Source organism: Anomalospiza imberbis, chromosome 10, assembly GCF_031753505.1.
Source record: "Anomalospiza imberbis isolate Cuckoo-Finch-1a 21T00152 chromosome 10, ASM3175350v1, whole genome shotgun sequence".
Taxonomy (NCBI): Eukaryota; Metazoa; Chordata; class Aves; order Passeriformes; family Viduidae; genus Anomalospiza; species Anomalospiza imberbis.
In genome coordinates this window covers 168,079-226,329 of record NC_089690.1, presented here as the reverse complement: position 1 = coordinate 226,329, position 58,251 = coordinate 168,079, and the positions used below count along the sequence as shown (strand labels likewise).

Below are 58,251 nucleotides of genomic sequence, written 5' to 3'. Positions count from 1 at the left end.
TCTGTCATAAACATTTTTAAAAATCCAGCTGCTGTAGAGCTGATTGGCATCACGGTAAGTGCAGGCAGTCTATACATGGGTCATATCCTGAAGCATGGGCTAACTGAGAAGGGGGAGGGTTTTCCTTGGGTATTCGGAGTAAAATGATCAGTTGAAAGTAGATGTTGAGAATGCAGAATGTCACTGGAGAGCCTGCATGTTCCTTTGTGCAGTGTTTTACAATATTGAAGAAGGAAAAGCTGCAAAACAGAATGGTTTTGTTTCCTTTTACAAAAAATTACCTCAACTAAGGATGGTCAAAGGTAAACTTGGAAGCTGGGTGAAACTGAGAGAAGCTCAAACTCTGGCAGTGATCCACAAACAGACTCAAGGAGAGAGGGGAGGAGAAAGATCCTTTACGCCAAGCGTCTTAAATTGTACCTTTCAATTTGTTCTGGGGGAACTCCTGAGCCTGGAAAAGCATCTGCTTGGCAGTAGGATTTGGACTTAATTATTAGAAAAGCAGATTTGCCTTTAGGTGAGGTTGGAACTGGTCTACACCTCTGCAAGTTCTTGCTTCTCTGTCTTCACAGCACCCAGGGCAGCTACTGAAGGCTTAGCACTTCCAGCCTGCTGGTGAGTGTGACTGCATGGCAAGCAGAACTGGCTGCTGGTGCCTCTGTACGGCAGGTGAGGCTGGGAGTGAAAAGGCACACGTGTCAGTAGCCCAGAGATACTAGTAAAGTAGGAATTCACCCTTGGATACAGACTTGGATTTTGTTGTAAACTCCCAAATTAAAGGTGACATATAAAGCTACATTTAATGCATCTTCTCTAATTAATATGCACTTGCTTTATGGAAACCCTTGAACATGACAAGGAGACTACAAAGCATTTTTCACAAGCTACTGAAAAAAAGTTACAGTGCTGCTTTTAACCCATTTTATTTTTAATGGGGTTTTAAAAATTTACTGCTGTTCCATTGTGTTCTTTGTTCTCCATTGCCATTTAGTTCAGAGGAGCACAAGTTTTCTCTTCCTGTATGGCTGCTCACAGATGCACACGGAGCACCCAGCTGTAGTTACTGCTTGCTCAGAGTCTCCTTGCACAGAGCAAACCCAAAGCAGAGGCACAACCATGCCAGGCTGCACTTTGTGCTGGTCACTTGGTTACTGAGAAACAACAAGGCTTGCTCAGGGACCCTGAATGTTTTATTTTATGACAGACATCTCAGGTGTTGCTTCACCTATGTAGGTTTTCTCAGAAAAATATTAATCTATGAAGAACTTTGATGTAGAGCAGTGATGGATCTAGATTAAAAACTACATGTGACATTTCTTTAACTCATTTGATGCTCATCATATAGGGGTACTTTCTAAGCTATTTGCTTGGGTTTTCATTGAAGAAGAGGTTGAACTTGCTGCTAGAGAATCCACAACAAATAGGATATATTCATAATACTGGGCTTTATAAATCCTTCAGATGAACACAAAACCTCTGTACTATTCAAAATCATTTGAACACTGTGAAATTGAGATAAAATAATGTTATTTTTTGTTTTTTATCTTCCAATGAGAACAAAGAAATAATGATAAGGAGCTTTCTATGTCACCCTTGTGATTTGGCTCCTTTATCACTTAATCCAACCCCATTGGGATGGAAGTGTCCTCATCTTCCACAGACTTGAGCATATTGAGTCACTTGCCCTGAAAGCTGGTGGGGTTTTTTTTGGTTTTTTTTTTTTGTCCTAAGAAGGAAGTTAGTATTTCTAAACAAAGACTAATGACAACAATACTATGAAAATTTATTCTTACAGTTCTAATCACTTCCAAATTATTGGAGAAAAATCCGTTAGCCTATACCAAGTGGTACAATAGCAGAACAGAACAAGAAGAGAGTGTGTGATTTGTCTTTACTAAAAGATACACTGCCCTGGAAGCAAAAAATGCCCTTTTAAAGGCTGTGTGAAAAATCACTCATGTTCAGATCTGTGCAATAACCACATGCACGCATACCCAGAAAATCATATGCAAAGGATGTAAATAAGGATATTGCAGGAAAGAAAAAAAGATATGTGATGTCTGCATAGCCCTGGAGCAAGTGCTTTGATTAGCACTGCTCTTTGAGCTTGTTGCAGCAAGGAGCCCAGTATGAAGCAGTAGAAGAATGGTACAAAAATTCTTTGGGAAGGGAAACACAAACAAGTCTCAGGAGTACAGCGTTTCCTGGACAGAAACACAGCAGATGTCAGGGAAAAAAAAAAAAAAAAAACCCACCACACCAAAAACCCTCAAAACAATATCAACAAAACCCCTGGACTCTCACAGAAGCAACAATAAAATAAACCTCGAGGAGATCTGCCAAGCCAATGGAAATATGAACAGGAAATGTGATGAAATGTAACTGACAAGGAATATTTGTTGAAGCAAAGCCATCAGGAAATGCACAGGATCTGTTTCACAGAGCTAGTTGTAGTTTGTGTACAGCTTTAAACTTCAACTCTGAGAATCTACATAACCAACATTATATGTAACACTGGTTTAAAGGACAAGGATGGTTCAGTCGGGCCCACATTCTCCACTAGAGAAGCCAAATACAGTTTAGAGAAGTTCACACTTCTTTTAAAGAAATAAGGAATAAAGTTCAGGAAAAAAATAACTTACTTAAGACTTTTCCACTGTAGATTCTGATTACTGAGGAGGGTGTATTCTTATCAATAAGCATAGCCTGGAGTCTGTCCAAAACACAGAAATAAAATAACAAAATGCATTTGTTTAGCCAGTGTGTGATATCTCTGTGTGTAGTAAGAACACTGGATGCTTCCCTCTGTAAAAACCAACACTTAAGTTGGAAAGTGAACAATATTATTCTTTACAGAGACAGCTTCTGAATTTAAACAATTTTTGGTCACATCACCATTCAAAAGTTATTCCAGGTGCACCAAAAAATGAGACAAGATTAAAACAATTGTATTTATTAATTATTGGAAACCTCAGGTATGCATTTTGATGACAGCTCTAGTTTCTAGTATAGGCTAAATCAAAGACAAGTGACTGAATGGGCAGTCAGCAGAGATCCACAAAGCATCACGCCTGCATTTGGAACTACCCCTATGGACAGTGAGCTGGAAAGACTTATGATACACAGGACTGCACAAGACTCCTACTTGCCAGCAAAAGGCCAAACCTTATCCAAATCACAGCGAAGTGGTTGCTGTCCGCGTCACTACGAATGCTTCATTCCTCCCCATCGCCATAGCATTACTAAATAATGCAATTAAACTTGTACGTGAACTAATTTAAGCATCATTTTGCTTCCAGAAATTAGTATCGCCCGCTAACTTTCTGAACAACGGTTTTGGAGGAAAGCTCCTTAGCTTGGCAGAGACAAAGCGCTCCGGAGGCTCCCCGGGCACCACGAGCTGGGGCTGGACGGGCGCAGCGGCTCCGTGCGAGGTCCCAGCGGCGAAGAGAGCAGCCCACGGCCCCGGCTGAGAGCGGCACAGCGAGCGCGACGCGACAGGGGGCGAGGGCGGGGGGCCTCCGATGGCCCGGCCTCGAGGGCCGTCCCGTGCCAAAGTTTCCGCGGCAGTTGCATAACTGCGGGCGGGGCGGCGCGGGGGCCGGGCTGGAGCCGCCGGCACTGCCCTTGTCCCGCCGCTGCCCGCCGGGGGGAGGGCGCCGCGCTGCCCGGGGGCCGCCCCGCCCGCCCGGGACACCGGCGCGGCTGGCGGGGGCGCAGAGGCACCGTCCGCCCGCCTCGCCCGCTCTGCTCCCGGCGAGCCCGCCCGCTCCAGACGGCACGTCTTTGGCGGCGGCCCGGCAGCGGGGCCGGCCCCGGCCTCCGCCCGTCCCGGGACGGTTGCGCCCGCCGCCGGGCCAGAGGGGCGGACAATGAACCCCGCGGCCGCGGCCCCGCCGCCGGGGCAGCAGGTAATCCACGTCACGCAGGACCTGGACACAGAGCTGGAGGCGCTTTTCAACGCGGTGATGAACCCCAGGCCCAGCTCCTGGCGGAAGAAGATCCTGCCCGAGTCCTTCTTCAGGGAGCCCGACTCGGGCTCGCACTCGCGGCAGTCGAGCACCGACTCGGGCGGGCCGCCACCGCGCCTGGCGCCCGTGCACGTCCGCTCGCACTCCTCGCCCGCCTCGCTGCCCGGCACGGGCGCGGCGCCGCAGCACGGGCACCTCCGGCAGCGCTCCTGCGATGTCACGGACGAGCGGCCGCTGCCGCCGGGCTGGGAGATGGCGCTCACGCAGACCGGGCAGCGCTACTTCCTCAAGTGAGTGCGGCGGGGGAGGCGGCCGCGGCCCCGCGGGGGTTTGCCGGGCGGCCTCCGGGTCCGAGATGTATGCGACATTCCGGGGGGAAAATCCCTTCCCGGTGGGAGGAGGGAGGCGAGGGAGAAGTCCTGCCGTATTTGTTAATAACGCGTTTCTTTCCTGCTTGGCCACACGTCCAAGATTATGAAACTTTTTTTTTTTTTTTTTTTTTTGGAAAAAAAGTTCAAAAACAGTTTTTCCAGGGAGTTTCTGGAAGGTGAGAGCAGAGCTCTGCATGTCCGTGACCCAGAAGGGACTGTGGATGGGTGGGAGCTGCCTGGCTCCGGCCGCGTTGTGCCTGAAGCATCCCCGTCTGCGGGGACGCGGCAGGAGGCCGTCTTGTTCTAGCGACAGGTTCTGAGAAGTGTGGTAACACAGCTGCCGATATCTCTTCTGGCCAGTCATTTTCGCCAGAGTGTTTTATTTATGACAATTGACATTTGATTCAAAGCCGTTTAATAGGCTTGAAAACACATAATAGCTGTAATAAGCGGTAAGGCAACGGTGCCTTATTTTGGTAGATTCTGTAAGTCAGCTACAGATTCATTGCAAACTAAGTCGTACTGCATTAACTTGGTAAATAAGATAAAATATTTGCTAATGAAATAAAACATTTACTGATGAAGCATCTACCTGAGGATATTGAGGGAGTTAAACTGGGAGGGCTCCTGGACATCCTTCATTTGCTCACTACAGCCTTCTTGGTCAGAAGAGTAAAATCTTGAGTTCACATATGTTCACCCATGTGTGGGTATTCAGCCATCATAAATGTCATATAAGCAATGTGTGAGGGGGAAAAGAAACAAAACTGATTAGAAAAGTGAAAAAAAACAGTAATTTACTTGATTGTATAATTATTTCTTTGCCTTGTGGGTTTGGAATCACTAATGGATTACTCAAGAGCCCAGTCTCTGAATAACTTTGCAGAGTTTAGATTTTTTGCCTTTTGTCACACTCTGAGCTACCAGCAAAGCATGTAAATACCTTTCTGTATGTCACTGTATGTTTTTTATGATACTGTGTGTATATGTCCCAGGGTCCAAACTTAGAAGTTTGTTATTAATCTGGTTTATCACCTAAATGAGAAGATCTTGTGTCTCTGCAATTTGCATGTATTTTTCTCAATAGAACAAGCTACAGAGAAATAGCTGACTGACAGGAACACTGTAACAGACCATTCATAAATATTTATTCAATATAATTTCTTGCTAGGGTTTGGCCAGGGAATGTTTTCAGATACTTCTGGCTAAAAATTGTATAATATAATCTTTGTATGCTCTGGTTTTTTTTTTGACTGATAGCAAAATGAGCTCATGTGGTTTCACCTTCCTGTCATGCCTTTCTGACCTAGAGATAGAGTTTTCCAAGTCGATGGATTCTTGTTGCTTAGGCCAAAAATACAAGGCCTTTAGTAAATGAAAAGCATAGGTAAAAACTCCAAGTGGTTTTAATTTTATTTTCCAAATCCTGTCAACAATAATACTCTGATTAACACCATCCTTTTTAATATAAAATACAATATGCATTATGCTTGTAATTTGTTGCCTAAATTAATATTTGTTTTATTTCCCCAGTTTTATCTACCCAATAGAACTTCTCTTGTTTATATAAAAATTAATTGGAATAATGCATTTCTTTATACCTTTAATGTATTTTGTTATAACCCAATTCTTTGGGGAGTAATATTTAGCTATAAAATGCTCACATATGATTTATAGTATTTTACAAATGGTGTAATATTCTTCAGGTGAAAATACAATTTAAGATTGATTATGGAAAGCAGCATTTAAAGCTGTGTGCAATAAAATAATAGAGAATTTGAGTCAGGTGATGTGCTAAAAATTATATTTGATTAAACTAGGCATACAAGGTTACATTTCCCTATATTCAAGAAAAAAAAAAAAGCCAGTGCTTTCCAGCATAATGATAAAGATTTGTTTCTTGGTATTAGCAAAAAAAAAAAAATTGAGAAACCTACTAAAAGTAAATAGCCAAATTAGGTCCTATTAAAGCCTTTATTATCTGTTGAAGTTTAGAATGCAATTTGTTGTATTAAAACATATTTTCAGTAATTATTTAACAGAAGTACTAGTGTGAGTTTCAATGAACACTGAGCTAACCTTGTTGACAGGGAACCAGCTACAACTTGAAGCAGTTGCAGTCCTGCATGTCAGCTCCTGCAGAAATTTTCTGGCTGTGACTGGAAGAAACATAAGTAGCCTGGGGACCACTCCACCCTGTAATTAAATACCAAACTGCATAAGTGGGGGCTGGAAAACAGGCTAATGAACACACACTTGCAGCAATGTTATCTAAAGCATTTTTCTCTGTGAGCATGTGTGAAAAAAAGTGATTTATTTCTGATAAAAAGCATTTCTGTGGAGACAGGCGTACTGCCTGCTCTTATGCCTGTGAGTGGGGAATGTCAGTTGCATATTGAACTATATGCTGGGCTATGTATATATATATTTTGTAAAAAGAATGTTTCAAGTATTACTTTCTACCAGTTTGGGTTTAGGTTGTACAGCCTCTTATTTCAAATGAAGTCTGAGGGTTTCATGTTTTCTCAGTGTGTGTCGAGATCTTCTTGGTCAGACTTTCATAAATGGATTTGTGAAACTTTTGCCACTGTTATCTTTACCACTTTTATTTTTAAAATGTTACAGTAAACATTTGCTGTACCAGGACATATTTGCCAGTAAGTTCTGCTCGGGGATAAGGAGGCTATTTACTAACAATATTTCATTTCCTCAAAATGTTCAGATTTTTTCTTACTGGTTTCTGTTGGAATAGAGCTTGATTTAACACATGATCAGTTTTATATAACTAAGCGTGTTCAGCAGGACAGCAGAAGAGTAATATAAATAATATAAATACTATAAAAAGTAATACAAATACAATGAAAAACTTTTTTCCTGAGAATGACAAAACAAATAGTACTAAGCTGAACTGCTGAAGTGATTTTCTAATACTGTCTTTCCTTGAAAAGCATTTCTGTTAATTCTGTAGAGACTGTTGTTATTTTACATTGGTAATTGACATTGTGCTTCATCCTATACAGCATTCATCCTAGAGAAACGTTTCCATCTTGGGAATGTAGTTACACAGCTGGAAGTAGGGGAGGAGATGGACAGTGCTTGAGGGGGTAACTGAGGTTCTGGTAAGAATGGGGAAGGCACTGATGCCTCTGCACTGCTGTGCCACAGGTATGAGCTCAGTCGCACGTGCGTGTGATGAGCGTCCTGCGAGGGGGAGCTTGTATGGCTTTGGCTTTCCTTGGTCCTTGTAGAAGAGTGGTGCAAGGCAAGAGGCTGTGCATCCCTGCTGGCTTTGCAGGCAGTAGAGAGAGACATTTCACAGATTCAAGCAGCTTTTGGAGCATTTAGTCCACACCTTAAGGGAATTTTTTTGTTCCCTGTTTCCAGTGGTTATTGCTGTGAGACTTCGAGCCTGAACTGTTCACCTTGCCAGCATCCCTATATTAAAAATAAATTGTAACATGCTAGACAGTACCAAGATGCCAATGGCTTTTATCCAGAATTGTTGAGTGCATTAAAGAGTTCTTAACAGGCAAGAAAGCTGTGATACACCACTGAAGTTTAATTATCAGAAATTCAACTGTAGCTCATATTTTTAACTCATTTTTGAGATACTTAGGAAATTCTGAGATTGGAATGCACACATCAAAACTAAATTTTCAACCTGTAATTGACAGCATTAGGGGTCTGTCTGATCGCTCCTCAAGTGCTGATTTAATGATGATGATATTGGAGTTCCACTTAAAAACTACCAAGGATCCATGAGCGGCTCTTCTCTGAATTTGGCAGTAGAACCAGCTACAGAGTTTCTGATGAAGGCTATTTATTGAGGTATTTATTCATTTTCTGGTCCAAGATGGTGTCTTTCCATGATGAACAGACTGTTTTTTTCAGAATCTTAAAATCATGTCATCAGTGCTCCTTTAAAGGATTTGGTGGTTATTGTGAAGCTTAATAAAATCTGAGGACAGAAGCAGATATGGAATAAAATTTCTTCAGGGACACATTTGATTTGCAGGGTGTGATCCATTTCCCTCTCCTATTGAGTTTTCTGAGTTAGGATACAAGCTACATTTTGTATCCTAAAGCATCAGTGGAGCATCAGTGAAGAAAGCTTTAGTAGGACTGCACTGACCCTAGAAGTATTTACAAGAACAGTTTTATTTGAGGAAATACTTAAGTAACTTTTTGTAAAGGGTTGTCTAGAAGCAGAATTTGAATTTTGCTGTATGCATTTCTAAATTATTTAAGGAATCAGTGGTAACTGTCCTGTACAAACTACTGTGTTGATGTAGAATTTGATATATTGGACTTAAGTACAATTTGAGGATAATAAATTAATAATGTGCATATGGAATTATTGGTCTAATGAAATTTGTCTTAAGATAGTCCTTTAGTCATAGTGTTAAACCCAAAGTCCTGGAGTACTTGTGCATTAATGGATAATAACTGTCATACAGTCATCTCATTAGATGAGCTGAAAATACAATTGCTTTATGCATTAATGATTAGGAAATAGTAACAATTAGCATATTCTTAGAAAGATATCTGTAGAATTGATACGAGTGTTAATTAAGAATGCTGCCATGAAAACTTGACGTTTTCTCTGGAACCATCTGAAAGGGTTTTGTCTTTACAAATGGTTTGGGTTGCACAAAGAAAGAAAATGAATAGTAGGTTTATTTTTATCATGTTTTTGTGCTCCTATATTCAACATATAAAAGCTGGTCTGCCTGACCATCTTTACTCCATAACTAGTAAATGACATTGTAGAGAGCTGTCTGCTTCTGAAGGTTATGGATGTGTTCAGTTTTGAACAGGCTTGACAATACAGAATCTGTAAAGTCATACTTTCAAGCTTTTTGCTGTTCACTCCTTCAAATAGTGTTGGAAGAGTCAGTGGTTGGGCCTTGGCTTGTTTCCTTTTGGATGCTTTGGCTGAAGTTGAAAATTCTCTCTTTTTGATGTCGGGGCCTATTACAGGACAAGAGCTTCTTTGTAACAGAGTGTTCGGTGCTCAGTGGCTTTGCTTGATTGGCAGATAGGAATTGTATCAAAGCAATTAAATCCGAAGGAAATGTCATATGGGCTGAATTTCAACATAGAGACTCGTGGCATTTTCCTTCTTCATTTAGGGAGAGGGAGATCAGCATGATGTAGGGTAGAAGTATTTGGGGGTTATTTGTTTGTTTGTTTGTTTGTGGATCTTTTTATTTTCTTTGATTAACTCAAAGTCCAAACCTAGAGAACTCTTCAAGAATGGAAAACTTGGGAACACTGCACTGACCTGCAGTTTCCCCTGCCTATCACTATTTTAAAGGCAGATGTAATGGAAGCTGCACTGCAGATACAGATACAGACTTGCTAAGAGAATTGAGCAGAATGTATTGTGTTAAATATGAAATAGATTCTTAGAGTGTCACCAGAAAATAATGTAGTATAAAGGGAGGAGTGAAGGAGGAGTTGGCTGCTCGCATGTCCTCGTGGTTCGCAGCATGTGCATCTGCAGTCACAGCACAAGCACAGCAGTAGCAGAACTGCATGTTCAGACACAGCTTTTCCTGCAGTGATCTGTTTCTCTGATCATATGTCTGCTGACCCCTCTCTGTTGGCATGATCAAAGTGTTCCTTTTTGTTTATTAGCTATTGATCTGTCCCTGGTAATTTTGGGATGCATTATTCTGACAGTCTTCCAGGTTTGAGCATAGCAGGATGCTTCCATGGTACTTTTGAGTTTTTTCTTGTACCACAAGTAATCATTTTTTCCTACCTGTGATCAATTTTCCTTGTCTGTCTACTGTTTTTTTAATTAAATGTTCTATACTCCTGTTTTTCGAGGATGGATTGGTGAGCAAAGTTGTAAGCATTACCAAATGCAGTAATAGTCCTCGGTCAAGCAATTATTGAAGTTGTACTAAAGTGTCTTGGTTCCAAAACCAAAGGTAGTGTTTGAACTGTGAGCCTTAAATTTTGTGTAGGCTTTTAAAGAAGTTCTCAAAACTTCTTGATTGATGCATTTTCATAGTCTACACTGGCACTGTGACGCCCCTGAGTACAGCAGCATCTGAGCAGAAGGAAGCAGGAATCCTCGGGAAGCTGACCCAGGCTGAAGGAAATGCAGTGCTGCCGAGCGTGTCCCTTCGGAAATCACGTCATTTCTCTGTGCCTTCTTTTCTGGGCTTCATTTCAGCATCTGTTCTTGTCCATGAAAAAATGTCTGTGTATTGAAACAGGCAGTGTACAGCAATAAAACTTAAATATTGCTTCATGGAAGTTGTTTCTTGCCATGCAAGCTTACAGCCTTTTGTGTTCCCATGGATCAACTCAGACTTTTATCACCAAAATATCACAGGCAGTTGCTAGTGATCCTTGATTGATTGCTGCCAGCAACAGGAGATCAAAATCCCTGAAAAGAGTACAGATTGCTCTTTGAATGCACTTCTGCTGCCGGCTTGTTTACAAAAGCTAGCTATAGTTTGTACAAACTACAGCAACTTTTGAGACTTTGGGAGATAGAACACTCAGAGGTATGTACAAGGAAGGCACCTTACCCAGCTGGAGTTTGTTAGATTTTCAGACCATATTTCCCGAGGTCTTTTCACCTGATAAAATCATTTGACCAATGTAGGTTGTAAGTCACCTTTTTTTAAAAATAATGAAAGAAAAAAAAATGAATTATTGGGTGTTGTTTGCCTAAGCAGCCTTTTGTAATCTTAAGGTAGAAATGCCAAAGTTCTTTTCATAAGTTTCTTAAAATCCTGTATTTTCAAATATTTCAGGAATAGAAGTGATTGCCATATGAGAAAGGCTTTGGATTGTCTGCTTAGTCAGACTGTTTGGACAAAAGCAGCTTTTCTAATTTTGATATGTGCTCCATATGGTTTATCTCAGAGCACACAGTTCTGTCATGGGGATGCCCATCTTTGCAGCCTCCTGCCAGTGCCCTCATCTACATTAGGTGTCTCTGCACTCAAACAAAGCAGGCTTTGCATCAGTAAATCAGTGCAGCCTGTGCTGTGTGGGCATCATCGTGCAGTTCTGTGGGGAATGTAGAAAAGGTGAAACTTTTGGAGCTGACAACCAGAATTTTGTGTGGGAATTCTTCACAGAAGGTTTTTTTATTTCACATTTGGTTTTGATACTGCATTTCCCATTTCATGTTTTACTCATTCTATTGTATATATTTAAACAGAAATATAAGTGCTTTTGCTTCAGAGATTGGGAAAATATTTTTTGCAAATGAAGCAAAATGAATGATGAAGAAAAGATGATGAAAAGAAATGCCTACTGTTACTTAAAATGTAATTTCTAAAGGCATAAAGCAGGCTGAATTGTATCGGCACGTCAAAACTGACGGTTTGATGTGAGTAATGCGAAAATTGTGGACCACATTTTCATTTTGAATAAATGTGTGTCCCTGCAACATACAACTCTAACTGACAGGGCAGCCTTGCCAGCAGGAGGGGTACAGTGATGCCAGTGATTCTTGCCATACCGTCACACTGCAGAGGATATACCTGGTATAATGCTCTGACAGCCATTTCTTTGATGAAGACTTTTCCAGTCATGGGATGGTATTTTCACAGATGCTGCTATCACTGTCTCTCAGATCTGACATTACCAAGAGTAGGTTATGATATTAGATAAAGCTTAATTTTTATTAGAAGTGGGGGGGGGGCTCTACTTCTTTATTCATGTTCTATAGTTAGCATTTTGATTTTTGTCTGTTACTGGAAGACTTTGTGGAAATGGAAAATCAAATTATGCTACTGCAAGAGAGCAGACAGTGTAAAACTTAATAACTAGAGTAAATGAGATTTCTAGTGAGACTTTTTTACTGAAAGGGCAATAGTAAATCATTGATATGTAAAAGAAATTAAGGTTTTGTTAAAGATTCAGCAGTGAGACTAGTCACTAAAGGTGTGTATGCTGTAAAACTTACTTTTTTCAAAGTTAGGAGAGGTCCTGGTTTGAGATTTGTAACTTTATAAAAACCTTAGCAATCTTAGTCCATAAGTTGTAAATGAAAAAATAGCTCTTGGTATTAACCATGCTAATGCTCACCCAAGTATATGAAGAAATATTATTTTAAGCGGACATCTGCAGTGACTGGATAATTCACATTATTATGTTTATTTTCTTCTGTGCTAGTTTTTCTTTGAGGACAGAGGGAAGATCTAACTTTGATTCCATAAACTCTATGTAGTTGTATACATCTTGTGAATTTGGCAAATTTGCTCTGATGCTCCTTTGCCAAACATCTGGCTGAAGTGCTGTGCTGCCATGGCAGGTCCCTGTTTTGTGGTGCAGCGTGGAAATGAGCGAGCAGACTGGCACAACAGAAGTGGTTTCAGGTGCTGTACATTCCAGAAAGCAACTCCTTTGTTGATTCTCTTGTCAAATAATTGCCAAAACTTAGGCACTGGAATAATCCTGGTGTTTATGCTGTATATTTATGGTCAAATACTGCTCAAAACATTCATTAAATTTTGAGGCTTTTGCATGGTCTTTTCTTAGCAATCATGACAGGTCTTTCTTGTAATAAAGAGTTGGACGATAAAGGGTGAAAGACTGTAAGTTTACAGATAAAACAAACTGGGATGCAGTTAAGACACACGACCACTGGCAGGTTCCATTTTGTGCTACTTTTCCTGCAGATACAGACATATGTTTGCATTTATTTGAGTCGTTTTGTGGTACTGCCTGGTTTGCTTTACTAAGAGCATGCCTTCTACTGAGGATATTGTCTCATGAACATTTCCTTTTTCTGTCAGGATGGCTTCTACTAGAACAATATTTTCAGTGGTCTTTTTTTATCTTAGAGAAACAAATGTCTGATTCATTTTTCTAGAAAAAACAGGAAGCTGTGAAGTAGATAGACTGGAAAAGAAATGCATGCTGTTACCTAAAATGTAATTTCTAAAGGTATAAAGTAAACTGGAAGTAACTCTTTGTTAGATTCTAAGGGGATATTACAGTTTCACTGTAATATTTTTCTCCTATTATCTGAATAATTTTTCTCCTATTATCTGAACCTCATGTGAAGAACAATTTAAGATGATTTTGTTAAAAAACCCCAAAACCCAAAATACACCTACTCATATGCAAATTTCAGATGAAAGCAGTTTCAGCACAGCAGCATGTATTTTGAAAGTATGCAGCCTCTGCACCTTTGTGAGTGATGTTTTCTGTGCCTTGTTCATTATTGCTGCACTGAGTCTGATGGACTTTGACGACAACTAACTACTTTTCAAAGCAAGAGAAAAGACCAAATGGGGAGATTGAAGTTGGGAGTTCTTTCTGACATGTATGAGGTTGAGATCTTTTTTTAATGGAATGACATGATTAATGGATAAAATGTTCCAATTAATTTTAATAAACTGAAAAGCCCTGCATATTCACAATCAGGTTACTAAGCATGGCTCTTTTTTTTTTCTTTTTTTTTTTCTTTGTTTTTGCTGTAAAAATGAGTGATCCTAGAGGCAGATTATTCTCACATTTGCATGCAGATCTGTTATTATAACCTTCTTGGGTGCTGGAAATATCCACAGACATTTTGCACCTGTAAAAAGCAGAATGACTACATGTTAAAAGGGCAGTGGAGCATTACAAATCCCATACCACACTAATCACTGCATTAGGATTATGGTTCTAAGTACATGCAATCCCAAGTATTAACTCAGTGGTGAGGTGTTGATGCTGTGCTGTATCACTGGTTCTAGTCTTGACCTGGCTGTGAATAATCTGGTCCTCCATCCCTGTACCTTTGTTACTGTTCTTTCTCCCTGGGGGCTGTAGTCTTTACTGTTGCTGTAAATAGAAAAATTAGATATTATTGAAAAATTATTCCCTTAGCACAAGCATTGTGAAAATTTAAAGATTTATCCTTCATGTTTTAATACCCATGACAGAGGGATGCATCCTAAGGAAAAGTCACTATAAAAGACTTCTGTTATTCTCACACTTTCGTACACTGACAGATAGGAGATGAACTTCCTCAGAGCTGTAATGCAATAGCTCTGTTGAAAATATGTGAATTTCAGTTTTGGCTTCTGCAGATAAGTAAAATACTGTGTGGAAAGATTATCTTGACTCTATTTATAAAGCACCTGCGCAGTGCAGAACCATCAGCAATGCCTCTGTCTTATTTGATGTTTTTTTCTTGATGACTGTACTAGGAACAGCAGAGCAGAAGAAAACTCTGAACTAAAATTCCTCTTGGGGCCATATGGAAAGAACATATTACTGCAAGAATTCCATCTGATACAGACCTGAATTTTCCCTGGCTCTGTTGAGCAGGTCCCTGTTGCAGCTTGTGTTTTAGGTACTGGCAGAGGGAAATGTTTTCTAGTCATTCAGTTTCCAGGTTTTTTTTATCAAAAAGAAAAGTTGCAAAGTTGTTTCACCATAGGGTCTTTGAGACAAAGCTATGTCAGTTTTTAAAATATAATTTATATTTGACATTTCACATAAACCACAACTTTTAAAAAATTTTATTTAATGTTAGCTCCTGAAAGTTTGCAGTTTGCAATAGAATTATTTCTTTGAGACATTTGAATAACTATTCCTTTGATAGTGTAATTCTAGATGGCATACGCAAGAGTCTTGACCTGCCACATAATCTCTAGGCCTAAATAAATCTTGAAAATATTTAATTGTACTTTTACTTCGTGCTTATTATTTAAAGTAAAGCAAGAGGATGATCGCTTTAAACATAGGTGAGGCATACATAGTTGTTCCTCAGTTCACACAGGTTTTCTGTGTGAGGTCAAACCTCAGATATCTGGGTTAACTGTGCCATGAAAAGGGCTACAAATTTAAATCCAGGGTTGATATATGACGTACCTCCTGCTGCTTAATGTGGTGCAGTTTTTAGTTCCCTGTGCAACTTTTATTTTGACCCCTTTGTTTTGACCTGACTTAGTGTGAGCACTGATAGACAGAGCCTTCCATGAAAATAACAGGTAAACAATATCTTAGGTATTGGAAAATACTGTGACATTGGAAAGAAATAATACCAAACCAGGTATAGTGGTTGAACCCACCCCATCCCATAGTGGATGAGTAAGATGAGAGCAGAATTTAAGGGAAATGTAGAAGATAATTTCACTCCTCCTCTTGGGGGTTCATTGGCAGGGGCCCACGGGCTGCACTCGGGCTCCTGATGCTCTGGCTCTCACTTGGCTTTTGCCGAGTTCCTCCCTGGGAGGAGCAGAGAGATCCCTGCCTGATCTCCATTCCTGCTTCTGCTGCAGAGCAGGGGCTGGAGAGCGGCTCCCACTGCTCTGCTCTGCTCTGGCCCTGGCAGTGAGGCAGGGAGGCAGCTCTGCCTGTTCTCTGTCCTGTTCTCTGTGTGCAAGAACAAAGCTGCACAGAGCTCTGTCACAGCAGCAGCAGCCTCTGACTTCAACTGAACTGGGGCTGTGGCTTTAGGGGCATGAAACTGATGGGTGGCTTGAGTCCCATTTCAGTTGTATCCAAGAAAAAAGACTCTGATTTTGTTTCAGCCGATGTAAGCTGAACTGAAAATGAAAATAGACGATTGCTGTTAATACGCAGGTTATCATCTGATTATTTTTATTATTGTGAATTATGAAACTGTCAACATGTAGTTACATTTTATGAGCTATATTTTTAATAGGATTGTCTTTTTATTCTCCCCTGAACTCATATACCAATAAAACATCACAGATACTTGTTAAGATGAGAGAACACCTTGCAGGTCATATCTTAATTTGCATTCTCATGAAGTTTCTTTTGCCTCCTAGTTGTTTATTTTTGGTCAGGGGTTCATTTTCACTTACTGCTTGGCTTTGGATATTACAAAGTCTTTGGCCTCTTTTGAAAAACCATAAAGGATTTTAAGTCTTTGAATAATAATAAAATACAGTCCAGCAAAATATTTCTGATGTGAAATTGTAAAGGAGGGCAGACATACTGGATTTGTGCAGCTTGGAGAGGACAAGGCTCAGGGGTGACCTCATGCTGTCTGTGAGTTCTTGATGGGGGGAGCAGAGGGAGGTGCTGGGCGCTCTCCCCATCCCTAGGGATAGGACACAAAGCTGTGTTGGGGAAGGTCAAACTAGACATCAATCTAAAGCTCTTCACTGGGAGGACAGTCAGACACTGGAACAAGGTCCCCAGGGAAGTGGCCCCAAGGGCATTGTTGGTCAGAAACTGTTTGGATGACTCTCAGACAGCTGGTTTAACTTTTAGGTTGCCCTGTGTGGAGTCAGGAGTTGGACTGGATAATCCTCATGGGTCCCTTCCAGATCAGGGTATTATATGTTTCTATTAAATAATTCTGCATTTATTTAATAAGAAGTCCAGTTGAAATACAGGGAGACTGTATTTCAGGTAAGAAACTGGTCTGAAATATTTAATTCCTACTAGATTTTAAAAAAACAGATGTTAGGTACCAGATTTTAAATGGTGTATTAGGAAATTTTACAGCACTCAGGACACTGCCTTTTAAATTTTATTTTTCAGTCAGTGTCGGCATTTTTTGTAGCTATGATGCAACATTTTAGTATTTAAAAAAAATTACACCTTTTCTGAGGGTAGCTAACGTTTTTCTCCAACCATATACACACACACGCCACACTGCTCCCCAGTCAAAAGTGTATTTGTTAGCCCAGTTAAATGTCTAGGCTAAACATTGCCTGATCAGTCATTCTCTTGCACTCCTAAATAAATAGATTTAGGGACTGCATCTGACTTGCTAATACTATGTGTAATTTGTGCTGCCTCCATTTCATGGCATTATTCCTTTTGAATGCAGCACAGTGTATTCCTGTGACATGTGCCCATCTTCTCATACCAGTAATCCTCAGGCACGTGTTCCTTGCACCCCACTGGAAATCAGTAAGATGCACCTACATTGCTAAATATCTGATATTTTTATACATTATTCTGAGCTTAAGGGAAGCCTTGCTTGTCAACATTTGTACCTAAATCTTAAAAAATATTTATTTTCAAACAGACTGTGTTTGATTGGAATATTACTGCAGTGTCAGAAATGACAGAAATTCCTTATGTTCAGCTAGATCTTATTTGAAATTCTGGTCTCATTTTAAAATTCTCATGTACAGAGAACACCAGTGCAGAACTGTCACCCTTTCTAGGCTCAGGTCAACTGTCAGTTTTCAGACATCGTTTCTTTATTTTGGAAATGTTTTGTTTGAGAAAAGACTTGGTCTTTTAACCAGCTCCTGCTTTTCATCTGTTTTTCATGGCAAATGATCACATTTCCCAACCATTTGCAAACAGTGACTGTCTGGCAGGATTTCCTGGATACACATTAGTTTTGAGATTTGAGTAAAAGGTCAATTTTCTGAACTCTGGCGATTAGTGTGGTTATTTGTCCTGCCTTTTCTTCCATGGGAACTAATCAGCTCATATGGAAGGTAGAAATAGTGTCCAAGAAAAATTCATCTGCTAGCTAATCACCTCCACCATGAATCATAATGAAAAAAATAATCCAAGTAGGACATCTCCTGCCTGACCTTTGTATACTAAAACTTTCTGAAGAGCTGGAACCAATATGTTTGGAGTCAGAGTTTTGTAAGAAGCTTCTGAAAAAGTTATTCATAACTTGAACCCATTTTTGTCTCTTAGAGTGAGGAACTGAGGCCCTCACAGCACATAACTCTAAGTTGTGTGAACAGAGGGAAGTGGATAACTAGTGCTGACTGAAAAGAACCATTTCTTTTTAGACCTTTTTTTTAATATTCTAAGCTGATCTTCAAAATTAAAAGTAAGAGGGTAATAAAAACAGGTAAACCAACACACGTTTATAGAAATTTGGCCAATTTTGGTTTGTTTCTTGTGGCTCCACTGAAAGAAGTGATGGGATTTTTCTCATGTGCATATGCCATATAAGAGATTGAAGCCATAGAATTTTTTTCCATGTTGTGAGGGAACCCTCTAAATGGGCAGTAGGGAATAGTAGAGAAGATGTTGATGTTGATAAAAGACAGGGTTTTGTCATTATTTGCATAGAATCCATCAGACGTTCCTTCAGGCCCTGAAAGTGAGGGATGTGTTTGAGTATCAGAAGTCCTAATGGATTTCTTAATCTTATAGGGAAGAGGAAAGAGCCATGCTCCACATCCCTTAGCTCCAGCAGTTGAGTTTGGTTGATTGGTTTCCTTTTCCTCACCTTCTGAGGACTTACAAAGAGGGCAACATTCTTTTCTACCTTTTGTCTGTTTAAGAATTATGTATCTCCTGAATTGTCTGTTTTCCTTACTGTATTCTCAGTAGTGATTAAATGGCCCAAATGGAGGAAGTAAGATAAGTCCTGATGCATTCAAGGTCATGGTTGTCTCAGCATTCATTTAAGTGAAGCAGATTTTTTCCTATTGAATTTATTTTGCAGAGGAAATGTCAAAGGCATCCTGGTGGCTGCTTTCTCTGCCCGTGGTGTCTGGAGCCTTTTTTCTGCTATAGGAATGAGATCTGAAAGTTTTGGGTTTGTAGGATTGGGGCTGGAGGGGAACGACAAGCAGCTTTGCTGGTTGTTTTTTAGATAGGTCTGGATTCTCGCCACCTCTGGTGTCTGCAGGAATGTCACCAGTGCCACTGACTCGCAGGGGGGTCAGGAGAGACCTGAGTGGAAGGTTTTTTAGACCTTGCAGAAATGCTTGGGCAGTACAACTCCATCAGGTAACCATGTGTGCCATGTCCTTATATACATACTGCACATGGAAAAGAAATTCGTTGTCTTTATTTAACTTTAAACACATAGCTTTGAAACAATGGTTCTTAGGATTCTGTGATTAATCTGCACCTCATAACACTTGAAAGGATGGCAGAGACCAAGAACCAGAATTTGTGGTTGGATAAAAATAGAAGTGTGATGAATCATGAGCAAGTGAATAAAACTTCAGTGTTTACAGGTACCAGTTACAAAGTTGTTCCTGATGATATTTCAATAACAAATTATTTTCTATAATACTGAAAGATTTGAGTGGCTTGATATTTTAAATAATTCTAGCTACCTCATAACCACTATTGAGGTAGATAAATATAGACCCAAAGTAATTTTATTCATCTAAATAGTTATGTCAGTGATATACTGAATTAAATTTGTTGCCTAAACACTATTTTTAGTTGGTTATGTTGTAACTAAATCGTAGGAGAAAATGCTTTTGCATTTGCTCTTTGGCAGACCAAGGTCTTATTTACAAGATGTAAATCTTGATCTGAAGAGTTAGGGATTTGGGTCATGGAGGGAAAAAAAATTAGTATCTAGTTTGGCTGTGCATGTCTGTTATGCTGTAGCTACTGGCATTCATATTAAAATACAAGTATTGCTGTCTGTGAAGTTCAGTGAACAGAAGTTATTTGGCCTTTTTGGTGCTTAATACATGTACTGATCTGAAAGCTGAGGTTGTGAGAATGATCTCTGACTGTGAGCTGCAGTACCAGGAACTGCTTTGCACGAATGTGGGTATTTTGAACCAGTGTTCAGTTTCTAGTGAAGGAGGATTGTCTGTTTGGGAAAGATATTCCTCAAACCAATCTATGTTATTGTTTGGAAATCCTGACCAAGCAGTTCAAAAGCTTGTCATAGGAAAAAGTTAGAACAACTGCTGTGCATTTGTGGAAAGAAATTCTAGAGACTGTGGTAACAATATTTTGTTGTCTTTTGAAGAAATGCTGTTCTCTGTATGATTTCAAAATCAGAAGGTAGGCAGGATTGTAGATGGGCCTACTTACGGAGTAGAAAATAGTTTTATTTCTGCAACAAATACCTTTTACAGAAGTGTACTTGAATATATTGCAATGATCTGAAGCTCTTGACAAGCAATTCTTCAAATTACAAAGGAAAAAACAGTGCATAATTGTTAGTTAAATAGCAAAATAGAGTCTCATTGGTATTGTGGCATTTAATTCAAGCTTCTAAATTCTCTGATTAAAAAGGCACCAGTGCTAGGAAAAAACCTATATTAATTTTTTTTTTTAGTGATTTTTTTTTTAATGTTAGTGAACATGCCAAAATGCACAATGCCCTGGAAACATTAGCAGTCATTTTCTGAGAGACTCAGAAACCAAAACATGAAATAAAAATTTTGTTTACAGAGGAGAATTCTGAGACTAAATTCTGTGGAGTCACACATTTCTCTGCCTCTGGCCATTGCAGTAGAATATAATGTTAAGTATTTTTTCTATAACTTCAAAGGAATTTTGTGTCCTGTTTTGCTCCGGGTTGTTTTTCTATCCTACCATCTGTTCTTGCCTGGGGAAGATTTTCAATGTGTCCTTATAAGGGCACTCTGCGTAGTTGAAGGGGGAGTTCTTGTTTATGTATTCATTGCTACTAGAATGCAGAATATGTTAAAGTAATAACAGCTTGTCTAGAAATGCCACCTTGGTAGTCAAAGAGTGTTTATTAGGTTGGGCCACTTCTCCCATTCTTGTTGCAAGACAGCACCAATTTATATTTCATGTCTGCAAGCCCTGATTGTTCAAATATATGGTTCCTTTTGACATGGCTTTTATACTGGTAAAGTGAGACATTCACAGCAAGACCTGGTAATAGCCCTCTAGCTCAAGTAGAGGACAGATAGAACCTTTCATTCTATAACCTGTTCAACAGTTTCAGAAACTGCACGCATCTGAAAATGTCAAGTATTGCTCACAAAAGAATGCTTTGTCTTCAAATTGCTACATATTCCTCTAAATAAAATAAACATGGTTTTAATAAAATCATTATATGTGTCTTTAAATATGAGTGCTACAGGCACTCATCAAGTAAACAAATGCATTAATGCTATTATATGCTGTATACTTTAAAAAAACCCCAAGAATGTTCTATATAATAGCTTCATTCAGTACCTTTTTTTTTCTTTCTCTCAAGAATTGGGATTTCATCCAAATTCTAAAGGTTAAGTTGTCAATAGAACTCAAAGGGTGTTTTGTTTCCATTTGTATAACTAGTTTAATGTTTTTTAAGGCCTCCATGTACACCAACAATGGAATCACTCAGTTACAGGGAAGCTTAGCAGGACATTCTCAAAGTTCTCTTCACAGCAAATTATGCTGAAGCTAATTCAGGAAAAGAGCAACTCTCTTCACTGAAGGAGTTACTTAGCATAGTGTAATAAATATTCAAATGCAGATGTAATGTTCCAGCTTCAAGATCAGAGATGATGATGAATACACAGTAGGAGAACAAAGTCCGTGGTTCAATCAGTTTAATAATTACATTGTGGCTCCTTGTTAAAGCTTCATGTAATTTTCATGAAACATTATTGGTGTCTGAAAAAGCAAGTGCCATGAATTTGATTAGCTCAAACCTGTGAGCTGGAGTACTGCAGAGCGACACTTGAACTCCCACAGCAACAAGTGGCTGAACTATTGAGTGTTACTAATTTCTACACTCTAAAGGAAAGTGATTGAGAAATACTGGATTTTATATTTGTGTGCTTTTAGGGATGTAAGGAATGTTATATTCTCATTATTTCCAAGTGTAAAACAGCAGAAATGGAATCAGGAGCGTGCATCTCTAAGCTCTTGAACCTAATAGCTATTTTAGTTTCACGTGTATATACTGGGTACATGATTTTTGCAAAATATTATTAACATTTTGGCTTTGAATAAGGCAAAATTCTGTCCATTCCTTATTAACAGTGAGTAATGTTGGCATATGATTAAATTTCTGAGGTAGCTGTTTGGGCTGAGCCACGGGTTGTTTTAAGGTGTCTGTGGGGGCACCTTGAGTGCTTTGCAACAGCTGTGGATACACAGTGGCTGCACCAGGTTACTCTGATGTGCCAGCAAGTGCTTTGGAAGTGCCTGAAGAATATTCAGGCAAAATTCTTCCTTTTCATAGAGGGAAGTTCTTCATACTAAAACCTTAGTACAGCATGTGTCTTTTGATGTCTGATTTTGATGTAAAATGAAAAACTGCCGTAGATTTTTGTTAATCTCTCCCATTTGTCCCTCCCCCATCAGAAATCACAAGACCAGAACTGACTGTGAAATAGGCTGACACTGTCCCAGCCATTTCACAGCTGATGCTGTCCTGGCTAAAGGGCACTCTTGAGAGCAGTGGCCTGGCCCTGTCCTCCTCTTTCCAAATATTTCTCTCCATTTCCTTCACATGGGGCTGCAGGCTCGGGCAGATCAGTCTGTTATGTATGTGAAACAGCCAGCAGGATTTGTTTCTCGCGCTGGCCGAGGTGTCCATCCCTCTCCTCTCGGCACCACAGCTGGAGCAGGAGCAGGGACCACGGGGCCACGGGCACGCTGCCTGCTCGGGGGCCGGAAAACAATTCAGAGGCTTCAGCTGGGACCTTCAACTGCCTCATGTGTCATTGATTTAGAATGCTGAAAAAGAGAAGAGACTTCAAACCTGGTGTTACTTGTAACAGCCCAAGTGCCCTTTGGGCTGCCCCAGACATTTGGAAACATCAAGAAACCTCAACATGTTGGGGCACCTGCGCTAAATAGCAGGAAATACACTGTAGCTGTCTGATTTTCCCATCTCAAAGTATTGTCCCATGAAAGGAGCATCTTACCCATTTGTCAAGTTGTATCTTCACAAGGTAGCTCAAAGAAAGGCCCTAGTCCTTCATCTTCTTTTCATCTGTTTTAGTGCTTGCTGAAAAAAAAGTAGATTTTTATCTCCATATACTTGCATGAAAGGGTGTATGTATTTGAAAGTAAGAACCCCCTCCACCCTACACTAACACCTCCCCCTCACGCCTCCCTGTGATTCGTGATATGCACAGACTCAGAGTGGTAGCTAAAGTCACTGGGAGCCGTGTTTTGAACACAACAGCAATACATATTTTGTAGATTCAGGGGCTAGATGTTTCAAAGTACTCCCTGAAAGTGCTGAATACTGTTAAATATGTTGTACCCCTGATCTGTAGAATGGGGATAGCCTTGCAAAACCAAGTGGAGATGTCTGAAGTTTCACTGTGATGATTTTCTCATTATCTTTTAAAGATAGTTTATTACACTTGTCACTAGAATGGAGTTTGAAAATTTTACAGTAGGTATGGGATGAAGCTGCATGTTAGTTTAAGAAAATACTTCATAGCACATCAGAAACAGAGCCTTTGAATAGTGAAATGCACTTAGTGAGTAAGACAGGTACTCTCTGGAAAAAATGTGTGATTAGATTATTAACTGTGGTATTACAGTGCATGACCACAAGGGAATGAAGAAAAGCTAGCACTGAGTTAGCTGGGTTCATTTTGTTAAACTTTCCACATTGCCTTTTTTTTTTGGTAATGTGAATATAAACTGAAAAAAAGGTCTGAGACAACTGCCAGCCTAATGACATTGATGCTTTGTCTGCACAGTCTGGCATGTAAACTGTTGATGCCAATCAAGAATTTTCTCCAAACATTTTCTATGTAGATTCATGCCAGGTGAAGCTTATTGTCTTAAGCAGGATGTGATTGATTCAGATCATAATTTAAGTCTGTCCCATTTCCACTTAAGTTTGAATTTAACAGAGCTGTAAACAAGTTACAAGCCATAAAAATTGGGCTGACCTACTGAAATTGCAGGATTTTCAAGCACTTGTAGAAGTGACTGTCTCTTACATGTTTGAAGGTAGCTTGTACATCACAGGGACTGCTGCAGTCTGCTTAGAGTTACAGTTATCAAATGTACCAGTGAATGCGTGGCATTAGGACATGGTGCTGTACTTTCTGTGAAGTCTTTTCATGTTGCAATGAGAGCAGAACTTGGCTTTTGAAATTTTCCAGTCTATGGTGAGAGAAGGGGAAAAGCAGCATGGCAAAAGGAAGACATCCAACTGCATCTAAGGACAGAACACTGTATTCTCATGCAGTTGTTGGATCACATCCTGCCTTTCCCAGCAAGAATCATTCACAAATTCTCTGTCAATATCCAGGAAAACACATAGCATATGTACAGGGTTTTCTATAGGAGGTAATCTAAAATGTTTCTCACCTACTGATTTCTAGTGAACAATAAATTCCTCCTGCTTTTGGATTAGAAGGATGGCAGTAACAGAAGTGCATCCCCAGGTCTGCAGAGCCAGCAGGTGCTGGCACAAGGTGACCTTGGTGGGACAGGCGCGGGGCAGTGCTGAGGGTGACAGGCTGTGTTCGCTCTGGCACCAGTTGTTGTGGCACCCCAGCCAGTCCTCCCACCAGTTCCAACAGCTGCCATAAGCTGCTGTGAAGTACCGCCTAATTATAGCATTTTCTTGATCCTCTTGATCCCCCTCAGAGATTCCTGGCCCTGCCCTTGGCCAAACTCGGCACCTAAAGGCAAGGCCCTCCTGGAGGTATGACAGTGGCACCGCTGCTGCTGCCATCCTTAGGGAGGAGGGGGTGTTTCTGTGGTGAGCAGGGGGTTTGGAGGTTTCTAAATGTCCCAGTAAGTGTAACTACTGCTGCTAAGCATTTAGGCCAGTTTCATGGTGCCGTGTCATATATATCCACAAATTCCACTTGTTTCTGGGAGAATTGGACATCTGCACATAGGGTAATTGTTTCTAAAGCTAAAAATCATTCCCATTCACATCTTGCATTTTCCTCACCTGTGACTGTAAGAGATAAAAAAATCACATAATAAAGAATACTACAGGGAAGGTTTTTAAGAAGTACATGATACTAGACTTTTACAGATGCCCAATATTCTGTGAGTTTGTACACAGTTCCCCTTTTGCTACTGAACCCTGCATGGTGGTGGTTACTGTAATACGTGGGGCTTGACTTTGGCTGTAGTTTTACCAGAAATTGTACTGCAGTACCCTGAGCAAGCTCAGACAATAGACTCAAATGTTGTGTCCCTGAGGTAATTTTCTTAAATTTAAAAAACGTCCCATCTGTATAAAGGCATATCTGCCACATCACACAGCGTCAGAGCAGTGTGAATGGCCTCTGACTTCCAATACACTTTCTTTCTGTGGTGTTTTTGTTTACAAGGAGCAGAGGGACAAAGAGAAGGTTGGGCAATGCCTTGGCTCTGCTCCAGGAGATGTAAACAGATTTCCCAATGTTTGGCTTTGGATGGCTGGAGGTGCTCCAAGGCAGAGTGAGTGTGGCTCCCTCGGAGGGGCTCTGAGTCAGAGCTGTGCTGTGGTGAGTCACCAGCTTCCCACTCAGCAGCAGCTTCACTTTGATGTGGCTCAGTCACAAAACTCAGTCCCTGTGTTTAAGCCCTGATAAAGTACCCCAAAAAAGCATGACGCTGTTGGTCAAACTCTGTGTTTGTGTTATTTCTGGTGATAGTACACTTACAGAATAATCCGTTTGTCTTTCTCAGTTCCCCTACAACCTTTTTAGATTAGTTGCTCTGAATTTCCTAATACCAGAAAAAAAATACAAAACAAAAAAAGAGAAAAATGGTCTGAAAATAGAACCCACTGAGATACATTGGTTGTATCTCATTTGGAGTGCATACAAGCAGAAAGAGATTTGGTGTCCCTCATGCTGCTGCTTGCTGATTTAAACTCGCTGAGATGTCTTGGCAAGGCTGCAGTGGAAGTCAGGGATTAGAGCCTTGCAGTTACAAAATGCAGGACAAAGCAGCAGTACGAATTCAGAGGAATGCTGACATTTCAAAGCAGGAGGCTGACACCCAAACAGGAGGCCTTTAACAAAAGCCTAGGGTGCAACAGGTGGAACAGAATCCTTAAGTCCGAGTAAAATATTCAGCTGTTTAGATCTGAGCTTTGGTTTAATTTTTCTTCAATGAGGGTCCACCGTTGTGATACAATTTGCACTTGCTGAATTGGAGCAATGCAGGACTTTATGGGTGGGAATGCCATGATCTGAGCAGGTTGGAGAAGTAGTTATGGTAGCATCCGTCCCATTGGTCAGATTCTTGTTTATCTCATTTGAGTTTTTTTATCATTGAGTTTGTAAATATTTAACTTTCTCTGATTTTATTGGAACATGTGAAGTTCTTGTTTGCATATGGAGATCATGATGCAGAAACAGAAGCTAAAATAGACATCTCTGCTTTTTGTTCTGCTTGTTTATGAATGAAGACCTTGTTGAAAAATGGCCAGCTCTGATATTAGGATTTATAATAATAAGAGATGCAAAAATTGCTTTTGAAAAACTTGAAAGTGAGAATTTTAGTATGGATTTTTGGGGCTGCCTTGTTTGAATATGCCTCAAATAAGAATCTTATAAAAGTTACAGAAGTAAGTCGTAGAAGTTCTTTACTTATCTACATAGTTCTATTTCAGTATTATAGATGAGGCAACATATTGTTAAAGTTCGAGGCTCTGTGACTTCATGCACCGTATGCAAAAATTCTTATTCTTGAAATGTAAGAGTAGAGAGAATAAAAGCTAAAATGTAATAAAAATTTACAGTGACAGGAGAATAAAGTGTTTTAATTCTAGAGAGAAGCAATGATGAGTGGTTGCATTGTGAATAATAGCAAATACTCTAGAAGCTGTGAAGAAAGGAAGTGACTCAGCAGTTTGAAGCTGAGTAGCATTCATGTAAAAGTGCGGTCTTCTGTTTGAGAATTGTACATTAAATGCAAAATATTAGGAGAAGAAAATGGCTACAGACTGCATAAAGATGTCACATTTTTCTGTTCTTTTCTTTTTTCTCTTCTTGTAATTCACCCTGTTTTTGGTAATACCTGAGATGTATATCACAATATAGACTGAAACTTGGTTGTGAAATTGGTCTGGTGAACAGCTGGGTGTGGAGTGGTGGCAGCAGTGGTTGCCACTGGGGTCTGCAGAAGCAATGGCAAGTTTAAGATGGAGCTCAGTAAAAATTTTAGGCTGTTCTTTTATGAAAGTTGGATCAAAATGGTTTTCCAGACACAGAATGTTTAAATTTTATGCCTCTTGATATGTTCTTCTTGAAGACTTACCTCTTTGTAACAAAAAAGCTAATAGAGGAGAGCCCACTCAAGTACAGACAGTAACCTGGTTAGCTGTTTGGACTTGGAGCCAGGCAATCCCTTGAGAGATACTAGACTAATGATTGCTTTAACATACTTCCTTTTTCTTTTCATGTTTCAAATAGAATTACATGCTCATCCTTAACACTCTTCTATTAAGTTTCTTACAGAACAGATGCATTTCAGTGTAAACTTTCAGCTGCAACAAAACCATTGTTCTTTCACCGCTGAATTCTGTGGCCAAAAATACTTTACAGTGATCATTGTTATTGTTACTTCATTGTAAAATTTATGTGGATTTGTGCGTGACTCCACTGTTTTCAGGGGAATGCATGTATATGAGAATTTGCATACTGAAATGGTAGGCATGTTGTTAACTGCATTGCAATGAAAACTCTTAGTGCCTTTACAGAGAAATTGGTGATTACACATGAGTCATGAGGCTGCAATCTGCCTGGTTCAGTAGTGGGAATTTTGGTATTTTTGGAGACATATAGAAAGACTACTTTTCATAATGTGGAAAGCAAGAAAACAGTTGGATTTGGCGAGACAAATACTTGTCTTTTCAATTCTCAGGAAAATGACCATTGCTGAGTGAGGAATGGCCATATATTGAATATGTAGGAAAAGACTAGTAGGACAAGAGTAAACAACTTTCGGACAATTAAATAATCTGAAGATGAGTGTGTATTACATATTTTCAGTATGACAATAGAATTTTCCAGTTGTTCAAGTAAAAGTAATTATTCAGCAGTAGGGCAAAAAGAAATTAGAACAGCAGGGGCAGAAGAGCAGAAGAAAAAGTGAGCAACCAGATGATAGATAATTTCAAGTGGGTGAGGGTGAGATGACAAGGGCAGATGTGGAATAAGAAAAACAAATAGGACTTTCATGACATTATGCTTAACTACCTATATAATATACCAGGTATTTTATGTTAAACTTGTATCCTTTTTTTCGCAGCCATATTGAAAAAATTACAACATGGCAAGATCCTCGAAAACCTATGAACCAGCCTCTGAATCACCTTAGCCACCATCCTGCAGCCACATCCACACCGGCACCACAGAGGACCATGGCAATGTCTCAGCCAAATCTCAGTGAGTACTGGATGGCATCTCTCCGGTGAAAACACAGAAGAGATAGGAGAGACTCCTCCTGATTTGTTTGTCAAAGTAATTTTTGGTTCAAGAAGGTAGCTCTGATTCTGCTATCAGACCTAACAGTATGTTCTCCCCTTCATTTACTTAATTTTCCCCTTTGTAGACTTGGCAGCAAGTGAATTTGTACTGTTTGAGGTGAAGTTCTAACATTTTATGGTCTATTTTAGAGCCTCCATGGCTTTTTGGCGTAGTGTTAGACATAGAAAAATAAGTTCTGTCTGTGCTTTTCTGTTCTGAGGTGGTATAAAACCCTCACAAGCCCTCCACATCATGTCCAAGCTGTTGGATAACTTGTCCACAGTTATTCCTGTATTTCTTCAGGTCAGAAGGTGTAGCTGGTTTGCTTGTTAGTTTGTTTATGGTGGTAGGGCTTTTGCATAGTGAGGTTCTGCACTGGAAGCAACTTGCAAACTACTAAAAAGTCTTTGCAGTGTGAATTACCCACAAAATTCTTATAACTGGTGTGGTTCTCTTGCTGTTTCTGTTTAGCACTTCAAGTGTAAATTTAATTGTCAACTTACATAAATCTGATATTGCCAGATTTAAGCCTTAGTGCAAATACAGACATTAAAACTCAAACATTTTAAAGAAAATTTGTAAATGGAAAAAAATATTTTCATATATAATTGAGAATTGCAAATAATCCCTAATGTTCCACTTCTGGAGCTTTAACTTTTCTACTACTCAAGAAGATGAGCTTACAGGCTCAAGATGTCAAAAAGGGAGCCTTAAAAACACATAGCAGTTTCTTGTTCTGGTTACTTTTTGGTAAGTTGACCTCATGATTTCTTGATTGTCCACTTGCAGTGTGGTTCATGATTTCTGTCTCTTCACATGCCAAGAAAATGCTGAACATTTGTCTGCTAGTGATCACCAACAGAAGTAGTGCAATATTTACTTTGGTCTTAAATTTATAAGAAACACCTAGGACCTCTGAGGTAATTAACTTCAGTTCTTTTTTCTACCTTTGTCTCATCAACTTTGTATGCTTTGCTTGCATACATGCAGTAGGTGTTGGTTACATTACAAGACTTAGTGGGCAGTAGCAAGCCATAATGCGAGAGTGGATATCTGCAGAAGAAACCTGAATAAAATCTGAAAGGTTAGGGTATCTGCAGAGTGTCGTAGCATATGGTGAAACTAACAATTGCTCTGCTGTGGCTTCAAACCACAGCTGTGTGTGGATCAGTCTGTTTATAGCAGTGCTGGAATGGTTGAGAGGTAAGAATAGGACAGCAGGGGTTTTTGTTCATACCAACTCCTCCACTTATATTAACATCTGTTGCATTCTCCCTCATTAAAAAACAGCAGTGCCATAAGTCAGGACAGTGTACAGAGTATTTTCCCCTCAATTTATTAGTGGAAGTGAATGAAAGCCAAATCCTGGATTAAAACACATGTATACTGAATTTTAGAGGAGGGTCTTTCTTGAGATTCAAAGGATTAGAAATAAAAGTCTATACCTAATGAAAAGTCTGTTCTTCATATATATATATATATATATAAAAAATATGAGGTTTGACTTTTTGTGTAGGTTTATATGCAGTTCTTGGCATAGTGGTTCAGATGTGTGATTGAATTTCCCACTAGAAACAGTATGTAAAAATCTGCACAGTATCTGTATTTATTTAATGCAGAAAACATTCCATCAATATGCCTTAGTGAGCTTTTTCTCATTTTGATGGCTTTCAAAAGCACACTAAATGTGACACTATTTTATTAAAAAATATGTCTTGTAAGATTTAATCTAGAAACTGTGTGTATATGCGTGTATATACACACAGGAATTACACAGAAAGATTGCAGTAATCTGCACAGAGCACTGCAGCCTCTGAATACTTCACATGGCAGTTTGAAATACGTGTGACTGTTGTTTCCAGTGCTAAAGTAGAATGTCTCTATTTTTAAATTGCCGTAGCCAAAAGGAAGGGCCTTAGTGCTCCCCTGTGCTGACAATGCAGCTGCCCAGCCCCGCGTTCCTGGCTCTGCTCTCTCGGCATGGACAGCGTTGGCCCCGAAGGGATGGAGCCCACAGCTCACAGACATGACAGGAGCCATGGGAGAGGCATCCATACCACTCTTGTGGCCCTAATTTTGTGACCTTGCAGCAAATGAGTCTGTGCATCTGCCTTTTGCCTTAGCTTTTTTTTTGTTTGTTTTTTTGTTTGTTTTGTGTTTTGTATGGTAGGAATTAAAAGAAGTTTTTCTTTTGAAGATGTGCCACTTAAAAGATTTCAGGTCTGCACACTGGTCTGCACTTCCAGTTACTAGCACATGTGTTTTCCTTGTACTTCTTATGAAGAGGAGGAAAATACGGTTTGTTTTGTACAGCTTGTTGCTTTGGTTTATAAACTTTCAGCAATATTTGCTGGGAATTGTACAAAGGCACTTACAAACATTTTATCAAAGCACAGAGTGTGACTAAGTGGTACCAAATCATAGTATGCCTGTGTTGGAGGCATACAAAAGCATGTAGTGAAAGTTGGTTGAAGTTAGTAGTCATACTTTAAAAAACCTGCTGTATTTTCTGGCTTTTCTCTTACTATGGTTTTATGTTGCCTATTTATGAGCTATAAGTGAACTCTTCATTAGTGTTAGTTTTCACACTAACATTAAAAGCACTGCCTTTTAAATGTTTCAGAACAAAGGCATTGGGTGTTTTTTCCTTTGATGCTTCTTGTTGTATTTACAGGAAAGTAATATATGCTAGGCAAGTTTCTGTGCTCATTTATACATCATGACTAAATTCAGTGACGTTTCATGAATGAAAAGGAAAATTTGTCATATAGATTGAAAACACGTTCTTGCAGATTAGCATATATTTAGACTTGTTCAATTTGTTTTTTCTTAACATTTTACCATCATTGTTCTTCTATGATTTGTAGATGTATATACTAAGGAAAGCACAGCATTAATAGGAATATTTTGTGTATGTTTTGTTGTTGGAAGCAAAGAGAAAGTGATCAGCCTCAGACTGAAGACAAGCAGAAACAGTGTATTTCTTGCATCTTCAGAAAATTCATTTACCGTGATGCTGATTCTGCAGAGATCCTAATTTTCCGCCCATTCTAAAACAGAGTCATTTCCAGCTGATTGATAAGGTATTACCTATCTCTTGCCAATCAACTATTGCAGTAGAATCAAGGGCCATTTGTGGAAGGAGGATTACTCTCAATCCCTGTTTCAGTTGTCAGGCCGAGGTCCCTGAACGAGGAGAGGGATCCGCAGGGACCCGCTGTGCTGAAGGAAGGAGAGAGCAGCTGCAGTGCCCCGAGCTGAGGGTCACAGTCTGCCTCAGCCTGAGCTGCACACGCCCTTCTGCCTTCATGGCATTCCCTGCTGTACAAATATTGTGGAGGATGATTTTGGACTATGTGTAGCAAGATTTAGAGGAAAAATTAGGTCCCTACAGGAGTTTCTTTTGCAAGATTTTTTTAATTAAATGCTACTTATTTTGTAGTCCTTCTCTATTCTACATTAAGCAACACTCAAAACCATTGTTATTTCCATCCTTCTCCCTTCAAAGTGCTTTAAAGAGATTTCTTTTGTGATTGTACTCTTCATCCAGTGGGTAAGCACAATCTGGTCTTCATTTAAATATTTTCCAAATTTAGCAATTTGCAACTTACTTTGCCATAAAATAATGAACCCCTTTAATAGTATTTATGTTTTCTGTATAATTTAGCTTGAATTTATATGTGAGTTCCTTAAAAATCTCATACAAAAAGAACATACTATCTGCAAAAAATCTCAGAAGACTTCTTGCCCACCCTGTGGCACAACTGGATGTGGGATTTGGAGCAAATAACTGCTGCAGGCTGCAAGGCACAGTTACTCTACATCCCGTGTGAGTGACAGAAATGTGTGTTAAGCAGTGCCCAGAGTTTGCTGGTTTGAGAGTTTTGGGCACTGCCACTTTGTGAAATGCCTCTGAGTTTGTTTGGGTGTGGATAGGGGCTTTCAGTTTATCTAACTGTGGTTAAAATCGGTGTTTGGTCTAACCCAAACTGCCAAAGCCCAGTCAGGGGCCGTGTCCCTGATGCTCACCACTGTCCCCGTTGCCTTTCTTCACAGTGGACACTCCAGCAGCAGAAATTACAGAAAGGTGTGCCTGGTTTTACCCCTTCTGGTAAAAGAGAACTTGCATGATTCATCAGACTGTGCACAGAGATGGTATTGATGGGCAGAAAGGGTTTTAAATGCTGTAGTTACTTATGATCTGTCTGTCAGGGAGGGAGTGACAAGGTCTGGAGCTCAGGAGCAAGCTGTGTCCATGTGGATCTTCTACTTAGAGCTGAGCCATCTTCTATTACCCTCTCTGTTTTCTCCCTTGCAATGTATTATTTTCCATGTAAGTTTGTATAAGATGGTCTTTCAAGGTCCCTGCTGACTGGGGCTGTTCTGCAATGATGATTGACATATAGTATCTGTTGGCCCAGATAAGGCTGCCTTCAGAAAATGTACCTGAATCTCTTTTAATTCTGTACACTGACATAGTAACTTATAAATATATAATCTCTTAGGTTCTGCCAAAAAGAATTCATTAATATGCATGTTTGCCGAGAAAAAAATCATAAATAGTGTTACAGTTCCTGGGATTTTCAGTGTTCCTGTACTCTATATCTGGAGCAGATTGTATTACTTTATCTCTGTGGTACTGGTTTATCAGCTGTCTGCTAGTCACATCCTCAAGGAGGTTTGATAAGAACCTCATTAGTGGACTCATTCAGGTGTACTGAATGGAGGGACAGTTGCTGGGAGATCAGTATTGATGCTGTGAGCTCACAAAGGTGGAGATGCCTGTTCTGAGGTAAGGACTTCTTTCCTGGATGAGTTTCCACACACGGCTGAGGTCTTGCACAAGTTATGGTTGTGCCCATCCCAGAATAGCTTAGGTGGGAAGGGGCCATGCAAGGGCTCTAACCCATCCTCTGCTGAAAGCAGGGTGAGTGGTGGGACCAGAGCAGAAGCTCGGGACTTTGTGCACGCAAGTGTAGGAATCCTTTGTGACAGAGAAGAAGGTCCTGGTGCAGTTCTCGTGTTCGTCAGGAAGGAGACTGGCACCACAAAAGAAATGGATGTTCTGTCATCAGCACTGAGTGGAGCAGTGTCAGAACATGTCCCACACCCACACACAAATGCAAACACTTAAGAATGGAGAATAATTTCTGGCAGAGGGAGAAGAGTGCCACATGTATTTTAGTTTGTTCTTGACATCTCCACTTTCACCTGATCAGATTAGTGTAAATACTGACTATAAGAAAAATAACATGGCTCATCTCTGGCAGAAGCTGGTAATAATTATCTTCATATTATAAATCAACCAGTTCAGGCAGAAAACTGTGGAAAGCCTAAATTTGTTTAGGGTCACTGTATGCATTGATCCTGAGAATTCAACCACGTTTACTTCTTGTATCAAACTCCAGATGAAGAACTATTTAATTTTTGGTTTTCCCTTCTGAAGAAGAGAACCTTACCTCAGAAGGTACTCTGCCAAGACCCACAAGCAAGCATGACCCAAGTGATACAAGCAGAATGGCTTTCACTATTAATTCACTGGTTCTCTAAGATGTAGAACATTGGATATTACAGATTGGAATTTTTTATTGTGAAGAGCCTTTGACACTTGTTGTTTAATAGAAAATCATCCATGAATCTAAGAAGTTTAGCTTTCAGCTGTATTGGTATTTCAAATGGGTCTGGACAACTGGGAGTTATAGCACTTTACCTCTGCTTTCATTTTTTTTAACCAGCCAGGAAATCCAATCAAAAAACCAGTGCCAAAATCCTGTCTAGGAACAATAAACACATGAACCAAAGTTTCCATATCCTGCCATGATAAAAGAGGTGTAGCTACTATTGTTTAAGGATGATAAAAAGCAGTTTTGGTAACTATGTCAAAGCAGTCTCTGGAGATAAGAACACAGGAACTCCCAAAGTGTTCAAAACCAGATGATATGTATTTTAGTGTTCACTAATGTCCGTGAAGAGTGTTCACTAATGTCCAGGATTTTTCAAGTCTTGGTTTGCCTTGGCTAGAAATGTGTGACACTGAGAGGAACATGTTTTTCCCTCTCTGTAGTCCATACCCTCATACCACCTGCGTGGTGGAAAGGCTTCCTGTTCCAGATAATTTTTAATTACTGGATATCCTGAAAGAAGCAAACACAATTCATTTGTGGTCAGTGTGAATAATCTTGGCACCTGCTTCTGATGATTACTTTCTGAGACCTGAAAGCATTATAGAGGACTTGCACGTTCATCTGTGGGAATGAGTGTTTTGTGATGCAGCTCTCAAAAGAATGAGGGGATTTTGGTAGTTTGCAATTAAAACCTCTAACAAGTGATTTATCAGGCAGATTTCAAATGGAGTAATTTATTTATGTTTAAGGACAGTGGTGTACAGAGTCTAATAGGGAGTAACTTCAGTATCAGGTAAATTAAATCAAAGGACATATGCCTTTAAGCCAGCAACTGACCATCTAGTAAATCTGAAATGCTAAAGTTTGATGTGTTCAAGAGAGATGTTGGTATTTTTTCAAATTCTAGTAATTTTTAATTTTGACACAAATAAGTTCCTGTTGGTGTAAGCATTTCCCCTCAAGGTTAGTAATCCTAACATGTGCCAGTGCAAGAGTGGAGGGTCATTTCCACAGTTTCAAAGTGAATGAAATGTAAAAGCTGAAGATTGCATGAAGCAAACATAAAAATAATTTATTAAATATTTTAAATCTAACAGTCATCAGTAATTAATAATTAGCATTAAAGCTGCCCACTCAAGCAGCTCCCGTCATCACTTTTTGTTACTGATTTATTGTTAGAAGTGCTTGCAGAGTAAATCTCCAGTCTTTTAAATAGCTTCCTGCTAAACCATAGCTTTGATGTTGCACCTGCAGGTTGTTTGTATTGTTTTTTTTTAGTCTTAAATCATTGAAGACGGGAAAGATTAGTTAAATGTGGATATCACAGACCTTAACAGTTGAAACTGTTGAGAAATTTCTATATAGCTATTTTCAGCTCAGAAATCTGAATAAAGGAGTCTCTGTGTACTGGGATAGTGCAACTTTTTGCTTTAATACTTTACAGATTTTTGGAACAAAATGCACCAGAACTGAAAAGCAGCATTTTTTGCTGACCTTGTTAGAAGGCTAATGCTTCTTTCTGGGAAATAAATGAAACAAGCAGTTCTTTGTTGGCTGAAGTGGAGTGAGAAAAGGAGGGGAGCCCAGTCTTTTTTTCTTTACAGTGTCGTGACTAAGTCAGAACTGTAGTATGGCTGGTTTTTCAGTTTTTGGGGTTTTTTTAACCTTTGTAGACATTTGTTTTTCATCAGATTGTGTTGCATGAGACCTGGCTTTGGCTAGTTCATATGAATTTGTTTCTGGGCTGCCTATAAACAGAGCAGAAAGACCCACAGTTGCATCCAGACACTTCTGACAAATAATAAAAGTAGGTGCAATCAGTTCAATGCATATGTCAAAAATGATTGACACTTGCATGTTTTGGCTTCTGCAACACGCAGTGTCTCTTGTCCACAAAATAATCCTTGCCTAGTATATATACAGCAAAGTCATCAACAGAAAGGTCTCCTACAATGTCAGAAAACCTAATTCACTAGGATATCATTAATAATTTAAAGGCAAACAAAATCAATAAAAGAATTATTTTAATTTTTTTCTTTTAACTGGAAAAATAGAACCACATAGGTCTAATGATGTAAACTAAAGAGTTGCAATTTCATGGACCACAATGGAAGTGTGGTCGCATAGTTCAGGTTTGGAACTTAGCTCCATGTTTTTATTTGCTTTCATTTGGGCTGGATAATTTCATAATGGCTGTTTACTGAAAGACTTACTTCATTTTGCAAAATAAATTAGGTTTTCCCCAAGAGAAGTGAATTTAAGGGCACCCTGAATCTGTCTGCTGTAATGATGAGACTTTTCTCCTATTATGTTAGAACCAGTCTCCTTTACCACAGAGTGGTAGATTTGAGCTTTCAAATATTTTTTTTCTTTGCAGAACTTTAGAAATGTCACACTGCAGTCCCAGACCCTGCCTAGTGAATTGAAGCTTACTGAAGACCAATTGTTTTTTCCTTTAGTAACTTTTTGACCTCTCAAAACCAGCCCGATGTTCCCAAGGCTCCACGGAACTCTGGCTGAGAGGAGCTGTCAAGGGTCCCTGGTTTGTCTGATGGTGTCAAAGTGGAGTCTGCATTGGGCAGTCTAGCTGGAATGTGAACTGCAGGTTTTTCTTTTTTAATCCAAATGCCATTATGTTCCTCATACCATTCAAATACAAATTCAGAGCTGAAATATAAATTAAAGTAGGCATTACTAAAACCTCATAAATAGCACAACAGATGTGCATATGATTATATCACAAGGAGCAGAGATTTGTAGGATGTCACTGTTTGTTAAGTTGCTCACTGGGGCTGACACAAGACTTACCTTTCACTGGGCTTGTTCAGACCATTAGTGACAAGAAGTTACCAGCTGTATACCAACCCACTTCTACTGCCTGGGTCCAGTTCTGGTTCAATTGAGCAGTCCCAGGAAAAGCACTTAGCTTTTAAAATATTTTTCACAAACTAAGCTCAAGTATATATACCACAAGGGTAATTTGTCCATTGTTGGGATTCTTTTTATTCTACCAGTGTATTTAAAGATTCACTATTAATTTGAAGTCTAGACAGTATCGGACCTATCAAGCATGCTTAAAAGTATTCCAGATACAATATTTTTCCATTTTCCCTGTGCATATCATTGTAACTCTACCATTAAGAAGAGCAACTTAGTTTATTCAATTTTTTTTCTTGTTGCTTGAAAAACTGACACAGTGAAAATTGGTAAAGTCTTAGTCCTGTAATAATGGTATCATCACACTTTGCCACACTTCTTTTGAAGAGGCTGTTGTTCTGCCTGGGTGGTGGGGTTTGCCCAAGTAGGTAGGGTTGCAGGACAAAATCTACCTGACATTACCTATAGTGTTGCATATGAAATTGTAGTAAGATCTAGCCCAGATCTGATAGAATTAGAATCATCGAATCATTTGGGTTGGAAAAGCTCAAAGAGGGGCGAGCCTAACAATTAACCCAGCACTACCAAGGCCACCGCTGACCCAAATCCTCAAGTGCTACAACCACACAGCTTTTAAATTCCTCAAGGGATGGATCACTGTCCTGATAAGCCTGTGCCAGAGCTGGACAAACCTTTTGGCAAAGAAATTTTTCCTTATCTCCAATCTAAACCTCCTGTGGGATGGCACACTGGCATCAATCTGCAGTACTCTCCAGAACAACTGCTTCTGGAAGCAGGTTGCAAAGATGGTTTGGTTCTGCCTGGTTGCTTTCCACAAGGTCCAGAAGGATTTATTACTGTGGGCTATGCACCACCTACAGGTAGTAAAGCTGCCCTTAGATCCAGACTGGCTCTGGAGATAGCCCAGGATTAGTTCTCACCTGGTCCATGCAGCTAGGCCTGATCTGCATCAGTAATAAATCTAACCTGGGTCCTGAACAAACCATAGAGTTAAAATGTTGAAAATTCACTATGTTTCACTCCTGGCTTGTTTGGAGGATTTCAATGCTGGACGCTATTCTTAGCACCATAAACAGGAAGAAATTTGTCTTGGTGAGACAGGAGTGATACCTCCTGTCTTGAGATGACAGGGCATCCTATTAGCTTTGTGACATGTTGGCACCAGAGTGACACACAGAGAGCTACACAGACTTACAGTTTCTTTCATAGCAGTTCTATGAATAAAAATGTCTGTCTCACAGAGAATTCTGCTCTGATTTATAGTTTCTGAATTTGAACAGAAAGGATTATGCTGATTTAAGAAACATTAACAATCTAAGCAGCCTTAACTTGCTCAGCAACAGCCTTCTGTCAGCAAGTGAAGGGGTTTGCCTGGGTATAACTCAGGTTTGCTTATCAAAGGTCCTGTTTCTAACCCTGCCATCCATGATGTTCTTCCCCTGTCAACCTTGAGAATATCCTACCAAAGGTGGAGGACTGATGGGTCATATCCTAACAGAAGAAGTTTCAGTTGTTAATCGGAAATTACTTCTGGTAACAATTGATTCAAATCTGTCAATAAAGAAAATGTTACACTGAAATATTTTTTACTAGCTTACTGCCTATTATAGGCACACATATTTAGGAATTTTCAATTTTAAAAAATGTTATTTACTAGTTCATTAGGTAAATATTTGAACATACCAGGGTAAATATAAATACTTGTTGTATTGTAAGTATTCCTGCGTGATACATTCAGAACATTAAAAATAATTTATTAAGCAATTGCTAGTGCGTATCTTGCCAGATGGAGTAGTTCTCTCAATCACTTGAAGTACAGTAATTCTAATAGTGCATTCCTGTAAGTGAGCAGCATGTGTCCTGGGCCCTCTGTTATGTGAAAATACAGCTCTGCCCAAGCTCCATGGGTTCTGTCTTTCCCGCAGTGATGCATGCCCAGCCGCAGCTGCCCCCCAGCACAGCCCTGCTGCAGCAGAGCCACCCCCCACAGCCCCCAGCACTGCTGACCCTGCCCAGCGCTCTGGCCACGCAGCAGCAGCAGCAGCAGCAGAAGCTGAGGCTCCAGAGAATCCAGATGGAGAGGGAGCGGATTCGGATGCGTCAGGAGGAGTTACTGCGACAGGTAACACCAAAGATACTCTTAGTTTGTTCAAGAGCTTTTAGCTCAATGCATCCAAATTTTTAACAAGTACACTTAGTAGCTCTGTTACTTTATGTCAAGACTAACTATAGTTTTACAGAAGGGTAACCAAAAAGCTAATATAAACAGATAATTTCAGTTTTTTTCCTCAAAACTGGCACTGAACAGAACACGGGATTGCCATCAGTCAGAAGTTACAGACCTGGCATCTTTCTTACCAGTCTTTATTAATAGTTATGTAAGGACCAAATTCTATTCTGTGTCTGTCCGTAAGCAACTAGGGCAACTAACACTGATTCATGTGCAGTTTAACTTGGTTTGCATAGGAGACCATGTTCATACTTCACTGAAGATAAAGGAAGAACACATGGAATTGTTCTTGACTCCAGTCTGTACTCTCTTAATTTGCACCCTTTGCCTTTTAGTTAAAATAAAATCACATTCACGTCTTACATGAGCACCTCTTATCGGAAGACTTTTCAGAGTTGGTTATTTGTGGATGTTTTGCTTATTGTTCTCTTTCTTAAGTTTCAGCTCTATATAATGACTCATACTGTACAAAATAGATATGTAATTTCCTTTATACTCCCTTAAGAAAACAAAGTTTTAAGAATTGTGTTTCATCGGTTACAGACAAGTCCACTAGTGGTGTTGTGTTTGTATGGCGTATTAATCGGATTCCTTAGTGGGGAAAAAAAAAAAGATAATCTGTTTCTCTCAGAAACATCATGAAAGAAGTACACTTTATCAAGAAACATATCATTATTTGTGGCCTTGCAGATGCTGCAGTTACCAGTTCTAAGTACCTTTAAAAACTTTCACAAGATTAAGGTGGCGGTCTCTGACATGGGCAATGGTCTCAAGTCTTTGCGTGGCTTCTCTTTTCCCATCAGGAGCTCATGATAGAGAGGGATGTGAGAAGAGAGTGAGGGTATTTGGTATGAGCTTTGTCATGATTGTCATCATGCTAACAACATGTTTAGCTATTTTTACTCTCTTTGGCTCTATTCTTGATTCAAATCGAGCAAATTAGGCTTCAAAACAGTTGTACCATTAACACAAGGGAGGGTTTTGCTGCTTTGCTGACTTTGAAACCAGTATATTCACAGCACTCTGCAGCTGTGCCATACTCAGTCAAGACTTCCACTTACTGTGCCCAGTACCACCCTGCCCTTGTAGTGTTTTTGGAAGCTCCGCATTGCATGAAGCAGTACAGCATCACTTTGCATTACTCAAGCTTTTAAAATTGGTGTAACTCTTAGGGAGGAAAGAAAGATGCAAAATCTTCTTCCTATCAGAATGTTGTGAACTTCCTTCCAGTAACCTCAGAATCCTGAACCCTGGCAGCTGAGGGTGCAATTATCCTCTCGGGTCATCAGTGTCCAAGTACAGTTACTCCTGTCCTGACCCTCCCTTGCTGTTTTTGCTTTCCTAGTGTAACCTATCTATGGGAAAAATGCTGAGTAAGGGTGTATGCTGCTGTAGCAGCTGTAAGGAGGTACAGAGCATTTGAGTGAGAGGGGAAGGATTCTTTGGAGGGTCACAAACCTTTCAGCCCAGTAGCAGCTGCTGGCTCCCCACAGCCATTCCTGGCAGCAGCTGCTGGGGTGGAGCAGCATGCCTAGCAAGGAAGAGGTCATAGCTCTGGAAGCTCTTGGCTTAGGGAATTTCTTTCCTTCTTTGTCCTTCTCTTCATGTAGTTCCTAAAACCCTAGAACTCTAGACTGAGTTCATGCTAGAAGGGCAGCATTTCAGAAAACCAGCATGATAGCATCTATTTAAAGGTTTCCTTACTCAGTTTTATCATTCTATAAGGAGTTAATGTTCTTTTATACTAATTTGGTTTTGCCAACTTTCCAAAGGAAAAGAGAGAATCTGCTTGCTACTTAAGAGCTTCTTGGAAATGGAAGTTGGGAGAGGTAATGTCAGTCAGAAATCTCTGAAGGGTCCTGCAGAGAAGGTGGCCCAGCACTCCTGTGTGTGCACCAGGGCTGTTACGCACTGTATTTGTGCATACATCTGAAGGGTACAAATAGTCCCAAAAAGGCAACACTTCTCAGAGGCCTCTTTCTGGTCCAGGGCTCCTAATGCATAAATTGTCCACCAAAGGTTACAGAGGCTTAGAAGAGGCTGAAGGAGGAGTGGAGGAACATGCAGAGGAACATTTATCAATGTTTTGTCCTCGCAGAATAGGCCTTTACTGGCCTGCTACAACCTGAAGAGAAAAATGCCCCACCGTGCTCCTTCCACTGCACAGACTGGCCGAGGGCGTGATTTACTGGTGGCACAGGCAATGTCTATATCTCTTGCTTTCCAGCCTAAGTATGAGGACTGGTAGAAGAGGAATTGCATCTACCAGCAACGTAAATGCACTATAAAAATGCTCTCCCTCATCTCCCCCAGCTGGAAATGAGAATTTGGCAACTAAGGGTGGAGCTTGGTTAGTTCTGCTGAGAAGAGTTCCAGGAAATGTAACAAGACATTTCTGTGCTTGTCTGGCATACAGCTAAAAACCAGTTTACATCAGAACTGTGTTCTGAGGCAGTGAATCATTCAACTCACTGTAATGCTGTGAAGCTTCAAAGTGTTTTGAAGATAACCACTCATGAAGTTTTTGACATGACTTTGTGATATCAGAATACTGTGGGGTTTTTTAGTTTGTTTTATTTTGTTAATTATTTTGAAAGTCCTATTTGGGTTTATGTGCCTCATAGTGCCAAGCAGATCATTAAAGGCACTTGCTCCTTTCTTAGCTGAATGCCAGAGATGGTCTCTGCTGGCCAAAGTGGAGGCAACCTCCTACGCTCAAAGACTGAGAGTTCACTGGCATGGTTGAGACTGATATTGCTGCTCACAGGGCTGCGGGACATCTCTGCCATTTTTTGCCAGACTTTCATCCTAGGGAAGGAAATTTACAAATATTTTTCTTAAAAACCTTGTAGTCATGCTTAGAATAGAGAACAAGACATAATAGGGTATCATAAAGCTTTGGGTATTGTGTAGTTGATCCATTTCTCCATTACCATTGCTGTAATAATGTCAGAGGAGCAAAGGAATCTGACATCTGTAGCAGTACTAAAATTGCAATGTGACTTCTGAACAAATGACCTACAGCAGAAGAACATATGTCATGTATGGTGGAGCCAGTACTCTGTCTGCTTCCCCAGCCAAATCTGACTCCAGTGTGCAAGAGTCTGTTGTTCCACATTTTAAAAGTACGCATGGAGTTAATATTACAAGCAACAGGCAATATGTTGAAATAAATAATGGGAAGTGAGCCATTCCCCAAGGCAGAGTCAATCAACTGATTCTATAATAAATATGGTGTTTTTTTGCAACAAAGAAGAGACAGGAAGTTAGATTATGTAATTGATAGTGGGAGTTTTCCTTTATGGTGGTGCAGGATTTTCAGCTTACAGATGTTTTGCTTTGGAAGGCCTGTCTAAATCTTGTGTGGCTGTAGATTTCGTTCTTATATTTTAAAAAAGTACTGAAAATATCTGCATGTAGACAGCTAAAAAAAACACCTTCCCCTTCTGTGAGGTTTGTACATTTTCACAGATTCCAGTTGATTAAATTTTAAGTAGAAATGTTACCATTAAAATTGTCACTTGACAAATTTAATCATAAACCTATCATACATAAGCTACTAAGAATCTTCAGAATGTTTGTTTTTAACACTTGCTAAATACTGACACCATCTAATGTAAATTATAATTTATCAATGAATATATTGATAATTTTGTTATAAAGGAAGCATTGCTTTTATGGGCACCAATATGTGTAACATTATTCACAAAGAGACCAGACCATTCCTCCTCAATGAAACAGATAATTGAAAACATAGTAAAACATCATATTCTAGCCTTGAAAACTTGTTAATCCTTTCTGTACTAGGGAGACCGGATTATTGAATCAGATGAGAGAAGTTTTCTACTGGGATTTAAATGAAATATTTACTTTGCTTGTTTCTTTTAAAAAAAAGTAAGTTGAGTTAATTATGGTAAAAATAGACACAGATTTATTATTTTATGGTCCTAGGATTTTTGTTTGGAACATCCAGTTGGAGTCAGACAACCTCTGTATAGAACTCTATACCACTAGATGTCATGTGTGTTTCACAGAGATAATGCTGGAAGAATTTATCTTTCAGGAAGAGTTGTAAGATAAGTTTTCTTTGGCTCTGATTACTTGTTTGTCATCCTGCATATAGCAGACATGAGACAGGTCATTGAGCAATTGCTTATTATTAGGCAGACTGTTCATTGTAAAGATTATTGAATCACACTCTTGGTTCCAGTGGTTTTCTTTTAACATGTTAAGTACTTTGTGGTAGCCGAATTACAGGCCTGGCTTCCAGACATGGTAGAACTGACAGCTAGATTCTGTGGTGCTTTAAGCCAGCACAGGTGGGCATGAAAGACACTGTCTGTCTACATCATGGTTTTCTTCATATCAGTGTAAACAAATACTCACCAGTGACATCACTCAGAATTACTTTCCTTCAGTGTATATGTTATGTGTTCCCTTGTTACAAGACTACAGTATTTCTGAGCTGTTGGAATAACCCTTTCCATGTATTTATTTGTCTTTTCAGGAAGCTGCTCTTTGCAGACAACTTCCTATGGACTCAGAAAACATGGTCCCAGTTCAGACAGCAGTGAACACCCCTGCTATGACACAGGACATGAGGCCAATTACAAATAATGGATCTGATCCTTTCTTGAACAGGCAAGTTCATTCTCCTTCATTAGGCAATTGCTTCTGTTGCCTTCTCTAGACTGTTACACCTGTCTCTCTACAATAGTCCCTATACCATCTTCTTTTTTTTACTTACTGTAAACAGGGGATATGGCTGAGTGGCTGACCTGAAATCTTTCCGTTTATGCTTCAAGAAGGAATCTTAACAAAAGCAATAAATTGTAATAGGTGGTTTAAATTCTATTGTTAGTGTATGTAGAAGACTAGGTAGAATAGGTACATTACCTAAGTATAAATACACGCAACTTTTTAGGCTGTCAGAACTGATTTCAGCTAGAGAGTTATATATGCATGTGTGTATTTCAAAATTTAAGAGTGACCTAGCTTAAATTACTTTGTTGTTTGGGCTGATGTGACCCAAATCTGATACTGGCTGATCTGTGGCCAACAGTTACAGGATGAGGCTTAATGACTCAGTATGTGTTTCTGATATGTAACCTCCTGTGTTCTCTTCTAACACTGTGCTCAGGAACTGTGTCTGTCAGAGCCTCTTTACTGAGTCTTTCTCATGTTTCAATTTGCAGTGGGCCGTACCACTCCAGGGAGCAGAGTACAGACAGTGGCTTGGGATTAGGATGCTACAGTATACCAACGACACCTGAAGATTTCCTCAGCAATGTAGATGAGATGGATACAGGTAGAATACTTGAATTTTGCTTAAAGTATAGTCCATATATTATGAATAGTAATGTTTTATAATTGCATAAATGAACGATAATCTCCGGCTTTCCTAATCAAGAGAACAGACCAACACTGTGGGGGAAAATGCCTGGAAGGTGCTTAGTACCCAGAAGGTTCTCAGCTTTAACTTAGGTCCAGATTCTGCCCTTTCACCTCAGACTGATATTAAACAGAATAAATAAAACCTGGAAAATGCAAGCCTTAATTTCTGTTTTCATGCTGTTGTCCTTGGTAGGGGGACTAAAGCGCTTGTTATGGGTTACATGTAAAAATCAATACATTTCCTAACTCTGGGAAATCAGTCTTGCTTTTAAGTCTCTTACATTCGCAAAGTTGCATTTGCCTTCAAACAGAATGTATTTAGCTAGCTTACATTTTGATAGATATTTATTTTATGTTAGTGTCCTCATGGTGTTTAAAATACTGAAATAATTTACGAGGAAATCAAGGGTTTTTTCAGAGAGTGATATTCTCAGAACTTCCTCACCTAAACTTCCTTTTGAAGTCATTAGAAATTCAGTATTATGCAGAGAATGAAAGATTTATCTATTAAAGGTTTTCATGCTTGTTCTTATTAATTTATGGGAAAAAAAGAATAATATTACAGAACTAAATTGCTGTAAAGCACTTTTTTCAGTTATTTCCTACAGACAGCATTGCCTCTGGTACAGGGATCAGGATGGAGGTGTCCTTTGCTGCTTCCTGGGCAGACCAGGAAACAAACTTGAAACTGTCATGCTTCCCAAGTGGAAGACCAGAGCTGGATGCTTTGACCACTGCTGGAAAGGACCTTTTGTGCTTTTGAGATCAAAGCAAGAATGTGAAATGTATTCTTAGGAGAATATGTACTCTATACCTACATGCAGTTTTGAGATAACATTTGTGTTGAGTAGGAGTGCTCACAAGTGCCTGTGGGAAAGGGGGAATAAATTTTTATGTCAATTCTGTTGTTTTAAATTACCCACAATAAGACTTTGGTACTTCAAAAGTTCTTCTTTACTTTTCCTAGGAGAAACTATAGCACAGACAACAATGAATATAAATCCACAACAAACACGTTTCCCTGATTTCCTCGACTGTCTTCCAGGGACAAACGTTGATCTTGGGACTCTAGAGTCAGAAGACTTGATCCCTATTCTTAACGACGTGGAGTCAGTGCTTAACAAAAACGAGCCCTTCCTTACCTGGCTGTAATCAAGCAATGCTTGTTGGGCCTACAGTGCAATTCAGATTTCTTTTTCCTCTTGAGGTAGGCATAGACTATCTGAATATCCTCAAGAGATACAACATACTGTCTTATTGACTTTTGTTACATCATCTTTATGGTCAGTTTAATATCTGTCTGAATTTGATTGATACTAATTTAAGTATGAAATACATTATATATATATATATATATATATATATATATATATATATATATAATAAAATACATACATGGATATATATTTCTTCAAAAAAACCCGTACCACTTTACACATCTGTGTACTTTTTTACGTTTTCAAACCAGGCAGAAACGCTTCATTTTTAGGACAGAAAATGGCTGATGTTTGTGCATATCCCTGACTGATCTCCTGGGTACTGATTGACATCACAGACCCTTTGTGAATCAGAAAAGCTAACTCCTGGGTCACTTGGTTGAAAAAAAGTGCAAAGCATCAGGGCATGAGAGCAGTTTTATTATTATGTTTATGACAATAGTATCAGAAGCTTTTTTTAAATCAACTTACTTAAACCTTAAAAAGCTTTTTTAGTTCTTAGTGACTAACTGTTCTGTATAGAATACAGTTCAAATATGATCCATATCAAGCATAATAATTCCCATTATATATTTGTGAAGGCACAAACAATACTATAGCAGTTTCTTTTTTTCAATAAACTACTGTATAGTTTTCAGAAAATAATTACTTTTAGTCTCAAAGTACCAGAATTGTTTAGCAACATTTTTACACTACAATATTGTTACAAAATAAACCAGGCTGGTACTGACTGCTGCCTTTTAGAAACAAAGAAATGTATTATAAATAAGCATTTTTTAAAATTCTTAGATTTTTTTAGTTTATTATATTAAGCACTACAGTTTTGTAACTTAACACATGAACAAGCAATTATATATATATATATATATATATATAACATCTGTGGCAAGTATCTTAAGTGCAAAAATATTCTTTTAAAATCAGTTCTGGAAAATGTGGCACAACTTGTTAATGTCACACACAGGGGGAGAAAAACCTTCCTCATACTGTTTTCAGTGATGTTTTTAACTGACAATGTAAACCTACATGTAGTTCTATACATGAAAAAGAACCAGGAACTTTATCAGGGCACTGCTGAAGCAGCATTGGGACTCACCTACTAAAGCTGCTTAGTTTCTATGTCTTTCACTTACCATCACTGGTGCACAGGACACGAGGCATGTGCTGTGTGTTTTTACCTGTTATATATCCTACAAAACTTCCTTATCAGAGGTTTGGGACAGAGAAAACATCAAGAACATTAAGCCTGCAGTTCCCCTGAAATGCAGATGAAGTCCTGAATATTCTTAAATGTTTTCAAGTTATCTTATTTATAATTAATGGATTTAAGCATTTTGTATTGAAGAATAGATAGTTTTATGAAAGGCATTATAACTTTTCTCTAAGCTTAATCCAGGCTATGTAAAGAGAAGAAGAAATGTAGCACTAAGTGTAAATGTGTGTTTGCCAGGTCTGATAACACTTAGCAAGACCTTACTGATGCATCGGAATATTGACCGTTAAAGACTTTTTTCCATCTGGTTGGGTGAAGGTAGGTGAAAAGGTCAGCGATGAAGTGGTGGGAATAGAGAGTAGATTTGGAAGATGAATGATGAGGTGATAAATGTAGATCCTTGCTGGGAAGGATGGCTGCAGACAGGAATACATAGCAAATGAATCTCCGGTCTTCAGTGAAAAACGTAAGATAAGCACTCAGTAAAGTAAATTACCATGTCTGTGATGAACTTTTAAGTGTACATGGTGTCACAGGATGGAAAATAGAAAGGACACACACTGAAATTTTGGAAAAAGAGATATTATGCAGACACCTACAGTTGTGATGCTAGATGACATAGTAAAAAGTAGCTTTTTAAATTTTTTTTTTTTTTTTTTAATAGAAAAAGAGATGTAACAGCACAGTTGTGTCTGCACAGAATTTAATTACTGAATGGGCATTGTGTTTCTTTTATTCTTTTGAGGGATTATTAGTTGGATTTTTTTTATTCTTGCTAGTTTTGCTATCTGTTCAGATAGCATAAACTTCTTTTCAATAAACAGGGGACCGGGCAGGGCTGACCAATATTACTGTAATTAGTTTTAATCTCTCTCTTTTAATAATTTCTTCAGGTTGTCAGCCTAAATGAAAAACAGGTGGTCCTAAGGCTTTGTTCTTTAGTACCATGACTGATGTTGGTAAAGAATTGGAGATTTTCTGGCCAACTTTCAAGGCCACATCACCAGCACTGCTCATTTGGCATAAGGAGCCGACAGCCATTGGTGCTGGAATGACCCACAGCAGGTGTGGACCTGGGTGCTGGTGTGATCCAGGTGCTAGTGCCTATTCACAGGTTATGTTGAGAGAATGCAGTTTGTTCATTTGCTAGCAACTCTGCACCATTGAACATGTAAGTTTGTCATAACAGAAGATATTCTGAGCAGGTTAGCTTGCAGCTCTGTGAGATAGCTGGTGCTGATTCCTGCCCAGCCACGTGCATTGTTGTCAGCCAAAGGCTGTTCTTTGTATGGGGAAAACTAATGCAACTTTCTAGTAAAATCACATCAGGTAGTTATCAGAATTGTGAAGCTGCAGGCTCTATTCCTTTTTTATTTGTGTTTCTGGTGGTTGAGTGTCTTGGTGCAAAGACCTTAAAAGGATAAAGCAATCATAAACTGTTTCTGTGTCACTTCCATAGTAAACCAGCAGCAGATCTGCAACAGGAAGGTACTGTGTGGAGCAGCACTCCAGGCTGAAACAGCTGCCAGAATCTTAGGTTAGATCTTTACTCAGTCATGAAACAAATCTTGGTTAAATTAAAAGTGATTTTTTACACTGTCAGCTTTTAATTTTTGTTACAGAGATAATGTATCCGATGAAGTGCAATGACAATAAAATCTATTTTTCCAAGTTACCTTTAAAAAAAGTTTCTGGCTTTAAAAAGGCTTATGGCAGAACTTTTCAGTATTCAAAGCATATGTGATATGAAAATAAATTTATGGTTGACAATATTTCACTGTACTATTTCAGGTTTTGAGCATTTACTGCACTAAATTGTACACTGTCTATTTGTAGTATAAATACAACCAATGTGCCAGCTGGACAATTTTGCTGTGACCATCCCTGAGGGGGCATATGTAAGTCTTGGTGATACAGAAGTAATGGGACATGGTTAATTACAGTTTGTATTCTGGTAATACTGTTAGAATGTAATCTGGGGAGGGATTGGGTTTGACTTTTTGTCAACAAATGCTGTTTGGGGGAAGGGAAGGATTTAAATCTCTATTTTAATTACAGAAAGGTGTGGGTGTTTGTCCAAATAAACTTGTTTTCTAATACATACATCCATGTACATGCTAGTTCTTTAACTATTTTATTTACTTTTTCCATTTTTATATGACTTGTGTGAGCATTTATTTTTAATTTTTTAGTACCTTGCAATAGATTGTACTAGAGGCAATCAGATCAAACTGTTGTATCCTGGATTTGATTATGTTTTTTGTTTTTTGTTTTTTTTTAATTATTTCTTTGATCTTTTACATGAAAAAATACAAATGAACTTGAAAGATTTTGGATGTATATTGTTTTTTTAAAATCATTTCTTTAGGGGAGGGGGTGGGTTTGAGGGTTTTAGTATGGGCTTCCCAGGGAACTGTAAAACACTGCTTAGAATAAAGGTGCGGACATACTATTTTGTGACAAAGGCATACATTTTGAATTAAAATATTCAATTTTATATTGTATAGTCAATTATTAATATATGTATATACATATTCAATATGTATATTCAATTCAATATACATTTTAATTAAAATATGGGGACAGTAGGTCATTGATTGTGGTTTTAGGTGTCATAGCTTGCTGCCTGTTATTTCTTATCCCATCTCCCACAAAGATTTATGTACTCTGTTTATTGATCTATCAAAGCTGTACACTATGCAGCTCCCCATCCCTTTGTTGAGTGCTGATGAGAAACATTCCTTGTTCCCAAAGGCTTCATAAGAATCAAAGAGGACAAATGTGAGATGAGGTGCAGGACAGCTGCTCACCGCAGATGAAAGAATAGATGGGACATGATTGCACAGTGTGTGTTGAAATAAAGGGTGCTCTCAAGTTCCTGGGCAATGCAGCAGAACAGGTGGGGCAGACAGCTGCTTCTGAAGAGGGTTTTTTTGCAATTTATCATCTTGTACAACATAATTCTTAGTACCTATATCAAACTGTTTAACATTTCTGCATATTGCTCAAGAGCTTTCAGTGCGTTCAAGTACTTCTAGATTCTTCAGATATCTCCTAGTGTAAGTACACAGTACATGACATACATTTTCTGAAAGCACAGGCCACGGAATCATTATTTCAGGAGGAAAATTTTAGGGAACAGATATGGCCAACATTGAGAAGCTTTGAGACATCCAGCCTGGCAAGCTGGTTTGTGAAAAGTTGTTTCAGAATTTTTTTAAAGAAGAATATTAGTTTATTTGAATCCCTCAAATGTCTCCAATCCCTCCTATTTTCTCCTTGATTCCTTTGGGAAGTGGCTTTTCCTTTTAAAGTTTTAAAAGGTATTTTTGCCTTTGAGCTAGCTCTCTATTGTCTTTCCTCTCTCTTTGATAGGACTGTGCCAAATACAGGTAAATTGAACTTCTACAAAAAGATTAATAAACAGCCTTTGTGCTCATATATAGATTGGAATCTTCGAGGATTTACAAGCTACCTAACTGACCTGAATAAAAATTGTAACCCAAATTGTATTTTGCCTGAGAATGCCCTCTTTCTAAATGGAAGCTGTTTTACAAAAATAAATATGAATGTGGGAGTTGTATTTCACTTATTTTATTCCATGATGAGGGATTTAAGGAAGGCTGGAAAGGGAGTCAGGGCTTCATAACACTTGTGGGAGGAGGCGCCCTTCATTCTCATCTTCTTAGCCGGAACCAGTGCATCTGAGGGCTGCTTTGTGGAGCAGCTGCAGAAGGGATTCTCCCAGGATGAGGAGAGTTGTCTGCAATATTCCTATTCCTTAGACAGTTCCATCTCCCTGGAAGAATAAAAACATGGAGGTAATTTCCTGTCTGCTGTTGCTGTGTTTTTCAAAGGCTTGTATTATTTCCTAATGGCAACAGTGTATGGTTGTGGCAGTATGTTAGAAAACATGATCACGGAGCTGGAGGAAGTTTTAGTTTAGTTTTTTTTAAACTAAGCTGCAGTTTAGTTTTTCTGACTGTCAGCTAGAGGTGTGTATATAACCCATCAGTACACAAAGTAACAGAGAGCCATTAGTTGCTCACCCCACAACATCCGCAGCAGTTGCAGTCCCCACAGATGGTTCCAAAGAGGCCGTTCACCACCTGAATGCCGCAGAGCACAGCCTGGATCCCACTCATGACCAGCAGCAAGGAGAAGAGGGTCAGGTGCCACGGGACAATATTATCAGGTGATGTACACTTTTCCCACAATGTGTGGTCAGCAAGGTAATCCCTACATGGGAATAAAATAGTTAGGAAGAAGACTACATCAACTCACAAAGGAGTCTCTCACCACTGAGAGGTTGTCACTGCTGCGACATGGACGAGGTTCTGTTCACTTCGGTGAATTTCCATTGTCACACTGGTGCTACTTATCTAGAAATTGACTTCAGTTTCGTTTCCAGATAAGTTGAAGCAAGCGATTTGGAAAAATCAAGACATCAGAAGGGATCAATTGGAGACAAGTATGTGTTTGATACAACTGAACCTTTTTACAGTTTTGGGAAGAAAAGATCTTAGCCAAGCATGTGCCAACTGGGTTTTTATCTGTTGCTGTGTTTCGTCAGGGGCATTTTTGCTGCTTTTACTTGATTGCAGCAGTTTTTGTGGGGGGGGGGGGGTAGGTGGGGGACTGTGATCAGGGCATGTAATCCAGTATCTCAAAGTACAGTTGAGAACACAAGAGTACATTGTAATCAAAACAACTGAATTATCAAAACGAATAATGAAATTATGCAAGTCATCTCTTGCCCATTGAGCTGAAAATAAGAGCTTTTGCTGTTCTAGATCCCTCATCTAAAGTAAAGGTAATAACTTCCATAGTTTTTACCTTCACATTTTAATTATAAACTGTTTAACCACTGGCTATATTTCATCTGCATGTTCTTAGTACTGACTTGTTTGTGTTCTTGTCAAGTGATTTCTGGACTGCAACCAAAACTATGTTAGAAACAGAGCATATTTCCGAAGACTCAGAATGAGACCAAGGGAGTTGGTTTCTGGCCCTCACTGGCCCATGAACAAATAATCCTCTGCCTGTACACTTCTTGTTTTCTTTCTTTTTTTTTTTTTCAACCAGAAGTAAAAAAAAAATTTGTATATTATGTAAGAAATGCCACCAGGTCACTCTTGACTGAGGCAGACTGCTTTAAAAGTTCTGAGGTAATGAGGAGTTTACTGCAGCCCTTGCCATTCTGTTCTGATCACACCTGCTCTCCTCAGTAGCTCATTGTGCTCTGTTGTTTGTTGAACTTGTCTTGACTTCAGTCTGTGCAGTGGGATAGCTGGGGTTAAGTGATAAATATACATGACAGTGAACGTGTTTGAGTTGCAGAGCATAAGGAGCAAGCAGCTTCCAAATGCCATAGCCAAAATAAAATTATATCTAGATTATATTTATTAATATATAATATATTATAAGTAGTAATTATTTGAATACCATTAAATTTCAATATAATCATAGACTCACAGAATGGTTTGTGTTGGAAGGGGCCTGAAAGATCATCTCATTCCGATCCCCCTGCCATGGTCAGGGACCCCTTCCACCGTCCTAGGTTGTTCCACGCCCTGTCCAACCTGGCTTCAAACACTTCCAGGGATGGGCCATCCACAACTTCTCTGGGCAGCCTGTGCCAGTGCTTCACCACCCTCATAGGGAAGAATTTTTTCCCAATAATTGATCTAAACCTACTCTTATTTTAAAGTCATTGTCTTGTCCTGTCATTACATGCTCTTATAAAAAGCCCCTCTCCATCTTTCTTGTAGACTCCCATCAGGTACTGGAAAGCCACAATCAGGTCACCCTGAAGCTTCTCTTCTCCAGGCTGAAGAATCCCAGTTCTCGCAGCCTTTCCTCATAGAAGAGGTGTTCCATCCCTCTGATCATCTTGGTAGCCTCCTCCATCTGTGTCATTAATGAAAATATGAAATAACACAGCAGGAATTCCCCAGCAGGGATTCCTAGGGACACCTCTTGTCACTGATGTCCAAGGATCCTGAGCCACTGACCACCACCCTCTGGATGCAACCATCCAAACACTTTCTTCTCCATCTAACAGTACACCCATCAAATCCATCTCTCTCCAATTTAGAGAGCAGGATATTGTGGGGGATTGTGTCCAGTTAAATGACTTCTGTAGTCCTTCCATTATCCACTGATGGACTCACCCCATCATAGAAGGCCCCTGGGTTGGTCAGGCAAGGCTTGCCCTTGGTGAAGCATTCTGTTTGACCCAAATGACTTCCCCGTCCTCCATGTGCATCATCAGACCTTCTAGGAGGAACTGCTCCATCATCTTCCCTGGCACAGAGGCGAGACTGACAGGTCAGTGGTTCCCAGGGTCCTCCTTTCTACCCTTTTTAAAGATGGGTGTATTGTTTCCTCTTTTCCAGACACCTTGGGCTCCACCTGACTGCCAGGACCTTTCAAATATGGAGAGTGGCTTAGCAGTTACATCAGCCAATTCCTTCAGGACTCTGAGAGGTGTCTCAGTGTGTCATTGCTATTCATCAAATATGTTGCTTATCATCCCAAGAATAACCTAGGAAGAGGCTGTGCATTTCTCTTTATTGGCCCCTTTGAAAGTCAGTAGTTTTTATTGTACTCGCTATTCTTTATATCCATGCTCTTGAACCTTATGAAGTCTTGCTGTGTGCTACAAGCACTTCTAAGAGCTTGTATAATTTAGAAAAACTGTATCATTCCCATTTTTATACAATGAATTTGGAATTTGAATCATCTCACAAACTTAAAACATGTATATCTTTTTTTTCTGATTGCCTTTTCTTACCCAGCCTTGAAAGGGTAGGTCCACTCTGCTTCAGTTTTACATTTAGGGCCTTTGTTTAGGGCTACTGCTGACAAAACAAAGCAGTATCCAGCTCCCAGAACTCCAATGGCAGCAAATATTATAGAAGAAAACATCTGATGAAGAGAAAAATAATGTTAATTTGGTTCCCTAAATTCAGCTGTTCCCTGAAACGTTCCCTAAAATCAGCTGTTAATAGTCAAATAGTCAACACCTGAACAGCTGAAGTCTGTTAGTTTTCATTGCATAGTAAATGTGTAATGCAAACTTGTATTGGTATTTTAAAGCTTTAGCAGTATTGGCCCTGTGTGCCTGAGGAGGAGAAGGCAGCGGTTGGCAGCAGATGGCACTGCTGCCCTCTGGGGCCTCCTGCTCCCCTGTGGCAAGATGTTCTTCTCAGGAGACTGCAAGCAAGACTAAAGTCTTGGACCACTCAAGGCATTAAAAAAATCTTCAGTATCCTTTACAAGTTAACTTTGGTATCTTGGTTATATTTGGACCAAAGAATTATAGTTTTCCTTCCCAAGTCTCCCTTTAGGCTTTGTATTAGTATACTTTATCTCCTCACAGGTAAGCTCTCCTCACTTATCAGTGTAAGCTCTAGTAGTAATTGGAATGGATGGGAAAGTATGTCTTTATTTTTCTGGTTTTCTATTACAGAATTTTCCATATATCCTAGTATGTAAGTAAATAATGCAAGAGCTAACGCCCTGCTTGAATTCTGAAATACTTGTAGCCATAACAGTTTGTAGGTTAAGGCTGTATCCTTTATTGGAATAAAGCGATACAGGTGAAGAAAAAAACCCAATACTTTCATGTCATACAATCATTTGGACTGGAAATGACTTCTAATATCACCAAGTGCAATGTGATTTTTTTATTCAGACCTCATCACAAGACTCTTGTTTTGAGTGCTGGCATGCATTTTTATGTTGATATATCTGTCACTTAAAAATGCTAACTTAAAAATTATGCTTTTGTATTAGACATTATAATAATGGATTTCATCTAAAATACCAAACTTGGTTCTCAGACATGCTGATGGGTGATAAGGCCCATAGGAATCTTGTAGTACAGTGTACTTGGTACTCTTGGCTGTATTAATATTCCCAGTCAGCTGCACTCCAACACGCTATCAGCAGAGAAGGAAGGTTGGTTTGCAGGCAGCACCACACACCTGCAGGTTGGCTCCCACTCAGCCAGCACTGGCCGTGGTCACCCCGAGTGACCCTGGTCACCCCTGGCTGAGCAGCAGCAACACTGCAGTGCTCGGGTGCTTGTGGAGTGGTGTGTGCTCTGCAAAGCTCAACTAGCTTCTCTTCACTGCTTGCAGAAAATGGATCATGCAGTGTTGTAAAGACAAACAGATGGCTCCATTTCCTCCTTCTCAAAGTTCAACCTGTTTTGTTGGTATTGCATGAAGACAGCATCAAAGAGAGAATTTAGGGAAAGCTCTTTGTCAACCTCATAGGTGTGAATCTTTTCCTATTTGTTTTTATCTCTTTTTTTTTTTTTTTTTCTCAGTGGAAAATCTGTTCCTTTATTTTAAAATGGTAATGATCTACTTGATCCAGAGAATTTATTTCAAAAAGACATATTTTCCAACTAGAAATATTTTTTTTCCTGATTTAATTTTTAAACTAAAATGCTTGAGATACTTACTACTCAATGACAGTGTTCTTTGGAAACTTTTCTAGTGTGAAAGTAAGCTATAAATTCAGTGGAGCCTCACCCACACTGCTTAAAGTAGGGGGTTGGATCAGGTGATCTCCCGAGGTCTATTCCTTCCTGAAATTTCCTGTGTATCTAATGAGATACAGCTCATTTTGTGGGCTCACAGTGAGTTGGGAATGTAGTGTCTAACTGCCAGGGTGATTTTAAAAGCTGCCAACAAAAAATGGCTAAGGAGAGGACTGCTGTACTCTGCAAAACAAAGAGTAGGTGTTTCAGCAATAAATTTTAATTGTGATAGTAACTATGAGTATCTTGTGATAGCAAAAACCAATAAGGCTATACTGTTGTGGTACCTGTGGTAAAACATCAGAGGCATAATACAATTTTTACAGCCTGCTATTGCTACTTCCCAGCACTCAAACAAATGGCAGGGCTGTTTGTCCCACACTCACTCAAGACAGCCTCTATCTAGACTTACAATGACACTGAGAGGAAAATACATATATCAGTAACAATTTAGCTTTTACTTTTTTTGCCATGTTTCCTTTCACTTACCGCAAATCTCTTTCCACAGCTCCGATTACCACAGCATCCACAGCAATCATTATTCTGAAGGCCCAAAAATACCAAAGCAGGGAAGATCATCTATGAATAATAGAAATATAGTTTGAATTGGGATGAATTCAAATTACATGAAATTCTATGGTTTTTTTTCCTTATCATTAGGTTAAGTTACTTATTGCCAAACCTTTGGATGGCTTATAACTTATTTGTTTATTAAAGAGGAATTTGCAGTCCTGAGAAAATTCAACAGTGCAAGTCATGTGGGTGGGGGGAAGGTAGAAATGTTTGAATTTAGACACTTACCAATACACCCGATCCCAAGATCCCTCCAAAGCACCAAACTTCATCTGTAATGTATGTTCTGTCTTCAACCACTTTTCCTCCAGGGAAAAACAATAAAATGTTAGCAAGGGTGCAGAGCACGGCCAGGGGGATGAGAGTACTTCCCAGGCACTTGGCACAGCCTCCCGTGCACATGCTTCTTTAAAGGAATTGCAAACACAATTGAAGATAAAATAAAATCTCTCAGATGTTCTCAGAACTGATTTATAAAAAGAAGCTTCTTGGTGTACTTTGCAAAATCCAGTTTCTGTTGTGCCGTTAGAGGAATTGAACCTGTAGAATGCTCCTGTCAGTGTTCCTGCAGTCAGGTGAAAATGCACTGTGCTGATTTTTTATATGTCCTTGCAGCCGTGATGTCAATTTTCTGAACGTCTGTAAATGAAGTTACGTTCAGGGCAGCCTCTCATTTTACTACGACAACCCACCAAATCTGTTAATATTTTACTAAGGTGCTGACACACTCCATAATCTGGGCTCAGGTCATAGACAGATACCTGTCTTAGTTCTGGATCATCATTTTTACAACACTTGATCTTTCTTCATACTAGAAAACACTTCTTTTGCAAGGGCTGACATAAAAACACATAATGACTCAGGTGATATGAATAACATATTCATAGTCCAAGTTTTTACATGTCATGGGACAGTTCTGTAATTGAAACAGTAGAGAAACTAGCTAATACAAAGATGAGCTATTTTAGACCAATAAAGATACATGTCCTCAAACCCAAGAAAGTTCTTGGGTTGCAGCAAGATGAGAAACACTTATTTATTGATGTTAGGTAGTTGGACTGTGCCTCAGGGCATATGTTTCTTCTCTGGTTTTGGGATTAAAAATTTGATTTTATATTTATTTTGTGATTTCATGCTCCACATGATGGAAGACTGCAGGAAAGACTGAATTAGAAATGCTCTAATATTTAATAGCCCTCTTCACCAAATATTAAATTATATGATGAAGATGAATCGAAACCTGACAGTATTTTCCATAGATTGTATTTTGAAATTATGACCTATGCCATGTTTTACGATAACTCTCACATTTTTTTACTTTCATAGGAGAATATTTCATATCGCATATACTTGAGCTTATTCGATAAAGGATGGCAAGAAATGGTTGTCACTACTGCCAGTCATGTGCATTCTTTAATATATTAGAAAGACCAGAGGATGATTTTTTTTGTGAGGACCAGTCCAAGGAATTCCAGTGACTGTAGTGCTGAGTAGACTAATGATTTCTGAGGAAATGACACTAGTTTACTTTGTAAAATGTTTTATTCAGGTATTTATTAAGACAAATCTTTGAGTGGCTTCTCAAGTTGGCTTATAATGCAACACAAATTAAGTCAACAGGTTCTTGGTATGAAGCACAGATTTAGCAGAACAGCCTGGACAGTGACAGTGGCTGTTCCTGGTGGACAGGAAGATCCTCTTGAATCACAGTGTGTTCCATGCTATTGGCACAGGAGCCAGCACCTGATGATTTACCAAACAGTTTCTGGAAGTTGTGCTGTTTTTGTTTTTCATGTGTCATCATGATTTCCCCTTAGTGTTTTTGCTAGAAGTAGTGTTTTTCCTAGAGCAACACATGCTGTTTGGTACAGTTTGGAAAGCATGGCCCTTTGCAGCCCCCACTGCTCAGCCAGAACAGCTGTCTCTGCCAGGCACTGGGAGCTGCCAGTGCAGTGTTGCCAGCTGTGTCCGGGCATTGGTGTGTCTGACCCTTCTGTTCCTCTGCACAGAGTAGACAATGTCTAAGGTGTTGCCACTGGTTTGTTGGTTGGTCCCTGAAGGAGAGAGGAGCCTCTGGTCCTGTCTGTGTAACAGCAACATACGTAGGGCCCCTGAGGATAGCATTTTGAAAGGCACATGCTCATAAATTTAAATTTTCA

General features: G+C 39.4%; 2 protein-coding genes across 2 annotated transcripts; one reads left to right on the top strand and one right to left on the bottom strand.

Moving 5' to 3' along the window:
* Nucleotides 1-3,655: 3,655 nt before the first annotated feature.
* On the top strand, nt 3,656-49,294 carry WWTR1 (WW domain containing transcription regulator 1). Its single transcript, XM_068200119.1, has 6 exons — nt 3,656-4,261; nt 28,172-28,308; nt 38,837-39,033; nt 43,649-43,782; nt 44,337-44,449; nt 45,503-49,294. The coding sequence occupies exons 1-6, from the start codon at nt 3,873-3,875 to the stop codon at nt 45,685-45,687; spliced, it is 1,155 nt and encodes a 384-aa protein (XP_068056220.1). The 5' UTR covers nt 3,656-3,872; the 3' UTR covers nt 45,688-49,294.
* A 1,249-nt stretch (nt 49,295-50,543) lies between these two features.
* On the bottom strand, nt 50,544-56,708 carry TM4SF4 (transmembrane 4 L six family member 4). The gene is made up of 5 exons (XM_068200124.1): nt 56,321-56,708; nt 56,009-56,098; nt 53,762-53,895; nt 51,015-51,204; nt 50,544-50,764 (listed from the first exon to the last, which is right to left on the bottom strand). Exons 1-5 carry the CDS (start codon nt 56,492-56,494, stop codon nt 50,747-50,749), a joined length of 606 nt encoding a protein of 201 aa, XP_068056225.1. The 5' UTR covers nt 56,495-56,708; the 3' UTR covers nt 50,544-50,746.
* Nucleotides 56,709-58,251: the final 1,543 nt, after the last annotated feature.

Excerpts from the sequence above, each read along its gene's own strand:
- TM4SF4 (XM_068200124.1), bottom strand. The coding sequence starts at position 56,494 with ATGTGCACGGGAGGCTGTGCCAAGTGCCTGGGAAGTACTCTCATCCCC. Across the intron at positions 53,896-56,008 it reads GCTGTGGAAAGAGATTTGCG|ATGTTTTCTTCTATAATATT; the intron begins GTAAGTGAAAGG and ends TCTCTTCATCAG. Across the intron at positions 51,205-53,761 it reads ACCTACCCTTTCAAGGCTGG|GGATTACCTTGCTGACCACA; the intron begins GTAAGAAAAGGC and ends ATTCCCATGTAG.
- WWTR1 (XM_068200119.1), top strand. The coding sequence starts at position 3,873 with ATGAACCCCGCGGCCGCGGCCCCGCCGCCGGGGCAGCAGGTAATCCAC. Across the intron at positions 4,262-28,171 it reads GGGCAGCGCTACTTCCTCAA|CCATATTGAAAAAATTACAA; the intron begins GTGAGTGCGGCG and ends TTTTTTTCGCAG. Across the intron at positions 39,034-43,648 it reads AGGAGGAGTTACTGCGACAG|GAAGCTGCTCTTTGCAGACA; the intron begins GTAACACCAAAG and ends TTGTCTTTTCAG.